The 70,863-nt window shown below is 38.3% G+C and overlaps 4 protein-coding genes across 6 annotated transcripts; 3 read left to right on the forward strand and 1 right to left on the reverse strand.

The window, feature by feature from the left end:
* Positions 1–972: 972 nt before the first annotated feature.
* Positions 973–19,507, reverse strand: ZBTB49 (zinc finger and BTB domain containing 49). 2 transcript variants are annotated; one of them, XM_030948271.1, is made up of 8 exons: positions 19,475–19,507; positions 17,918–18,091; positions 14,806–15,905; positions 9,695–9,741; positions 5,833–5,906; positions 5,008–5,090; positions 4,761–4,922; positions 973–2,287 (listed from the first exon to the last, which is right to left on the reverse strand). In XM_030948271.1, exons 2-8 carry the CDS (start codon positions 18,067–18,069, stop codon positions 1,620–1,622), a joined length of 2,286 nt encoding a protein of 761 aa, XP_030804131.1. In that variant the 5' UTR covers positions 18,070–18,091; positions 19,475–19,507; the 3' UTR covers positions 973–1,619. The 2 variants fall into 2 exon arrangements, with proteins under 2 accessions (XP_030804131.1, XP_030804132.1); XM_030948272.1 differs by having other exon boundaries at positions 19,098–19,501.
* Positions 19,508–19,621: 114 nt separating this feature from the next.
* Positions 19,622–28,874, forward strand: LYAR (Ly1 antibody reactive). 2 transcript variants are annotated; one of them, XM_030948406.1, is made up of 9 exons: positions 19,622–19,679; positions 20,253–20,420; positions 20,731–20,845; positions 22,784–22,891; positions 24,270–24,353; positions 25,955–26,291; positions 26,553–26,657; positions 27,580–27,665; positions 27,980–28,874. In XM_030948406.1, the coding sequence occupies exons 2-9, from the start codon at positions 20,299–20,301 to the stop codon at positions 28,112–28,114; spliced, it is 1,092 nt and encodes a 363-aa protein (XP_030804266.1). In that variant the 5' UTR covers positions 19,622–19,679; positions 20,253–20,298; the 3' UTR covers positions 28,115–28,874. The 2 variants fall into 2 exon arrangements, with proteins under 2 accessions (XP_030804266.1, XP_030804264.1); XM_030948404.1 differs by having other exon boundaries at positions 19,631–19,735.
* Positions 28,875–37,250: 8,376 nt separating this feature from the next.
* TMEM128 (transmembrane protein 128) lies at positions 37,251–44,841 on the forward strand. Its single transcript, XM_030947728.1, has 5 exons — positions 37,251–37,373; positions 38,396–38,537; positions 40,450–40,611; positions 41,687–41,795; positions 43,133–44,841. The coding sequence occupies exons 1-4, from the start codon at positions 37,256–37,258 to the stop codon at positions 41,784–41,786; spliced, it is 522 nt and encodes a 173-aa protein (XP_030803588.1). The 5' UTR covers positions 37,251–37,255; the 3' UTR covers positions 41,787–41,795; positions 43,133–44,841.
* A 2,279-nt stretch (positions 44,842–47,120) lies between these two features.
* OTOP1 (otopetrin 1) lies at positions 47,121–60,102 on the forward strand. The gene is made up of 6 exons (XM_030948067.1): positions 47,121–47,406; positions 52,561–52,697; positions 55,589–55,647; positions 57,541–57,671; positions 58,610–59,556; positions 59,932–60,102. Exons 1-6 carry the CDS (start codon positions 47,121–47,123, stop codon positions 60,100–60,102), a joined length of 1,731 nt encoding a protein of 576 aa, XP_030803927.1.
* The last annotated feature ends 10,761 nt before the right edge of the window (positions 60,103–70,863 follow it).

The raw sequence follows: 70,863 nt of genomic DNA on the forward strand, positions 1-70,863 counted from the left end.
CCCACAGGGAACTGCAGTGTTCCAAAGCAAACAATGCCAAAGGCAAAGAATGAGGGGAGAGCTCAGGGTTCACCTATAGAAAGTGTTCCCAGCTTAATCCATGTGGGACTGTGCTCAGATAGACTATGTGCTATTTTTAACACACACACACACCCCTGCAAAAACTTTGTTGTTTTGACTTCATTGACTGGAAAAATAGTGTTTTTAAGTTTTCTAGTATATGTGCACTACAAGAAAAGAAAGGTGAAAAAAATCCCAACTTGCTCTCCAGTGCAGCTAATTTTTTTCTAAACCGGTCTGTTAAGGTCGTAAAAAAGTTTTTTGCAACAATAAATGACTATTGAGAGAAATGTTTATCTTTTGAGACTCACACAGACACTGTAATGGGCTGCCCATTTGTTTGAAGGTGTGCTGCACTCTGGCTAGAAACACTCTCTCGTTTGAACCCAGGTTGAAAGCAGTTCAGGAAGGTGCAGAGACCAAGTAAAGGAAGCCAGGAAGCGAAGCCCCACATTGTAGTGTATGGTGGTTAACACAACAAGAGATGTAATAACTAGTTTTGAATTCTTGGGGGGAAAAACATTAAAAGATAGAAGAATACTATATTAAAAGACAGAAGAATACTATATTTTCCAAACTTTAAATTTCCACAGAATGTCATTTATCTGTAGCAAGCAGTTTGAAATGCAGCAACTATTCAAAGCACCAAAGCAGAAAAAGGCCTCTCTAAGCAAGGTTTCTGTCCTGTAACAGTCTATTTATTCCATTAATCAGCCAATGTCTTATACTCATTCAAGTACAAGACAACTTACTAGTGTATTGATTGCATTTATTTTATAGTGCAGCTCTTCTTGTGATGGCATCCCCTTTAGCATTGCAAAGATACCTGGAATAGATGGAACTACTGAAAATCATTCACAGAAAGACAAAATACATCAAGCAGTGTAAAACAATTTCTCTTTATTCACAACTTGATCTTCGCCTTCATGTTACAAATAATCTGCTGTGCAAAATAGTTTATAAAATACTAAAAAAAAGCTTTTATTGTAAAAAAATAAAGTTTCTAGATATACAGTTACTTTGCACTATCACAAATATTGCCCAGTATTTAACATTTCAATTCAATGTCACAATACTCAGGTCCTGTAACCAAATGACCCTACTGGTAAGAAAGCCACTACTGAAACTCAGGCTCACTAGGGATTGGTTAAACATTTTCCTCCTGTCATATCTACACCATCACAAAGCTCTGATGACCCATGCTTGGGGCTGTACCCCTACCATGAACTTAGACACTGGCCATCCTTTCCTCAATTATTAGGTAAAAAAATTCCAAGTTAAATGGTAAATTTAGTTGGTGGCAAATTTTAGTAAATCATGGCAGTAACACAGGAGCTACACAGTGCAGTCACAGAACAACAAAGGTCCCCAACAGTGCATTTAAACTTTGCTGAGAAGCAGTGTAAATAAAGGCAGCCTACATGTGGTTCTGGGAATGAGCACTCTGATTCCTGTCAGAGCCACCTGGCCTAAAAACTCTGTGTGATGTCTCTGTGCTGCAGTGCAATTGCAACCACATGAAACACCTCGGAGAAGTTTTGGTACAGTCAGCTGAGCCCTCATTGCTCCAATTCGCTTTCATTTTGCAGGGTTTTCATGGCCAAGCCCCAGAGGGTCATGCTGGAGAAGAAGGGGCCCTCGTTGCCCTTGTAGGCGGCAGAGGAGGCGCGGCTGCCCAGGGGCTCGGCGTCCAGGCCGGGCACGGAGGGGCGGATCAGGGCAATGCCCTCGGCCTGCAGGGGCTCCTCTGCTGCAGACACATCCACCTCGGGGTAAGCATAGGCTGGGGGTGCTGCTGGGGCCTGCTGGGCCTGGCCTTTCAGCACTTTGGTAGAATCCACAGCGAGTTTCTCTGTGTTTGCCGAGTCGTGGTGCTGGATCATGGATCGCAGCTTACAGTAAGAATCCGCAGAACTGTCGAATTCAGGGGAGCTTCCAGCGGGAGGAATGGGAAATTTAACGGACACTGGTAACAATGTAACAGACATCTCTGGGCCAAAGGAGTCAGAACTCTGGGACTTGTCAAGGTCGGGCGTTTCAATCCCTTGGGTGAGTTCCTCGAGGGCGTTGTGCCCCTCCTCGGAGGCCCTGCAGTGCATCTTGCTGTGCCGCCGCAGCACGGCCGAGCGCGTGAAGCACTTGTTGCACGTCTCACACGTGTAGGGCTTCTCCCCCGTGTGCGTCCTCACATGCCTGCGCAGGTCACCAGAGCCCGCAAAACACTTCCCTGCAAGGGACCAGGGAGAGGTTCAGATATTGCTCTCAGCACAAGTGAGTAAACACGTTTTAATCTCAGGATTTCTGCTGGTCAGAGTGACCCTGAGATACGTACAAGTCTCTTTTCCCAGCCCGGCAGTCAAAGAAGGAGTCAGGATTCTTCTCGTTCTCAAGGTTGTTTATTATTTCTTATTTATAACATTCTTTCTCTGGCCTGCTGAGATCTGTTCAGCAGGTCAGACAGAGGAACACTGACTGCCCTCGGAGGTGGTGGTGTCTTTTATAATAAAAACTACATGTACATTATTTACAATACTTTCCCCATACCTATCACCTATGTTGGACAGTTTGTCTCTACCCTAAACCAATCCAAAAGTGTCACCATCACAGCAGAAGATGGAGGCCAAGAAGAAGAAGGAGAAAGACTGGACATGCACAGATTCCTCCATCTTACCTCCTGAACCCCCATTCTAAAACCCCCAAAATTCTACATTTTCACCCTGTGATAAATTCACTATCATTCTACTTAAACTTTAGTGGCTTGCAGATCCTCATTTAGGTTGGTAATTTTTTCCATGGGCCAAAATCAAAGGCACAGGTGTCTTGGGCTCTGTGCCAAGGTCTCGAGTCCTCCAGGGCAGTCAGAGGAACTTCCTGGGTTCTGACATTTTAATTACAGAAACTATCAAGCAATAAGGTATCATATGTCCCATTATTTATCTAGAACAGGTTCAAACAAGTTTCATCTGTTTTTACAATTCCATGAACTTGTTTCTTCTTCTTGATCTGATTTTCTAACTTGTGGTTCCCCATGAATGGGTTTAGTTTTTGTCTCCAGAGACAGGAATATCCATTTGTACTTGAAAACTGTGAGTGCTCTCGGTTTGTCTCAATCTTAACAGAGGAAAAAAAATTAAACTATCAATTTAATTTCTCCGTCTGGAAAAACAGTATGCTGATAAGCTTCTAAATATATTCTTCCAGTGAGAGCTGCATCATAGAAAGAAATGGTTTGTTCATTACCAAGGAACTACTCTCAAACTGGTGACAAAGTTAGCTTTTTTGTTTACTTTAGGCTAACATAATGCAGCAGTCCTTTTTTACATTCTGGCCAGAGAATGTGTGAGAACTATAATTTTTTATTGCTGTAAATATTAGAACACAGAAGAATATTCAATTGTTTGTCTATCTTCAAAGCTACAGACTCAAATAAGCTCAATCATCATATTGCTAAGAAAAGAGTTTGAGGCTGAACCAAGGCAAAGTGTAGGAGAACAAGCAGAAAAAGAGAGAATTAATTTCCAGAATTGCCACACGATTCAGACACTTCACATTCTTTAAAATAGTAGAAGTAAGCTTGTGATTTTTATCTCATTTATTTTGCAAGGACCAACTAAAATGAACCATTTTAAATGACTGCCCAGTCCAACTGCAGTCTCAATTTTCAGCAGCATACTGTTTATTTTGCTGCACAGATTTTTCTTCAGAACAGCCATTAAACACAATGATAAGATTAAAAATTACTGGAGTAATATATCTGGCTGTTTTGCATAGTGTGAATGATTTCTTAATGCTTCACCAGATCCTATTTGCACAAATCAAAAATATTCAAATGACCACTACAAGACAAAATGAAAACAAGCTTGTTTAATGGCAGCAACACAACTGTTTTTATTTTTGTATCCTCTGTATTTATTTCCTCATTCTGATACAAGGCCTCCTGATAATATTGGCTTTTTCTTGTGCCTTAAGACAGTGCAAATAAAACATACTGCAGCTGGATTTGAACACAGGAAGTTACCTTCCTCTGAAGCTGATTCCTCAGAACATGAATGAAATTCTGTCAAAATAACACATAATGGCAAAAAAAAAATACTGTGCAGGATGCTAAGTAACCCATGAGATCAAGATATACCTGATCAAAAGCCATTTTCAGACCTCCTGGCAGTATGACTTATCTAACAGATCTTGAAAATGGGTGTTCTGAGATATTGATCATGTTTTGATTTTATTCCAGAGGCTGAAGCAAAGTAGCAAAAGATTGTAATTATCAAACTCTGTGGGCGAATGGAGTTAAAATCAAATGGTATGCAGTTAAAAAAAAAAAAAAAGAAAATACCCCATCAATAGCCAAATGATGTCAAACCTCACTTTCCATCAGAAAGAAATCTATTTTTCAAGTAGCTACTCTGAGCATCTCTGTAGCAAACATGTTAGCAAAGACACACAATTTTGATTCCTCTTACTTCCTTTCTCTAATTTTCAACTGAAATTCTCTTTTAAACTTACAGGAAATAAAGGAGTTTATTACACCAAATGAAAGAGTGTGAAGCACGCAAGACAGAAAATTTTGTGACTGACTTTCACAACATGGTATTTCAATCTAAAACAGTTTTGATTAATTGTTACTCTGCTGACAAAGGAACTTTTACTCATCATTTGAAAAGCAAAGACACAACCAAGCAATGTACAGTGAACCTTACCACAAGCTGAACAGCTGTATGGTCTCTCTCCAGTGTGCCTTATCCTGTGCTTGACCAATTTTCGTTGCATATTAAATGACTTCCCACATTCATCACAGGTGAACACTTTATCTGCTGTATGGGTCTTTTTGTGCTCCTTTAAATTACTGAAGTTACTGAAACCTAGAAAAATATGACAGGCTCTGAGATTAAAATGACTCCTCACTTTTCAGACAAAAAACCTGAGACAGCTTTGGTTCTTACACACCTCTGCCACAGATATCACACAGGTGAGGTTTTTCTCCAGAATGAATAATTATATGACGCTGAACATCACCAGAAGCAGCAAATCTGTAACACAACACAGAGACCCAATTAGTATCTTTATAAAGCCCTTACTTCCCTAAACTATCATATGGAAATTGGCTTGAATGAATGCCTGATGTTCTGAATAACGACTAAGACCTAAAACACAGATAAATGGATGCAGTTAAGAAAACATTTTTAAACTGACAATGCCCAATTCAATTTCTGCTAGGAAAAAACCTCCAAAATTATTTTTACCATTAATGTTACTAATTCGTTCTCCATTTTATGCTATTCCCACATCAGTGTATTTTTTGTCACCTGTCAGCTAGCAGAATGCTTTGCTTAAATTTGTCAAATTTCCCACACTTCAGGACTCCATAAAACGGAAAAAAAAAAAGGTATCACCAAATAATGACAAAAATGTGAGGTAAAGGTACAAACCCACATGATTTATTGTGACTCACACCACTCAAAATACACACAACAATATACAACACAATACATACAACACAACAAAATACACTCCATGTTATTCTTACCTACATACCAGTACACAAAAAATTTAGACAACAAGCTCTGGTGACACTGATTATCTTACAACAAGTCAATTGCCAACATTTATGTATTTTAATCCCATCAGCACACATTTAAATCCAGCATCTTCTAAATAAAATTGAGCAGCATGCTGCCTTAGCTCTTGGCTTGTAGTTTATCATGAAGATTAGCAGAAAACATGAACAAATTTTTTCATGTTAACTTTACTAAGATGAACAATTCTACTCACCTTTTGCCACAGATTTCACAAATGTATGGCTTCTCACCAGAATGTCGACGTAAATGTGTCTGAAGGTTACCTGCCTGAAGGGAGAGCAATTTAAGCATTTAAATATTTAAATTCAGCTTGCCTGTTGCTGTATACATATTAAAAAAAAATATGGGAACTATGAGACTGGCTTTTTATTGCTACTTCTAAGGCAGTGAAGACTACAAAGCACGTATGAACTCAAGTACTCTTATCTAGTAAAGACAGACTACCATGTACTTCAAATTGTTTACATATGCAATTATCCATTGACAAGAAGACAAATAGGGAAAAAATCAAAACAAGAAGACTAAAATCAAATGCTAAGAGAAAAGAAAGACCTATAATTGAAAGCAGATCCGATTATAAATGAAGATTACACTACCTAGAATGCAGTGAAAAAGAAAACTTACTAACTTACTAGCAATATGGTTCATCTCAGTCTCAATTTCCCTGTCCTACAAATAAAATATTGTTACACAAGGATGTCTGAATTCACCTACCAGGTGGTTAAAAAGAAAAGAATAGGGTGACCATTTTTCTCTCCATAAAATACTCAGATGCTCAAAACCTGAAATTATTTACTCATACCAAAATAAAATAGAATAGGAAGTACAGAAAAGAACAAATGAGACTATTGCTAACAATTGTATTACATATCTTTCCTCTCTCAATTCTCTAAAAATCATGCTAGTCTAGCCAGCAAGCCAGACAATGACCAGATAAAATCTTCTTACTGAGTCCAACTTTTTTTGAAATGTTTTAAAGCCACTGGTCCTTGTGAATGGCTACTCCACTGAGTCCAGTTCTCAAAGCACAAGACACACCTTGTAGAAGAGCTGCAGATGTTCCATACATGGTGCACACTTCCACAGTCAGTTTTTAAACCTTTTTGATTGATAATTGCCTGGGGTTTATTTATCTAAGGAAACATCAAGTCCTTTACATTGGGAAAGAAAATTTGGGATGCAAAGATTATCATGTTCTCATCAGTCACAGTAAGATAACAAAAATAAGACCCAGGCAAATTCCTTCTGACAAATTTAGATAATAAATTACCTGTTATGATCTGTAATAAATGACCTGTTATGATCACTGTAATTAGACAGTATAATATCCCAGAACTCAACTACTACTGACACACACACACAGAGGACAGTATTGAATGGATCAATGTGAGAACCCTGGAAGAGCTTCCTTTAATCCCTGAACATTTTTTCAGACAACAGTGTGACTGAACAACTGTTTTCTAAGGCCAAACTTTCTAATACTGAAATGTACTCAAAGAAAGGCATTAGGCACTTATTTCTGGGGAAGAAGAAGAAGAAGATGACTCATGGAATAATTTTTGCTTTTCAAAGACAAGGGATTTTATGTCACAGTGCATTTTAGAAAAGCATACAGAAAAAGACAGAACCTTTACTTCTATCCATGTCACAAACAAACCCTATCATGGGCATTTGAAAGTTATTCCAGATAAAGACAAAGGGTGAATTTGAAGTGCAAAAACTATTTCCCACAAAGGCATATGAAGTAAGAATAAAAACATTTTACAGAAAGCAGCAAGTAGATCCATTTCTTTATTACAAGCCTATGTCCTGTCCTCCTAATGAGGGCAAAGCTTGTTACTATCTGTGCTAAGACAAAAAATAGTAAAAACATCAATAGCTTGTATTCTTTCTTAAGCTTTAAAGCTGGCACAGAACTTTGGTTAAAGCATCACATGCCATCCCAATGAAAAAAAAAAAAACTAAGGGGACTTCTGCTTGCATGTCAGTGCGAGAAAAAAAATGCTCAGAAGAATCCTCAAAAATGGTTGCATAGACCTCCTCCCAGATTTGGAGACCAAAGAGATACACCAGACTTAGTCCTTTTGTAAATGGCAAGCTTTCAAAGTGAAGCATCTTATGCACGTGGGCCCCAAAAGAATCTCTGCAGGAGGAGCTGAAACACAATATCCTGGATCACCAGCCACAGAGGGTTCACATCACAACAAGCTGTGTACAAGCAATAAGGGAAGATGAAGGCTTGGAACTAAAAAAGGAATGTTTTCCTCAAAAAAATCTAAGACTTTTATGGCTGTTTGTTCCCAACTATGAGTTCCCACATCAATTTCCCCTACTTCTTTCATTTTCTGCTCCACATTCCAACACACAGCCCATCAGCTACATTCAGCAGGGGCAGACATCCCACCAGGCCCAACAGCTGCCCTGTCTCCAAAGCACAGAACATGAAGGCTTAAATAAGAAAAGTGTTTCTATTTCTGTGCCTGCAGATGGAGAAGATAAAGGACAAGATCAGAGATGGTATTTTAAGCAAAGAGTAGACAATAATTATCCTTGCATCTTACTTTCTGGTGAGTGAAATCTTATTTGCAGGACTCAAAAGCAAGTACCTCAGACCCCTTTATGAGCAGAGAAAGAGCTGCAGCCCAGAGGCTGAATGCTCTGGCTCTATGCTGGATATGTAGGGACTGTCCATGAACACCTATCTGCCTGCCCCTTCAGGCAAGTCAGGTCACAGGGAGGGAAGGGAAGCTGTTTGGCAGGGTTTAATTAAAAGGCAGAAATTTCCAGCTTTGTCAGGAGTTTTGCTCGTTTCTGTAATTAAAGAGGAGCAAAGCATATTGCATGAGGAGTCTGTCATGCCTGTCAAACACTGTGTGACACTTCCCCCCTGTAGTAGTAGAGAACACCACTCTATTTGCCAAAAGTACTTTTAAAGGTATTTGAAATAGCCATGTTTTTCTTTTAATAACTAGAAGTTCAGCCATCAAAATGAATGAAAATACTGCTCATTGCCTAAAAAAAACATGCCCAGTTTTGCTGAAAATTGCCCAATAAGCATGATGAAACAGTATTGTTCACTGGATGCAGTCTTATATTCAGATTTAGCAACGAGGTGGAGGACATAAAAGCATCAGATTCGTGGGACAAACAAGGCCCATGGTGGGCTGTGAAACTGAAGCAAGAGCAGCACAACCAGTGGTGGGTAGGTAGACAAAAAGCACATAGCTCTAATTCTTAAACCAGCACCCATAAGAAATGCCAAGGCTATTCAACAATAATTATGTAATCTTAGTATAAAAATATGCACCTGTTTATTGTCTGCTGTTCTTACATGTGCACCTCTCAACCACAAAATCAGAAAGGAAATAGACATTTTGGAATGTGAGACCAATAGGCACCAAAATTGTAGAAATACAAATGAATTGTTGTACCCAGAACAGGAAGTAAACACTGGAGGGCAAATAAAGCAGCTAAAGCTTAGGCCCTGTATGTAAGTATGGAATTTCACAAGAAGTTTTTTTTTTAAATCATAGCTGAGCTTTGTCACTTCCAACAGGTGGTGGTTTCTTTCTCACTGAAAGAAACTGAGCCCACTTATATGGATACAAATTCTTTTTATCTGACTCAAATCTACTTAATAATTTATGCCATTTAGGAAGATGAAACTGCATTGTAAATACAACATTACATAAAACTTGAATCTGCACTTTTTTCAGACATTGTAAAAATGCTATTCACAACATACCTTTAAGCATAAAGCACAAGAACAGTTTGGAAATTAATGTTCTTTGTATTTCAAATACAGCTCTGGCTCTGTTTACTTAAACATTCATTTGAATGTAAAACACATAACACATCTACTGAGAGCAGACAGAATCAAAGACATCTAAAACATTCAACATGTTGTTTTCATATAAGACATTTTAATAATTTATCCCTAAAGTGAACTGTGTCTTTAAACAACAAAAAAAATCTAATCTTAAACCCAAGACTTTTAGAATCAACACAGAGATGCATTTCAAGTGTAAGTACCATAATATATAAAATATTCCCACCTGTGAGAAGTGTTTCCCACAAATGTTACATTCAAAGGGTTTCTCACCTAAAAGAAGAAACATAGTTGCAGTGGAACACAAATGTTTAAAATTCTAATTCTAATAGTTGCAGTAGAAATGTTTAAAATTGATACACTTCCTTTTAAAACATGTAATGTAAGAGTAAAAAATATCCCCAAAAGGATACTTACCCATGTATTTAAGGAGAAATTCAAGAGGGAAATACAGCTTCTATCACTGAGTTTGTAAGCAGACTTGCTCAGAATTTATCTTTCAAACAAGTAGAAGAAAACCTTCACGAATGGGTGAAGGTTTTAATATTTTTAAAATACTTTTGATTCTAAATGAAAGGAGTATCATAACACCAGAAAAAAACAGAATAGAAGACCAGGCCCAACAACAACAGTGATGGGAAGGGCACCTGTTTTTTCACTTGCACAGAGACACATTCTTAAAAAGAAGGAGGAATAAAGGGAAGCTAATTTGGAAGAATTGTTTTTTCTGATTTTAATGTCTACCATATATCTCTGCTCAGCACATAACCATTCAGTTCCAGAAAATATACATTTGCCTTCAAATCCTCATCCTATACAAAAGTAACTGAAGAGTACTGAAGTATTTCCCTCCAAAATTCTGAATTTATACTTGTAAAACTGTTATCCTTGAATCTCTAAAAACTGATTACCAGCTTTAGTAAAAACTGATGCAGTCCACTTTAGCTTTTCAAAATAACTTGACTCTCAATCTAGAATGTGACTGTACAACACTTCAATTCTCGCGCTGTTAAGACAAGTATGTTTTTGTAATAACTTTTTCTCCTCTATAGTAATTCATACAGGTGTTTTGCAATTCCCCCTGCTTAGTTCCTGGTTTCCTAGTTTTTACACTGTTGATAAACTTTTAAAATTCATCTTTTAGAATTTTAAAAACAAAAATGATGCTCAAATTCCATTCATTCAATGGCAGTCACACTTATCATCTTTCATGAGTCTAACTGCACATTTAAAGGACATTTATGCAGGGCACATGTGCAGGGCAACAATACTAGTGTAAATCCAAATGATTTTGAAAACAGAATATTTCCAAAGGGAAAAAAAACATCTTAAACTGTGTTTCATCTTGATCATGATTTAAAAATCCATAAAAAGACTTTTATTTACTTCTTTAATTTTAATCTTCCTGACTTTACAGAAGGCCTCTTGGCTTCTCTTCCATTAAGTATTCTTTACACCAATATTTTTCCTCCATCCTTGGAAATGTTACAAGCAACATCTACCACATCCAGGTGTGGGAATTCCATTTCCCTTTCCTCCTGCCAAATACAGATGAAGTTCTTCCAATATATTTTAGGATCAAGAACTAAATGCAATTCTCTTTTGATTTAAAACACAGAGTAAACATACAGTTATGTTGCTTCACAGATTGCAACCTTGCAGTTAGTCTGACAGCTTGAGGCTTTACCTACTTTGTCTGCTTAATGAAGAATGGAAATCTGGCCATTTTAAAAAAAGCTTTCCTTCAATTAAAGATAAAAATCATGAAACCAGTAAATCAACTATAAAGTCACTTCACTCAACTCTAAAGAGCCCTGAGACTTGATTTCATTACTGTTTTAAACTTGCAAAACACTAAAAATTCTGATACTGACAACACAAATGTAAATGAAACTAACAGGGAGCCAGATCTGTAGCGACTGGAAAGGATTCAGAAAGCCATAAAAGCATCAAGATAATATGAAATGGAGGATAAAGAAAACCAATAGTAAGCAATTTTTGCAGAAATTACCTACACAAAAAAGAAGTCACTGGAGACCAAAAGAATAGTATCTGAACAGTAATCCACTCTGAAAAGACTAGAGGGAGAGGGAAGGAATTGGAGGCTTAAAATTCTCCAAACAATCATTGTAGGCTGCATGCAGCCTCATTCTAACTGTACTGATGTACAAAGAATTGGAGGTTTTCCCCCCAAGATAAAGATAAAACAAACAGGGTTTTTTCTAAAAAAACATCAAATGACTTTTTGAAGAACAATTTTGCACTTGCATAGAATCCCAAACCACTGGGCTTATCAAGTAACCTATTGCTCAGAGGCAATTAGCCTCACTGTACCTGAGGATGTATTACTAAGAGTGCAGCTAATAAACTGAAGATTATTCTTCTCTGCCTGTCACTGGTCAAACCATATCTGGATCCTTAAGAAAAGAAGGCACACAGGAAATCTTACTGCTGGCTACAGGCTTGGGAGGGCAGATGCAAGCAGGTTGTTCCTGCTATATAGTCTTAGGACAAGAGGCAACAGATGCAAGTGTGATCATGACAAATTCCAATTAGATATATGAAAATAATCTTTTACCCCATGAGGGTGGTCAGACACTGGGAGTGATTGTCTGGAGAGGTTGTGGAAACTCTGTCTCAGGAGATGTCCAAAATTTTCACTACACAAGGTCATGAACAAAACAACCCAATCTAATTTGATGTGTCCTTGAGCAGGAAACTGGAGCAGATTACCTCAGGAGACCCATGCCAATTTAAATTATTCTATGATTCTACAACTGTCAATAAATTCCAAACCAAAAACCTCATCTGAGAACACCAGGATTGCATCCTTCCTGTTCAACACCCTGCAAGAAGATAAAATACAACAACAATAGAGAAAAACTGGGGAAAAGTAGTAACTGAATACAATTTAGACAGTGCTTAATCCAGGGGACTTTACTTTTAACGCTTGGGCTGCCTTGTGCTTTCTACCTTCTGTTTCATCCTTTCTTCTTCAGCATTCTGCAAGAAGAGGTGAAGATAAAGTACACAACAGTGGCCAAAGCAGTGTTGTGTCAGCTCCAGAGGAGAAAGGCATGAAGGCAGAAGTGGTGCTCCTGATGAGATCACAAAGGTGAGGAGCTGTACTCACTAAGGCAAGGAATGCTGGAAGTTGCTCAAGCAAAACTCAATGAAAAAGTTGAGGATCAACAATGTATTGTATTACATGGCAGTGCTACTCTGTTCCTGTTCCATTCCATCCTGCCAAGAGTTCTTTCCATGGGCCCGAGTTTGTTTTGGGTTGCTCTTTTGAGATGTTCCCTGAAAATACATAAAATGTCCCAACAAAACCACTGGATGTTCCTGGACAGGTATGGACTATACAAAAGAGATACACTTGCTTGCTTTTTTCCAGATGAGTCAATATAATAATAAAGAACAAATTATAACATTCAGTCAAAAGTCAGTGTAGTAAGCTCTGTTTAGAGATTCCTTTAGATGTCCATGATAATAATACAAATAAAACAGTCAGACATGCCAGCACAATGACTGTAGAACACAGTTTGGCTGCCTTCACATAGAAAGCTCATCAATGCACCCATGCTAACCTGTAAATTCTTTCGTAGTTCCTAGTGTTCATGGACAGAGAATTTTACATGTGCTTTTTCTTGACAACCAGACCACCACAGCACTTGTGTTGAAATAGTTGTCATTTTTGGGTTAAAAACAGGTTTGCCACTGTGACATGTCCATATCAGCTTCCTCCATCTCTTCAGCAAAGCTGTATTGGGAGGGCTTTCAGTGAGCCCTGTAAGACTTAAATGCCTGCTAACCCTTTTGCTTAGCTCTAGAAAATTCATGTTTTTAAATAAAATTGATTAGCTAGCAATCTGCTATGCTTTCTGAAGTGGCAGATGAATAGAAATGGCTTTTAGCATACATTTATATTACTTAACTACCAGTGTATCTGACAGTAACAATACAGATGTGCCCTGTACCTTCTGCTACAGGTCTTTCCAATACCAACATCCTCTCACCATCCACTGCAATTTCCCAAACACTCTTTTGGGACTTTTCTAGATGGTCTTTGTCATCTATCTTATCATCTGTTTTCCTGAAAATCTAGGATATTAAAATAGACCTGATTATACCAGATCAAACCAGATAATAAGATTCAAAAAAATACAAGGCAAAAAGAGGATCTGGGTAAGAGACATATGCAACTCTTTTACAGGAGAACAAATTTTAGAAAAAGTATTAGCAACATGAACATAGAGAAGCAGTTAAAGCTAACAATTGAAAACTTCAGGCAGCTAATGCAAAATGTTCATATTTCAGATTCTGGGAAGATTTTTCCATTAATAAAATAGAAAAAGAAACTTTTAATTCTAAGGATCAGTTGACAAAATAAATTAATGTCTGCTAAGAGAGTTTCATATTTAGTGTCAAAGTACCAGTACATGATAATTTCAAAATTATGTTTATTTGACAAGATTGAGAGAGATGCATTTGTATATTTAATACAGGGAAAAAGAAAAGCAAAAAACATTCAACAGCTTAACCAGGAGTAATACCATCTCAAGGAGTTTGAATCAATGGTGTTACCTGCCTAGCCAAGGTAATTTTTAAAAACTCTTCTAAAGAAGCATACCTAATAATAGGACATGCTCATTAAATTGAACAGACAAATTAAATAATTTGCAGTTAAACTAGTGCTTGTTTTTCACTAGAATAAAAAGATACTTAGAAATAAATCTATGTTAGGTTTAAAAATATTACCTGTGAATTTTTAAAACAAAGTACATTAATTCAAAATTCCCATTTACTCTGCAGCCTGCAAGAGCCTTACTCTCTAGGTAAACACAATTAAAGTTGTTAAAAGGCATATTTCTACAAGTTAAAAAAATGACTACCAAGCCCCAATCACTTGTATCTTACAATAAATATATGACCAGAGAGAACAGACATATTCTAGTATACTTATAGTACCATTTATTTCTTTACACCTTTTGTTGTCATCTGGCTCAAACATCTGGGCCACCTGACAAATTGACTCATCTAAAAGCAAGACAAAACCAAAATTTTCACTGAAATTTCATTTTCATCAAATTCACACGATGTTGTTTGGAAAAGCACCCAAAGCCCCAAATACACAGAAATCTTTTCTACAACTCCCAGCAAAACTCGGTATTACAGTTCTTTATTTCTGTAAGATTATCCATTAAAAAAAAAACCAACAAAATAAGCCACAGGCTTTTGAAAGTAGACCCTTAACCAGCATCTCTAAATCAAGAGACACTGCAAGATATTCTGTGCAACTGAAATATTTGGTCTGCAGACCAAAGATAACTGTACCTGTATGAGACCTTTTATGTAGCTCCAAATTGCTTGGATGTTTGAAAGCCTTCCCACATAACTCACAAGTATATTGTTTCTGTGACTGAAGAGTCTGTGATTGTCCTTCTTGTTCCAAAGGACCTTGAGATCTTTCCACTTCAACAGTCTGTTCAAAATTCTCTGAATTCACTAAATCTTCAGCTTCTTTTTCATCAGTAACTCTAACATGTGTTGTGTCCATGGTACTTTCATTTACAGGTTCAATTACTTCTGTTATTCTACTGTCATCTCTTTGGGGCTGCTCAGGGGGCTGCTCTGATGATTTCTGAGATCTTAGGAAATTTAACTTTTTGAGGTGCACTGCCTTTTTCAGCCGCATCTGTCTGGTGGGCTGCATAACTGTGCTCTCTGCATTTTGGTCTGGAGCAGCTTCACTTGCAGACTGAACCAGGAAGTTTGATGGTAAGTGCTCAGAAGTTTCCAGAATACACTCAGAGTGATTGACAGTGCAAGAATTACTCTCCACTATGTTTATTTCCGTGGATGTGCTGTAAGAAAAGGCTGGTTCTGCTCCCCTCTCATGATCAGAGCAAGCGTTTTGTTTGTAGAACTGTTTGCTGTAGAAGTTGCGCAGCTTATAGTAGTAATTTGGTTGTTTAAATGGGAGCTCTGTGCAGCTGCCATCTAAGGAATCTTGTGGTGGTTTCTGTCCATCACCTGATGGGGTGTGCAGAGCAACAGGCTGTGAGTGGTGCTCAGCCAAGCCTTTGTTAGTCTGTCTGTCAGCTGAGCACTCAGGCAATAGGTTTGTCCCATAGGCATCCCCAGCACAGCTGGTATCTGTACTCAGAGTGTTCTGCAGTGAAAATACACTACTGCATGGCATGCTGGCTGCCTGCTCCACAGCTGTGGAAGACTTTAAAAAGGTGTGGCAAATGTTCAGCACATTTTGCACTTGGAGGCACTGTGCAATGTCCAGCATAGCTTGTACATTGTCCTGACTAAGATCCAGGTGGGAGGTGTACATGAAATCCAGGATCTGGCCTATGCCACCTACGTTTTTGATGTCCAAGTGAAACACATCATTCTTCTGGCCTGAAGAATTCTGGAAAAGGGTCCTGATAAAATAAGGCAAATATTCAAATACAAGCACAAATAATTCACAAATAAAACACTTCAATAAGAAAAACATATACACATCTCAAATAGGCTGCTTGGTATGAAACAAGTTTGTACTCTAAAGAGTACTCTGGTTTTGATGATGAATTTCTCAAAGGTGCTCAATTAGTTGTCTTATATATTAGTCTTACATTACTGCACATGAAGTACAAATCAAAGTAAATGATCCTTTATCTAACTTTAATTCTGTATTTTTTAATGTTTTCAAATAACACCCTACGCTTGTGGTTTCTTATCCACCATTCTTCACATATTAGGTGCAGTGGTGTATTTATGGACAATTTGCAGAACTGGTTGACTCAGAATGTTTTTTCTCCTTTCATCAATGGCAGATCGAACAGGATATAAATTTTCTAGCAAAATGGAGAAGATAGATCTCAAAGTCAGCTAAACTCTTCTCCTCTGGCAACTGAGCTTGTCCATTGAACTCCATCAGTAAGCCTATCAAAGTTCTTAGCATCAGTTTTTTCTCCAACAATACACAAGAGGATGCCAATATTAAACAAGAAGATGGCATTATTTTCAATTTATTTTCTCATATCAAAAAAGGTACTTTTTTACTGGTACTGGATAAGAATCAAGTAAAAGAATAATGAAGAGTACAGGTACATAGTCCTAAAACAGCAGTACAACCAATATCCACTGAATTGTCACAGAATCCTTAAAATGCATGACAACAGCTCTTACTATTTGATGTAAAGTATTCTCAGCATCAGAGATGTAGTTCTTCACATGCACAAGCAGTCCTAGATTAAATGGGTTCATACTCTCTCTCAGTCAAAAACTTTGGACTCATTAAAATCCTGATATTCTCATAGTAAACAATGACATATAAATGGGGTCAGGTCACTCTTATGTAGTTACTTTCCTACACTAAAAAATGCCCCAAACTTAATGGTTCCTCTTTGTGGGCTAAATCTCAAATTTGGGTTTGTTTAAAGGAGGGCATGATATCAATGAGCTCTAAACCTTAAGAAAATGTGTGTCTATGATGAAACTTCAGAAATGCAGGGGATACTTTGAAACCAGTGCCCATATCCAAATCCTTTCATAAATCTAGACCATCCTATCTAAATTGAAACCAGAACTATAATGAACAGATCTGTGTTGAGAGCCTAAATTAATTAGCCACTTATATCCTATTGAATTTTAATAGGAGCTGAGCTCTTAGTTCTTTTTAACTACATTAAAACTTTGGTCTTTGAGCATAATTGCACTTCATCAGCAGTACAGCACTAGAGGAGAAAAAGGAACCTTTTATCTTTTTTCTCTGGTCATAAAATAAAAGTAGGTTTCTTACAAATGAATTAGTAGTCAAGCTTTAGAGATGTTTCAAAAAACAAGGTCTAAAAACTACCAGATCTAACAGCTTACTCATAATTAATATAAAACACTAAGCTGGGAGATCCAGAACCCTCCAAAATTTGGAGGTACAATTGAGAGCAGTACAGAAGGGTAAGGAAGCAGTGATGTGGTGTAATGGGCCACCTGTATACTTTAAAACACAGCTGCTGTCTCTGAGAATCTGAGTAAGAAGAGATTCACTAATAACTTATATAGTCACATTTTATTTAGAATATGATTGATGAAACAAGTCCCATTACTTGGAAATGGATAACGTTTTATCAATTCTATCCCTTATTGGCTCTGTTCATATACTCTACTATGTTCCTTGTAAGCAGTTATCTTTTTCTGGTGAAATACTCAATTCAGGTCCATGCCAGAACCTGTTATATGAAGCACTATAAGCAAGTAAGTAAAGAAAATGTCAAAATCAAAGAGCATACTGTGAATACTTGACACAGCTTTATCTCTGGACAAACAATTTCCCTTTTCTCCTTATACTCCCAAGAGTTTCTGCGACCAACAGAAAGAAACACCCTTCTCAGAGAAAACCTCAGCCAACAGCATTTAGCTAACTTTTTAAAGAGAAGAATTTTCTATCACATACCTGAAATATTGACTGAAAGCAGCCAAGACATTTTTGTGTGCTTTGAAGCAGACACCCTTCACCACCAGCATGCAGTCACAGAGAAGCCCCTGAATGCGCTGTTCATGTAGCTGCTGCAGAAGATGACAGCTATGGCTAGCAACAGTGTCCATGCTAGAAAACCACTTAAATTACCTATAATGAAATAAAATGCTAAGGTGAATATTAAATTGCAAAATTAATTTAAAATATTAACAACATTTTTACAATTTATTTTAGTTTTCAGGTTACAACTGCAATTTGATTGCTAATGACATTTTTCTGGTTCAAGATGAGTCACAGTATTGCTCACCAACAGACACACAGCAATACACATTTGAAATACTGATTTTAACAGAGCTTTGCCTACAACAAAGAGCATCTGCAAAAATCTAATGGTGCTGCCAATAAATTGGACTCCATAACCACAAAAAAATGCACCCCAGTTTAGATAACTTCCACAATAATTAGATTCTAAAGCAAAAACACATTGCATGTACAAAACCAGTAACATTTGTAGAGGAAAACCTCAGTTCCTTCATTCTTTAAACTCAGAAGGGAGAACACAGTACAAGGATTATTTCAGGCATTTGTTGCTGTTCTAGCTATATACATTTCCACTGTGGATCTGATTAATTAGACACATTAGCATGGTATTGTTTTTAATACAATGCAATATCTAAAGGAAAAAATCTCCTCTTAACATGTTGAAAAGTCAAGTCACATTCCAACACAACACATTTACATTGAATTCTATATTTCCTTTTTTTTTCCCCTAACAAGGATGTAATGCTTCCCCCGGGCACTTGTACACATGACAATTCCAACTATTAGGACAATCAGAATTTTTAGTCTTCTAACTAGGAATGATGGAGGAAAACCTTCCTATTCTAAGGAATGAAGCAGGAAAACCACTTTCTGTTAAGCATGACCAGATAGTGGTCAACCCATTCTCAAATCTCATGAACGATGAGGATTCCACATTAATTTATCCTAGTTTGCTCTATGATTCCCTGTCTCGGGCTGTATTACATAGGAGGGTTATTTTATTTTGCTTTTTCTCTATTAATGCTTATCATGTTTTGACCAGGCTTTAACATAAAGAAAGCACATCAATTTGCTTTCCCTGTGAACATCTCCCACCGCGGCATCCCGCAATTGCTTTGACAGTGAAGTGCCTCTCATCCATCAGGTGCGTGTCTCCCCACAGGGCCGGCGGGCACCGGGGCCGCTCCCGAGCGGGAACCCCCAGCACAGCCGCTATTTATGGCTAAATTCGCCTCAGCCTCGCCCGGTGGAGCCCAGGCTGGAGGTGCTGCACGGAGGAGAGGACAGAGGGAGGGTTTGCCTCACTGTGGGCCGGCTCTGCCCGGGGACAGAGGGGCGAGCGGCCGGCGGCGGGCTCGGGGCCGGGGCTGAGGCGGGAGGAGCGCCCGGACACACAGCCCCAGGAGGGGGAAAACGCGGCGCGGCCCGGCACGGGCGCGACAGCGGCCCAAGGGCAGGAGCTGAGCCGGCCCTGCCCAGCCCAGCGCTTACCGGCTCCGGCCACCTCCCAGCTCCATCCCCGCCAGCAGCCGCTTCCGCCGCCGCTCCCTCCCCTTCCCGTTCCCGTTTCCCTTTCCCGTTCCGGTGCGCGGGGCGGTGGCGGCGCAGGCGCGGGACGGCGAGGCCGGAGGGGCCGGTGCGGCACGTGCCGCGCGGAGCGGCTGCGGAGGCGGCGGCGGCGGCGGCCGCTGCTGAGGTGCGGGGGAAAGGGAGCGGGAGTGAGAGCGGCACGGCACGGCACGGCACGGCACGGTAGGCAGCAGCCGGCTGCCGCCCAGGAGCTCGGCCGGGCTTCCCAAGCCGTGTGGCCCGGCCACCGCTCAGCGTTACCGCTCGGCAGGGCCCGGCCGAGACGGGTGTGCAGCTGCGGGGAGCGGGATGGAGCGGCGCGGTCGCGCAGGGGAAAGGAAGGGGACCGGGAGCGCCGCCTGCACGTATCGGCCTGGGGGCGGTACAGGGGTCACCGGTGCCGGGGCTGGCGTGGTGGGTGCAGGAGTTACAGGTGGTTTCTCCATTCGGGTGATGGGTATGGGGGTTACCGGGTTCGGGTGACGGGTTCGGGGGTTACCGGTTCCCTGTTGGTGTGGCGGATGTTCCCGGGTACTGCTCTCCCCTGCGCTCACGGAGAGCATCAGGTGGAAGGAGCCCTTGCACGTTCTGCACCGGGCTGCTCACCCTGGCTGTCAGTGGGTGCACGGGTGTGTTTCGCTTCGGCCCTCCAGGTGCTTCTTTCAAGCTGTTAATTAAGATAATTTTCTTGTATTCCTAGAGTTGCGCTTCTGTGGGAAGGAAGAGGCTCCTGACCACTCGCCAGCATGGTAGTTTTCACATGCAATGCGTGTGGAGAAGCCGTGAAGAAAGCACAGGTTGAAAAGCATGTGAACATCTGCAGAAACTGTCAGTGCCTGTCTTGCATGGATTGTGGCAAGGATTTCTGGTATGTAAAGAATGGGAAATAACCTTGCTCACTCTGCAGACTCACTTGCTCACTCTTGTCATAAATGCAAGAGATGCAAGTCAGAAATTTTCACTGAAAGCTGGAGCATGACAGAAATGCCTGTGGTCTTACAAGCATGCCTGTGGTACTTTAAGCACATTTTAATAATTTAAGTGTTGACAGTAATAAGGCTTAAATGATCCATTCATTTAAATAATCTGTTACTTCAGCTTGTTGGTTAGCTAAGTGTTGCGTAGTTTGAAGAGTGAAGCATTTCAGTCACCTGTGGTTAAAAATCTCTTCTATTCAGGGGTGATGACTATAAGGAACACGTCAAGTGTGTAAGTGAAGACCAGAAGTATGGTGGGAAAGGCTTTGAAGCCAAAGCTAGCAAAGGAGATGCAAAACAGCAGGAGTGGATTCAGGTATGGTTTGTACTGTATACACCTACAGTAACTATTGTCTGTAATTATCGAAGACAGAAAAGAACCTATATTGGCTTAAGCCAGAGATCTGTTTTTACCAATGTCCCCAGCTGTCTTCTGGCATTTCCTTGATAGGTCTGTGTTTGTCCTGGTAAGAAATGTGTCTTTTGTTTTGAATCTATCTCTTACTGGTTTGGTTTAGTGTAATGTTCCCAACTGCATACAAAGAGACACTGGTAGTTGTCCATCCTTTTCATGCCATTTATGCTTTTGTAGGCTTCTGTCAGGCACTCCTCCCCATCTCATATTCTTTGTTCAAGGTTGAAAAATCCTACCCTGCTCAGTTGTTCTTCATGTGTAAATTAGATCTTTGGTCTTCTAAAATCTTCCGACTCTACTGTATGCTTGTGAAATGCTGTTCAAGATAGAAAAGAACCATAGATTTACCATGTGTCATAATTATGTTTTCTGTGTCCTTTATTCCTTTCTAACTGTTTTTGGTCAGTTAATCTACTTTTGGGTGGTTTTTTTGTTTTTTTCACCCTGCTGCTGATCATTGTGCTGGCATTTTCATGGAATTGGCTATTTTAGCCCTGAGATATTGTATGTAAGCTCCAGTGGTCAACTAAAGCCTGCCATTTTAGATGTGAAGTTAGGATTGCTTTTCCTTTTCAACAAAAATTCACTTAAAGCAAGAAGAATCTATTTCACCTTTTTATTACCTAGTCACTCATTTTCTTAAGATCTTTCTGGAATCCTCATAGTCCTCATCCTGAATAGCTTTGTATCATTGGGAAAATTTTCTGTTCTCTTGTCAGATATTTTGTAAATATGTTGAACAGGAGAAGCTCCAGCATGAATAGAAATATCTCCTACTCTTTCTGTCTTCCACAAGAACCTACCCTCTTATGGCTTTCCTTCAAAGGTTTTTGGAGGGACCTCAACCACATATTTAAAACCCCATTAGTAGTAAGTTAGATCACATTTATGCATGGAATTATTTCTATCATGTAGAAAACATCCTAAGAAGGTGCTAAGCTGCATGCATGCTTGAAGCATGTGATGAATACCATTAAATTTGACCATATGAGTGCTCTTGTTGAAATTGAACACTGTTTGAGGACTTTTGTAAAGGCAGGATGATGCAAGTGTTGCTTATGAGCATTAGTAGCCTGCCTCAATAGTAACTAATTCCTATGTAGAAGGAGGAGGGATTAGCAGTCACTTTTTTCTGACAGTCTTAACATATTTACAAAGCCTTTCAGTCACCAGATTTTCAGAAGTACAGGAAGGCTCTGCAGTGTCCAGTGGCTGCACTCTCTAAGTACTGGGAAGCCCAGAGCCCTTTTCCCCCCACAAGCAGCAGTGCTGTTCAAGGGGCTGCCATGAGCCTGCTCTAGGCCCTGCTCTAATCTCTCTTCTCTCATGCTGACACCCATAGCACAGGAATATCCAGAGCTCTCATACAGGGATAAATGCTTGTTGAAGCTGGCACTCCTGCCAGAAGAAATGTATGTCAGCTGTGGCATCAAAAGTAAGCCTGATTTTTCATAACTAACTCCAAAACCAAAAAGCTGCTTTCCTTAATACAGGTCTTTTTCATGGTGCAAGAATCCCTTCTGTGATACAGTTACTTTAGTTTGAAATGTTTTTATTACAGTTTGTAAGTTACTCATCAGAAAGCACTGGTGAGCAGTCCTGCTTACTACATAGGTATAAATGTTTGTATAGATAATTTTGACACATTTAATGAGCTATGATAGAGCCAAAGGTCAGTGTTTTTCTCATGTTTTTTGAGCATTTCCTATGAGCAGACTATACCAGCTGTAGGTGCTGGGGGCAGATTTCTGCCCAGTGTATTTCAGGCTTGCACACCTGATATGTACAATTTGATCCTTATGCTGCTTTCTTGATTTAATTCTGTTTTTCTTCATTCAGAAAATTCATGAGGTAATGAAGAAGCCCAACATAAGCCCCAAAGTGCGGAACATTCTGGAGCAAATACGTGCCTTTGATAACATTCCAAGAAAAAAAGTAAAGTTTCAGGTACGTTTTTATAGAGATTTGCAGTTATCTGTGCAGTGAACATAAAAATAGACTTTTTTTAGGGAATGCCACTCTCTTAACAAAGATAGGACAAATTGCTTATTTGGGCATTTGTATAGATTGTGTAATAACTGAATTTCAAATAGGCAGTGGTTGTAAAATTTGCTTAAAAGAACTCTTGGTCTACCAGTTGAATTAGGTATTAAGCCAGAGACTTGCATTTTAAGCTTAATCTCCTTATGTAGGTTTGTTCTGTTTTCAATACCTTTCTTTTTTGACTATTTGCTATTTCTATTGAATGCCCAAATTCTTATACATACTTTTAAAGATTTTGTATTTCTTTGGCTTTGTTTTTTCCTGAAGGCAAGGTCCTGTTTTGAGGGTTTTCCTGTTACTCAGTATTCTGACACTCTTCTGCTCTGCATGTTTCACTAAAGTAAATTACAGATGTGGAGAATTTACTGTGGCTAAAGAATTTCATTTAAAGTGAAGAATTACTCACAAATGGACCTTTTTCCCCCCCTCTCTGATCTGTGCCTCAGATTGTGAGGAAGAGAAGATCAGGCTTGCTTCCAAAGCACTCAAATATAACTTAATAGAGCTATGGTGAAATTGCTGCTAGCAAGCTGAAGGTTAGACTATTTCCCTACAGGATGAATGTTCTGAGCAGGAAAACTAGTATTTTCCAGAAGCCTCTCTTTTTGATAAGATACATTGCAGTGAAAGATCAAAAGTTTTTTGCAGTTAATTGTTCCAATTTACTAATGCACCTTTCCTGGGGTTTTTATTGCAAGGCAAAAATCTTTACATTACATTTAACATTGAATTCCCCATTTCTAAAAGTTGATCTCTTGCACATAATGTGAACAGCATAATTTACTGCTATATTTTCATTTTCACCAGGAACACCTGCAATAACCCAAACAACTTTGAAATGTTTGCATTGAGCTATTTCCTTAAATCATACTTTCTTGTAATAAACTAAGGTATCCATTTAGGAGTGTGACCATATGTCCAGTACACAAATGAATAAGATCAGAGCATTAATGTTTTAACTCATGGGAACAGTCAGAAAATTTGGTGGGACCTTAACATAGCCATTTGTATCAAAAAGCTTGAGGGTTATCTTGTATATATTTGCCACTTGGGAAGGCAGTTGAGATATATGGTGTAGCCTCCTAAGAGTTCCTAGACATTCCATGAAACAATTTAGCAAAGAGGCTTGAGAGATTTAATAGGAGTAACCTCTAAGCAGATCTTAGTCAAAAGCAGTGATTCAATTCTTAAATGAAAAATAGAAAACAAGGGCTAGTTACATGGTAATGAAGAAATAAAATCAGAGGATGTTTTCAGTTATTATTGTTTTTTCTATGCACAGAATTGGATCAAGAACAGTTTGAGAATTAATGACAGCAATTTGCAAGATCAGGTGTGGGGTGTTTTCTCAGAAGCAACCAGAAACGTAAGTTTAACTGGAGGTACATTATAAAATGAGAATGCACTCCCAAAATGTTTGAAGGAAAACCTTTCAGACTCCCTTTGTAGATGTTAGTGGAAACTTTGTCTCCCATAGTTCCAGTAGATTATGTTATGATGTAATATTTCTTGACTAAATTATTAATTTATGGAACACAGAACTGTTGCTGGAGTTGTTCATACTGAGTAAGTTGTGATTGAAAACTTGGACATGGTGACACGATTGTGCCATGATAATCAGAAGGCTAATTTATGCTACTAGTACCTAAAAAAAGGGAAAAGCACTGCCTTTATCTTTGTTTCAATCTTTTATTACACACTAAGATGGAATAAGGCATCTTTCAGTGTTTATTGGTCTCAAATTTATGTGTGTTGGAGTGAGAAATTAACAAGCACATAGTTTACCTATTTCATTAGTGGGGAGAGAAATCCTCCAGTTTGTGGTGCATGTTCCTCCCATTCCTTTGTCCAAATTGTGGCCTCACTCTGGCCTTTTGTCAGTGCCTAATTCTTTGGTATTTCATTACTAGCTTAGTGTGTTTTGGAAGGGTGTTGTTTGTTTGCATCTATTGCTGCTACTCAAGACCTGTTGGAGAAGCTAATTTCTCAGCTGATGTAAAGATGCTCTCCCCCCTTTTGCCCAAGTTCTTTTAAGGAAGAGGGTAGGCAAAGCTTTGGCATTAATCCCCTGTTGATGATGCTTTGTGTTTCTGATTTAATGATTCCAGTTAAAGTTTATTTGCAGTTTTTCTGAGGAATCCAAATGTAAGAGCCAGGAAAGGAAGAAACATGTTTACTAAAGGACAGGAATATAACATAAATTCTGGTCACTGAAGTACACTGTTTTGCTGGAGCATTAATACTGAGTTTATACAACTTCACTAAAGTCATAAGCAGTGACTTGACTTACACTAATTTATAAAGGGTCTTCAATCTGAAAACCTTTTATTTAAACACAAATGTAAACAATTACACTGTCCATAGAGCTTAGCATTAAAATAAAATATATAACACAGCATTTCAATTCACTTTTAAGAATTCTTAAAAAGATCTTAAGATATGATTTGTAATACATACCCTGAAGTGTATATACTCAATTGAAATTCTCAAGCAGGAGTGCCTTTTTTAGCACCGTGTCATAATGGTTTGTTGTCCCAGACACATCCAAGACAGGGAAGTGGATGGCAAAAGAGATTATTACTCAAGGGCTTTGTATTTGGGAATAAGTTCTGCATCTTGCTGTAATGTGCTGTAGTTTTGTTTGTGTAAATTAAAGAGCTGTCACTTCCTTAATTACATTTAACAAATAATTTAAAACAATAGACACTTACTTCAACTAGGAATTACATATGTTGTAAGATAATATTTCTTCAGTGATGTTAATTAGCATTTAGTCTGTTAAGTTAAAGAATCAGGCACATTATTTCACTAGTGCTGCTTCTCAGGTAACTGGTGACATCATATGTGAGCAATTTAATTGGTTTCAGGATATCAGTGTTCTGAACAGTTACTGATGATCTAGTAGAGGAAAGTTGCAATGTCAAAAAGCACATGTGAAAACTGTAATTATCTTTCTTTCAACAAAAGACTTCAAATGAAAAGGAACAAGACAAACTACAACAGAAGGAAGAGCAGCAGCCTGCAGAAACTGGGGAAAATACAAAGGCAGAAGAAAATGGAATTACAGATGAAAAAACTGAGAGAAAAAAGAATAAGAGGGAACGAAAAGAAGAGAGACAAAAGAACAAAAAGAAGGAGAAAAAAGATCTGAAATTGGAAAACCAGGAAGAAGTAAAAAAGAGTAAAAAGTCCAAAAAAGGAAAAGAGAGTGTGGAGGATGAATTTGAAATAAATGGAAATGGCAATCACAGTGAAACAGAAGAGGAAACAAACGTAAAGAAACGCAAACATAAACATGTAGAAGGTATCCATCATACAACTTATATTCATGTTTGTTTTGAAGAGGCTTTTTCTCAATTCCAAAGCTCAATATACTACCTAAGTAGAATTTTAAAGTAGTGCATAAGATATACAAATCAGATTATTTTTAACAATGATTGCACGTTTCTTTTATAAAATCTGAACCACTTTGCAAATATAAACTCATGTTACAAGAACAAAAGTCATGTCAGAACTTCTCATTTTAAATCTTTCTTGTGTATGTTTTGTCCAATTCCATCTCTAGAGGAACCTCATACCAAAACAAAGAGAATGAAAACTGAAAGCATTTCAGAAGACATGGAAACAGAAAACGTCAATGACAATGAAGAAAATGTAGGAACAGATAAAGGTATTCTTAAAAGAATTATTTAGATCATTACAAAACTACTCTGGAAAAGATCTAATGCATGATATAAACACAGCTTCTGTAGCAAGCCATGAAATAAATTGTGCCTCAGTATACATCAATGCGTGTGTATTCAGTATACACATCTGTTCCAGCGTAAGTAGCCCATGCTACTCTTAACACCTGATAATGAATTACTTCTCTAATTTGTTGTTTGTGCTGTGCTGGCAGCCTTTGGCTGTGCTTGATTCCAGTGGACACTGAGGTTTCACCACAGTGGGTCTCGTCCCTGCTGCCATGCACATTAGACAACACAGCAAAAAGGGTAACAACCCTTAGACCTCTTGGTATCTCTCATATCCCCATTTTTGCTCAGTGAATCATAAATTTGACTTCAGATAAGTTGGACCTTAGTTTATGCTTAGATAAACCTACTTCTGCCTAGCAGCTGTCATGCTCTGACTGTGTTTGAACATACAGATCCTTTATTTGGAAACTACCAATTAATGACCTCTGAAGGTGGTATGGTCAAATTTGACTGCCTGTGATTTAAGTGTGAAGAGACAGGATCTTAACTGTCCCTGCATTATTTAAGAGTTTCTGCTTAAAAGCTGAAGTGCAGAAATCAAGTAAAAACAATTGTGACCCCTGTTGTTCAAGTACTGTGTTGATTCTTCATCTCTATTCCATTTTATATTCAGGAACAACTGATGACTTTTATGCTTAAGACACCCTCCTGTTGTAGGGTCAGTAAGGTAACAACTGTTGTGGTAGCCAAACTGATTCCAAAATTAGGAGGTTGATGGCTGGTTACTAGTAGAGAAGACCCAGAATACCTCCTTTCACTAACATGGCTGGTTACTAGTAGAGAAGACCCAGAATACCTCCTTTCACTAACAATGTTGTACACCTAATTATTTCCTAGGTAAATTCAACTGGAAGGGAACCATCAAAGCAGTTCTGAAACAGGCTCCAGACAATGAAATTTCAATTAAGAAACTAAGAAAAAAGGTATTGTACAACATGTTTTTTTAATCTCCTATGGTCTTGTGAATTTATTTGTGTAATGCTGAAGCTCAGAAAATTCTGGATGGCATAAACAAAAAGTTCAACGTTTTTTAATGGAATATCAGTTAACAGAATGTCAGCTCAAGGACAGGTTTTTTATTGCTTACTGATTTACACAAGAAATTCAGTGCTAGTTCTGAAAAGGAATAATAGCACAATAGCTTCCATGGCACTTCTAATGCAGTAATGTAAATGTATTATTGCTTACAATGGAATCATCTTCACAGACTAAAAACCATTTCTCTGTCTTTGTGCAGGTGATAGCTCAATATTATGCAGTAGCTGGTGAACGTCACAAAACAGAAGAGGACATCCTAGCCATATTCAATAAGAAAGTGAATAACAATCCTAAATTTAGAGTTCTAAAGGACAAAGTGAAACTTGTGAAATAAACAGTTTGCATAATTCTTGTCAAATAAACTACTTTGCATAGCTGTTGCATTTTAATCTTGCAGATGGAGTGATACTCTTCTCTTCTGTCAGCTGTACAGATAGTATGCATTGGTATCAATTTAAATTGTGTATGTGAAAGCAGAATTTAACTTTTAATACTGGATCCCTCCCCTTTTTCTAGATTTATCACAGAACATTTTCAGATATTTTATTTTTTGATTTTATGGAAAATGTATATTTTTTGGTACAAGTTTTAAGAGGCATTGAAAGTAATTGCTGGCCTACTGTATTAAAATTCTTCCAGTAATGAATATAACTTATAGGCATGAATGTTTTTCAGGACCTGGGTTGTGTGGCTTTTTGCAGGAACTATTTTCAAAGCAAATAGGATTTTCATATTCCACTGTGGAATAAATGTTTTGTTATGCTAAGACTCAAAATGGTATGGCTGATACCCACTTTATGCACTGTGGATAGTGTATGCAGCCTTTAATAAACTGTTGATTCTGTGTTGTAAAATGCATAAATAAAGTGTCAGATTTGTGTATGCAATATTGCACATTCAGTGAAAATCTAAAGACTGAGTTATCTATATATGCATTGCTACTGAAAGTCTTGATTAGTAAGGCATCTGAATTCAGTAGGAGTGGTTACATGGACTAAAAATTGACAGATGAAATAGATTGCTTTAAAATACAAGCTTAAATATAATGAATCTTGTCACTTTATAATTGCATAATAAATCCACAAATTATACATGTTTTGAAGAGCCTGTTGTATTGCTGTCACCAAAACAATGTAGCTAGGCTAGAAATGTTACAGGTATATAAGAGACAGAGCTGCCTGGAGAAAGTTACTTGAAGTTTTGTAGGTTTTTACTTAATAGCAAAATTACTTCCATGTAGGAGGTTCCTATGTGGTCTGTTAAAAACAGCATTATAAAGCATTCAGTCATATGGTGTTTTTAAAAATTGCCTAGTGATTTCAAGCAGATACACTTTCATAAAACTCTATAGTAAAAATATCTGAATTTATAGAAATATTGACTATATTAAAGGCATTAATACTAAAAATTACCTGTGATACACTGGGTTCAGTTTTTCTGAGTACATATTTGTCTTACTGTAAAGGTTGCAAGAAGGGACATAATGAATTTAAGGTGTTAGTTGTTTGTTGAAGCTATGCAACAGTTATTTTTATTCAGTCTAACAGATAATCAGAATCTTGGCTCCTGTCATTTGAAGAGTTCTGGTGTCTGATGCTCAGGGTTTACTGCACTGATCACTGAATGAAGCAAAGCAGCAGGCTAAGTGTTCAAACCAAGATCAGCTGAAAGCTGGGAATAAGGAATATCAAATCAACTGTATGCAGATGAGCTATCAGAGTAGGATGTGACCTTGTAATTTTCTTTCCTGCTTTAACTGTTCAGTTTTTTTCCCTCATGATTTGGCACACATGAATCTAATCTTGCCTCTCTTTGACAGTCATTAGTGGGAGTCTGTTGCAACTGTTACAATTACAATACTATAACCTCAGTGTATGTTGCTGCAGTAGTATCACCTTTCCTGCTCTATTGGTAGAAAGAGGGGGAGCAATATGCTTTATAGGCATATTTTTCTTTCTGGGTGTTCCTGGGAATACTGTAGTATGGTCATATCTGTAATATGTAATGTAACATGGTAAGTGTGGTAAGTAATATGTAGTATGGTAGATGGGTCTATGCCTTTAATTGTAGAAGGCTTCTAGTGCTACTCCAGTCCATGCATAGTTGCATTATTGACATGCAGCTCTCCAGTGAAAAAAATCCCAGACTTTGATGTTTTTTCATTAAACAATTAATAGAGTACTCAAGAGGATTGAATTTGACTTTTCCCATTGCAACAGATCTGGACTTTAATTTACTGCTTGCAAATAATGATGTCTTGATCAGATTGAATGTACTTCAAATTTGGTGGTAATTGTTTCAGAGGGAGGCATAATCCCTCAGAGGTCATTGAGAATCCTTCAAGAAGACAGAAGAACAGCAGGACCTCTCTAATTTCTATTCAATAATTAAGCAGCATATTTACCAGTATTGTTTTAATCCAGAATATGTTTTAGTGATTTTCTAAACAGCATAACATAGCTCCATAATTATACCTTTTTGTTAAAATTTTCTTTTCTAAAATAGTGTATTGGAGAGTGAGTCTCTTTGTGGCAGGGTGAGGAAGGGAGAAATTAGAAAATTGTTTAAAGCTAGTGGCTTTCATTATAACTATAGCATAAGCACTTAAGCAGGGACTTCAATCAGTGGAAGAAAAAAAGCTTCAAAGGACAGCTACTTATTTGTTGTGCTCAGCCCTCCACTGTCTTGGTGCATTAGAGTAGTTCATTCTTTCTCTAGTGAAAACTGATCCTCCCACCTGGTGCTATAGTCCAATTGCATCAGGACAATGTAGTCAGAGCCCTACATGAGTAGTGGCTCATAGCTGATGACCACAGGATACAGAGACCCAATACATGATTTCATTCAGAAACTTTTAAGGCTGTAACACTCACCCTTATTAAGGAAATAAGAGAGCAAATATTAAAGTTTTTGTGCAAGATAAGTGAAAAAAGGCATATTGTTCTGTACATTGAGCTGTATTCACAGGTTACAAGATATCTCAGTCAATATATTCAACATTTACCCCTTTCTTCTCCCAGATTAGCCTTTAAGGAAAAAACAGGAATAAGCCCTCTAAGTTTCTTTTCTGCTCTATCAGCCAAGAAAAGCTGCATATTATGTTTCCCATTAGTACTTTTACAGGAAGTGTTATTTTATATTGAATTCTAAATTTCACTTGCACTAGAGGAAGTTTTACTAGTAACTTTCCTTTATACTTTTAAGATACAGTTCCTTTTGGCCCTGGTAATCTGCTTCTCTTTGCAATTCTCGGATGTAATTCCTTTTGCACCTGAATCCTTGTGCTTTTATGCTCTTAGACAGCAAAGGCTGAAAAACCTTCAAGCTTTTTGCTTAGATTGGACTTTTTTCTTCAAGACTGCAGATCACAGATCTTGGTCCTTTCCAAACACATATTTTTTTTATCTTTCCTTTTTAAATTTATTCTGGAAGATTTAGAATTGTCCAGTCCTTTGCGTGTTTTGCTTTTCTCATTAGAATCTTTTAGTAGAAATGGCTCTTGCTACACAACTTCATACCTGAGCTGCAGCAGAAGTAAAATACTGACTTCCAACAGAAGTAGTTTTATAGTTCCTGAAATTACTTGAAAGTAACAGAAAACCAGAAATGATGTCTTGACGCCTGCCTACCCATTAAACTCCTCTTCTCAAGCTTCTATGTGGAATTCAATAGTACAAAATTAGTATAAAAAGCCTAATTAAGGCCAGATTACAGTCAAGCTCAACTCACACATACTTGGTTTACCAGAAAACTTTTTTACTTTTAAACATCATGGGATCTTCCTCTCAGGCAGCATGATATCAACTTGAAAGTATTCAGATCACTGCATCTCACTTAGGTGACAAAGAAAAAGAACCAGAATAAAAAAGAACCAGAATTCTGCCTGCATTGCAGGTGGCTCAAACCACACTGTTTCCTCCTTCTTTCTGTTCCTTGCAGTAGCCACACAATGAACTTCCACCATCCAGCCATTCATATATAAACATAAAGCATTAAGTATGCTTTGTACTCTAATTTTTTGCCCTTCTGCCGGCCTTTTCTCTTGATGAGAAGGAATTCCAGAAGGAATGCACACCTATTGACACTCTACAGTATCCATACATGACAAGGCTCATGTTTTCTGTGGATGCGACAGGACCAGGATTTTCTCCTAGACTCTTCTTTCTTACCATGTCTTATACCATGAAAATGTTTCCTCCTGCTTCTTGCTCCTACAGTTCTGTTTCAGATATTATGGTGAAAGTTTCAGCTTTTTTTGGTGAACTTTCAGTACCAGAAGTGGTTCCAGAGGTTAGCACTGGGTAAGTTTTCCATGAGAAGAAAAAATTTGAGCTCAGCTGATGTTCTTAAAGACCTGTTTATTTTATGCAGATTAGCCAGAAGAGTAATGGGAATTGCACAATCATCTTTAGCCAAAAAGTCAAATTTCTGAATTCAGTCTTCATAAAGGAAAATCTTTCTCTTCATGTCTGTCTTGGACAGTTTAGTACTCAGTCAATGTTCCTTCTAACTCTGTTGTCCAATTAATTACAATACCTGTTCAAAATACATGAAAAATTGACCCTACAGAATATGTAAGTGGTAATGGACTGTGAAGGACAATGGTAAAGAAAACCTTTGCTGTGAATGAAGCATGTAAGAGCTTTGTTTTGTGTTGTGTTTTTTTTTCCAAGACTCCACAGAAACAGCATGAGCTGAATCCCACAATACGCAGCAGGGAGACGTTGCTATGCTGAACTGTACTTTCCAGTTTTGTTAACAGTGAGAGCCCTGCTTTAGTACATCAGTCAAATCACAAGCAGTGGTGACACTAGACAAAACAATAGTTAAAATTCTATCACAGCCTAAAATAATGCTAACCTCTACCAACACAGAAATAAAGTGTCACACCAAGAGACACCAATACTACTGTACAGTTAATGTTGAACGATACACTTGAATGCCCATTCCCACAACTGATAGTTTTTTCCTGTGTGAATTAGATCTGACATTCAGTATTCAAAAACCATACTTTAGGATGTTCCTAAATGCCCTAAGAATGAAATTCTTTTCATATTGTTACAGATGCATGATTGCACAGACTTTTTTCTAAGTAAAGAAATCAGTTTCAGTAAGTCCCAAGTGTTCTCTTTCCCACTCTCCCACATCTGGCCATTTGTTTTTGCCTCTCCACCACCCCCTGCATTTTTGCAGCCTTTTAAAACCAGATCAAATCCTCAAACTGAGAGGTATTATATACCACTACTGGGGATTGAGTAGTCAAGAACAATTATAGCTGGAGTATTGCTGCCAAGTGCTTTGTATCATTAAACTGTAGTCTTGGGAAAACATTTTGAGAGCCATTGTACCCCCTCAAGAAAGTAAGCATAGTTAAGTGAAACTAAACAAATGGTTTAGAAGAGAGAGAGTAAGAAAATTTACTTAGCTACTTGTAGGAGAATGGTTTATCCAGATTTATTTTGGATAAATAGGATGAGTTTTGGATATTTGGATAAATATTTTGGTTTTGTTTGCATAGTTAAAGATGGAAAGAACAGAACAGTCCTCTTATACTTGTAATGCTGATTATAAAAAGGCAAGTGTTGAACACTAAAGATATCTCACATCTTTAATGAGCATAATTGAGGGTGAAGATGGTCTTCTATCAAATAAATACTTCAGATCAGCTATTTTTTTGGTAATTTGCTGACAATTTTCAAGGTGAGGAATAACATACCTACATAAATTAGATGTCTTTATGTTGTGCATTTTCTTCTGTTCTCCTAGTGCCCTCTTCACCTTTTAAACTGCCTTTATCTTTTCGGTTTTCTTTTTCTTCATGAAGTTCAAATGCTTGCATGCTTAAATATAGAGCCTTCTTGGTATCAAACACACTATTCTATGTATTGTTTCCTTCCTAAAGGGTCAATCCAAGGCTGCACTGCAATTTAATACTCGCATGAGAATTCAGCTTGAGTTCAGGAGTTTGTATATGGACCACATTCAGAGTCAATTGAGTTTTACCCGGCAGTTGTTTTTCAGATCTGCATTAAGTTATTCACACCAAATGCTTTTAAGTCCTTTTCCATTGTACTGAATTTAAAATAGTTAAAAGAATGCAAGATGAAAGCAGGGGAATTGTTTGTACTATTTGGAGGCTTTTTTGTTACCTAGATGAGTCAGACAATGTATTTACTTTTTCACCCAGTGTAAGAGAAGATGCACAATACTTTAGTCCAAGGACAAGGTTCAGAAAGGATTGAGAATCTCTACCTGTCCAATCTTTTACTCCTGACAGTGGAAGATAAGCAGCAGATTACTACTGACTTTATTTAGTTTGTGAACAGAAAGCACAGACCATTATAGCACTATTATTTTATTCCTCAAAATGAAAAAATACATCTATACTGTGTCCAACCAACTTCAGCTAAAAATTAACATAGGAAGGAGCCCACCCTACTTAGATATGGAATGAAGAAAATTCCAGTCAGGTGTTTTGTGAACAGATAACATTTGGGCTAATTTAGCTATTGATTTCTGTAATAGGGAAAAAGTTATGAATGTTGGCTAGAATACTGCAAAACTAATTTGACTTCCTAAAAGTGAGAATTTAACTGGGAATTCCAATTCTAAATTTTATATCTACCCGGTCAAGAGACAAAAAAGCTACCACATTTGTGTGCCATTAAGAATTACTTGTAAATTAACATATAACCAACTAGTCACCAAGCAGCAAATATTCAGTGAGCAACAAGAAAATAAAATTCAAAATATCCAGACAGATTGAGAAATTCAGCTTATAACAAAAAACCTGAATATTTAAAGACATTCAACTAATATACAAAGCATTATTTTCTACTTAGACTAAAAGAATGTGAAGGTGTTGAATTCAGTTCCCAAGGTGTGGAAACTGAATCACATTAAGTGAGAGTCCAGGACTACACAAAAATATTCTGCAAACTCTGCCCTTTGTACATTTCTTTCAATGAAACTCCAAATTCACAAATTTATTTCACAGACTTTTAACTAAAGTTATCACATCAAGCATCACATTTTAAAATACTTCCTAACATTTGTGCAGGGATTCTTAAACATTAACTTGGAAGAATTAATTATCCATAACAGGCCCGTTGATTAGATGCTTTGTTAATTATGTTGTTCATTCTGTGACAGTCTCGGTTCAGCTCCTGATCACTCTCTATTCTTTGGCAGATTAATAATTTCTGAATCAGAGAAGCACTGTGAAAAGATCACAGAAAACATCTCAGCTCTACAAACACAGAACATGAGCGGTCTCAGTTAAGGTCAATAGTGAGCCCAGGAAGGAAGCTCTTATTTCAGCTCTTTGCACAATACCTACTCTGTAGGTAAACAGAAGTGTTCAGTTTAACAACACTGACAGATCTTAACCTTTCCAAGCATACATATTTATTTAATTGCTATGTTTCAATCAAAGATATATCCTTTGAATAGCTTTTGCAAAGAAAGTGCATGAAGATTTCCTTTGTTTCTTATTTGAATCACTAAGATGAAAGTGAAGGCTGAGGTAGTCATTGCACTCAAAGGAAATAAAACAAAGAAACCTCTATTTCATTGATAAGAAAGCAGAGCTCTGATCTCCCATGAGCTGCTAACTTCAAAATATTCAACTGAACTACATAAAGAATAATCCCTGTAATCACTAAGGCATGCAATGTGGTTGGCCCTTATGTGATACATGTTCTAAGGCTGGGAAAACAAGTTCTACTTACTATGACACCTCTCACATGAAATTCAGATGTAAATGAAGGCCTGTCTTTCTGCAGAGAACAATTTTTTTTTCTGTTCTTGTATCTCTTAGGTTGAATTTACTTAAATTCAATGTGTAGTAATAAAGAATAACGAGAACTCTGTTTTCCCGTGTCCCTAGAATCTCACTTATTAATAAAACACACAATAGTATATTTAGGAAAATATAGTTAGCCAGCAGGTTTAGAACTGCCTAAAAACAGTGCAAGTCACAGCAAGTTTAGCTTTTACCCAATTAGTTTCTACCAGTTAGATTCTTCCCTTAGGATGGCCTAAAATTAGGGGTCTTTTTAGGGTTTTTTAGGGTTTACTGATAAAACACATAATTATTTATCCACAGCCTACATTCCATTCTTTTTGATTTTCCTGTTTTCTCAACATAAAACTACAGAGGAAGTATCTGCAAGGCATTTCTGTTGATACATGCTGCACAATAGAATGCATGTGGTAAGTGAAAGTGACATTTCTCATAATCATTGTTTTGATGCAAAATATTTTGCTTTCTGAGAGGAAAAGTACAATCAGGTGATGAACACTTGGATTTTTGAACTTTAATCTATATACAGCTAGTAAATTTGATTTTGGTAAGTAACACATACATACTGAAATTAGGTTCTTGTTTCTTCAATCTCCCTTATAATAATCTGAGCTTTTATTGAATATTTCTACATTTAATCCCACTGTAAAGAAAAGCTATACATAACAGCTGCTGTATTGGACAGATACTTCCACATTTAAGTCAGAAGGATTTTTGCCTTAAGCAGAATGTTACCATTTTCTCTGAGAAAGCACAGGTTTTGTAACAATCACATAGATCATCTAATTAACCTAATCAGTCATTACTATTAGAATAATTTTAAACGCCATGTTAATGGCTTAATCACTGAACACACTCCAGAAGATACAGCATACATATTGACCCTTAATATTCATAGTATTCTTATAAGGACCAGACCTAAGGTTAATCTGCCAGCAAAATTGACTAGTTTTGAATTTGTCCATGCGAATAAACAAGAAAGCCCAACTGGCTTCAAGGTTTCGTTTGCAGAAACATGCTGATGCGAATTTGGTATCTAGGTATGTAGACATCAACTACAGAACTGAAACTATCTATTTCACCATTTTATTAGTTTATTTAACTTTTACATAGTTTGTCTTGCAAATATGGTTATTATTTCCAGTTATGAGCAGCAGTCTCGCGTGCTACAGGATTCCCGTGGCTCTGGAAAGCTCCCAGAGCTTTGCATTTCACAGAGTCACAGAATATTCCAAGTTGGGAGGGTCCCAGAAGGATCATGGAATCCAGCCCTTGAGTGAACGGCCCCTACAGGGATCGAACCCGCGAGCTTGCTGTTATTAGCACCATGCTCCAATCATTTTTAACCTACACCACTGGTCTGTGTCACAAAAATTGAGATTTCCCAATCTACCCTCGAGAACATCTGCTTTGCAGATGAGGAAAACAATTCTACGCACAGAGTTTTTTTGGGTTTTTTTCTGAATCATTTCGGCACCACGGGCTTCAGTGCTGCACTCGGCTGTACACGGCAGTGCTCGCTCCCTCCAGGGGGGCTCAGCGCGATTCCCGAAGCTGTTTCTGGATCCCGTACGGCGGCCCCTCGGCTAGCCGCCGCCGCTGCCCCGCACGCCGGGGCGGTGGCGGCTGCCGCGCTCCCGCCCCGCCGCGTCACTGCCGGAGCGGCCCAACATGGAGCCCGGCGGCGGCGGGGACGCGCTCCCGAGGCTGCGGCGCCCGGGGCGGCGCGGGCCGGAGCCCCGGGACCCGCAGCAGCCGGAGCCGCCTGCTCAGGGCGGCGGAACGGCCGGTGGGTGGTGCCGGGGCGCGGGGAGCGGTGCCGGGCCCCGCCGGGCGGGCGCCGGGACGGCAGCAGGGCCGCCTCGGGTGGAGCGGCCCCGCTGCCCTCAGGTGTCCGCTCCTGACTGCGAGCTGGGCGTGGGGATGCGAGGGGCTGGCGGCCGCCGACTGCCTGATGCGGATGAAATACTCGAATGCTCCGGGCCCAAGCTCCAGTAGGATGAGGAGGAATCAAGAAATGAAAAATAAAGCTGCCTGTTAAGCTCCAGCAGAGCTGTGGGTACGCTCGGCTGGTGGCGGTGCCTGTGGAGGAATCGGCACATGTGGCGCTGCTGAAGGCACGGGGGCCACCAGGAACTCTTGGTGATAAACTGACACCTTTTTGTGACAGTGTGTATAAACACTGTCTTACGTGGTTACTGTCGTGCACAAAAATGGCTTTCTCATCTCCTTTCTCTCTCTAAAACAGTACACGGTAATGAGGGGAAAAAGAGAAGGTGGTTTCCTGCACAATGATAGTTGCAGTTTACCTGATGAAAGTGTGTAGTGTAAGTCCAGCTAGCTCCTGAAACTGCAGCTGAGAATTTGTTGAGAGCAAGAAAATTATGCCTGCAATAGTTTTGCAAATACTAAAATTCATAAGGGTAGAAATAAATTAGTAATTGGAAGTAACAACCTGAAATTCTATATACTAGATTAATAAAAATTATTTAATAAAACCAGGGCTTTTTAATTACTTAAACAACCCTTACAAAATCTAGTCAGCTCTTTCCTAAATAGATGCACAGATATGGTATTGTGCTGATTGTTACTGCTTTATCCTTTTATCAAAGGATACTTTGCTTAGTCTGTTTCATTTCAGTAAATGTTCAGAGTTCTTTAGAATATTTGTAGCACAAAGTGTATTATAATGAGTAGAATAATCTCCCAAGATAAATGAATTAAAAAGATAAAGTATCATGCTTTATGTAACTATAATCATACTTCATTTAATGACTGGCTTTACTGCTATAATTATGTTCTTCTTTACAGAAGAGTCTACAGCTGTAGAGAAGACGATGAGGCCTCTTAACAGACTGAATATTCATTCTGCATTCTGGATTTTGGCATCAATAGCTGTGACATACTACTTTGATTTTTTAAAAAATATTAAAGAGACTATGCAAGCAGATAGGTAAGGTATCTTTTCTTACAAAAAAGGTTTGTTTTAGTCCTATAATCATACTCAGTTTGTTACATCTGGTCTCTGTATTTTAAATCATGCATGAACAAGATCTGCAGTAGGAACAGAGAAACCTGTGAGTGTTCAGCCTGGAGAAGAGAAGGCTCAGAGGCATTTTGTCAACACATGTAAATATCTGAAGGAAGGGTGTAAAGCAGACAGAGCCAGGCTCTTTCCAGTGGTGTCCAGGACAGGACCAGAGGCAGAGGGCACAAACTGAAATGGAGGAGGCTCCCTCTGAAGATCAGGAAACACTTTTTTACTGTGGGGGTGTCTGAGCACTGAATGGGTTGCCCAGGTAGGTTGTTCAGTCTCCATCTTTGAGATATTCAAAAGCCATCTTGACATGATTCTGGGCAACTGGCAGTAGCTGAGCTTGCTTGAGCAGGGAGGTTGGACCAGATGACCACCTAAGCTGATATTATTGAACTAATTTTAAAGTAAATACAGTGCTTAAAATTTGCTACAACTGTTTTTATCTCTATAAACTCTACTGAGCCATCTTTGTACGTGCAAAGTTTGCTCTGATACCAGACATTTTAATACTGTACCTTCAAGTTTTCATTTAAGTCCAAGAAATAGCTGCCTGTTTTGTTGGAAGTACTTACGTTTTGATTTTATTTTTTTATAACAAACCCCCTGAAATTCATCCTTAGAGGTCAAAGAGAAGTTCATTTCTCTAGAAGATCTGTAGATGATTTTGAGTAGGTCAGCAAAAGATTAGTGAAATAATTTCTGTGGAGTAATTTTTATTTCTAGTCTATTTCTTTTCTGTTAAATTATTTGCAATGGGATTGATGTGTGTTAAATGCTTTTAGATAGCTTCATCTAGAAGTGCTTTTAAAACACATTGCTGTTGTCATTGTTATATAAGTATATGGAAGCTGCACAGGGCTCTGTGCTGGGAGGTTCTCTGGAGCTGCTCTCCCAGGCTAGTTATACCCTTCATACACCTGAAAGTAAAACCAGTGACTCCAAGGTGTAATCAGAATTTGGGGTCAGGACCCTGTCTTCCTGCACTGCTTGTGAAGGTAGGCCATGGCTACAGTTATCTTAGTGCAGGATTCTCCAATGGTAGTAAATTTCAAAGTAGCATATTATGTTTGCTGTACCATTCCAGAGCACATGGTACCGGAGCAGGAAGATCCTTGATTACCCTTTGTAATTTAGTAATCAAGTTATGGTCAGAATTCATTTTTCCAAATTTTTATTTGTTAATACACCTTTTGATAAGATTTTATTAAAGTGCATCTTCCTCCTAAGTTGCCTTATCTGAACTAGTCTTGAAGTGTATCCTCAAAGAGGCTCAAAAGTGTGTCTCCCTAAATAATCACATACCCTGTGTTTTTATGATTCTGAGTTTAAAATTCTGGATTTCTCCATGGTTTTCTTCAGCAGTTATAGAGAATAATATTCATGCTTCTTGTTAAATTTGAGAGTTCCCAAACTGAAACCATGTTAAAGCTTTCTGCAGCATTTCTGTTGCACGAAGATCACCAGTCTAATTTATAGTGAAAAGCACAGTTGGAGTGAAGCCTATTTTATTTAATTAGTGACAAAGTGGTTTTGGTGTGGTGCTATAGTAGATTCCTGACAAGATCTGTCACACTGAATTTCCAAAATACTTGAGGAGACAATATATGAAAGGAATGTTTCATTGCAAAATTAAACTCAGTTTAAGAGCTTTTAAGGGCAAGAAGTGTTTTGTAAGATTAATTTAAGGTAAAACCTACAGGAACTCTAGGCCACAATCAGTGTTTTTAACAGATATTGCTTGTTCTGTTTGTCGACTGGAGTAAAGATTACTGTGCAAACTGCAGTGTGACTGTGCTAAACATGGTTTAATGTGCTTTTCTTCCCACAGCTGGTGGCTTTCCTGTGGCACTTGTTTATTGGCTGTATGTTTGTGTGTTGCCTTTTACTGCATACTGTATCTTGAGTGGTACTGTGGAATTCAGGACTATGATGAACAGTACCCTGCACTGATTCCTATCACAACAGCTACCTTCATAGCAGCAGCAATTTGGTGAGTTCAAACACTGTGCAAACTTCTGCTAAACCTGTGCAAGTCTGTGTGCTAATGGGCTCATTTTATAAGTATAATTTCTGATAAGAAATTCTGTAATGAAATTCTCTATGTAATTCTGCTATGTGTATTGGTGACAATACCCATTCTGTGTAGCAGAATTTCTTGCGCTTTCAACTTTCATCCACAAAGCAAGAGTTGCAACAGTCGAAACTATTTTGTGTACTTGGAGATGTACTGGATCTTTTCTGTCTTGAAAATTTAGGGGTAAACTGAAGTTATCTTTGTTAGTGTAAATTTCTCACCTCTGGCAACTACTTGTGCAGTTTACAAATTAAGGCAAAGGTGCAGTCTGTCTATCTGACAAAAAATTCAGTTCAATCAGTTTCTGTCAGAGTTCTTCACTGTCCAACAATCTACAAGTAGCAAGCATACACAAAATGTTAGACTTCTGACTATTGCCATATGAGCTTTAAGGGTTTATATTTTGTCTGAGAATGGTACTTTTAGTAAGAGTTGCTTTACTTATGAGATTGTATGAGAACTGAGCAAATGTGAATGAAGAAAATTACATTGTACCAGTTAATTTATTTGCTTTCTGCATGAAAATTGATTTCCTCTTGTTTAACTGTTGTATCAGAGTATCAGTCAGTATTGGTTGGGGAAAAAAAGGAAGATTGAAGAAAATAAAGGTTCCCTATGGTTTATAATTAGTCAAATCTGTAATTCTTGTAAGTCAGTTGTAAAATAAGTTGGTTTTCCCCTTGTCTCTTCAGTTAACTGAAATCTGTCAGGATTAAAGTTCAGATTAAGGCTTCTCTCAGCTGCCATGTATGCCCATCGAAAAATCAAAGAGTAGGTCATTTTCAGGGGCTTCAGATACAGATTTTCTGAAAGTAAAAGGTATCTTAACCCTTTACCCTCGATGTGTTTTTGCTTTCAGAAACAAAGAAGTAAATTTCCAAGTTAAGTAATTTAAATCTTATTTCTTCTTTTGATGTGTTTCCTTTGTATACCTGGTGTTTCTGTAATGTGACAACTGAACTTACCGAATACTTTCTGTTTTTATTCCCAGTTTCAATGTTGCCTTGTGGCCTGTCTGGTCATTTTTGACACCTGTGTTGCTCTTCATTCAGTTCATGGGTGTTGTGATGCTTGTGTCACTCCTGGGATAAGCCCTTCAGGTAAATAATTTATTTTTTTAAGCACATAAAAGTATTTATCCTGTTGTGGGAACTGCTTTGTTAGACATTTAAGGACTGGGAGGCTGTTTAGGGGTCCCTTCTCTATGTTTTGTGGACATTCTTCAAATTGTGACATTTTGTGGCATATAGAGTTAACAGATAACATGCAATTATCGAAAGGGGAAGAATATCCTTTCCACTTCTCTAAAACTCCATTCTAGACATTGAAAAGAAACACTAATGACAGTGGATGGTTTGGGGATGTATAGGCCAAAGCTCTGCAGCTTTTACCTAGACTGGGAGAACTTCTTAGTAAAGCTGTCTGACCTGATAGTAAAGGGGAGAAGATATCAACATCTATGGACAAAGGCCTTCTCCATTTTTAAAATTAAAAAATCTTTGTCATGTCTTTGTCTTCAAGTGTGCTGTTTTCATTTTCTATGATGCACAGCCCAGATCAACCTGCTGTGTGGAAAATTGCCAGATAGGAGAAGTTATTTGTTCTTTCTAAAAAGAACTTTTCAAAGGCCAACCCATCTGTTTTGTTGACTTGAAAAAAGCATTCTCAATAACTGCCACATCTTTTGTTAGGATATACTTATCAAATGAATCCAGTGAAATGTAAAAAACTAAGGAAGACACCAAATACAGCTCAGTAAATAAGGTAAAGGATGTCCCCTGTATCACAGGGGTCTCATATCATCCAGGGCAGCTTGTCCTTCAGCAGGTCTTGTTTGTTGTACTTCTCAAGGGAATGAGGAGGAAGCCTGTCTGGCTTTGCTTGCCACTTTCTAGTGAGGAGATCCCTCAGCATTTTTAGGAGTGCAGCAAAAAGAAGACTGTACTGGATTGCTGGATTTAGAGTGTAGCCTCTTGTACTGACAAAGTTGTAGGCAAAAAGTGTTTAATGTCTGGGATGGTGAAATTCAGTTTTGTTTTCTTTTAATAATAAACTGAACCACTGTTGCGTTTTCCCCTCTGTTTTTGAGATATCAAGAAACCTGATTTTTAAGGAGATAATTAACTTCTACTCTGACGAAGACTTCTGAAAACTACAATACTTAATTCAAAACCTCTTTACTGGGGCAAAATGTTGAGTCACACTTGCTGATACAAACATGTCCATGTTTGTTGGATCTATCATTAGCCATGTTCTGTCTCTGCACTTGCAGAATGTGGGGAAATTCTGTATTAGGTCAAATAATTATTTGCCTAACAATTAGGGACAAGTTATTACTTGGTGTTCCAAAATCATGAATTCATTTATGATACAGCTTGTGCAGTATATAGAACATTCAAAGATTTTTGTTAAATTTATTTTTTTTCTTTTCTTTCAGCTTCATGTGAAGGACTCAAGTAGCTGTAATCCTGCAAAGTGTATGTCACTTTTGTTACATTCCAGTACTTCTGTTGTTTCTAATACTGCCTGTTTGCTCTAACTAATATAGTAATTCTTACTCTACTTGATTTATAAATCAGTGGACATAGGAAAAGCAACTGATTAGTCAATAATTGGAAGATAAATATATTGTACATCTCTTAGTAACATGAAGCCTTTCATTTTGTAATGCTTTGTAAAGCTTCTATTTATATTTGAGTATTAAGCACATGGGTAATAAGTAATAGCACCATGGAATAGTTAGTTTTGAAAGAGACCTTTAAATATTATCTCTGGGAGCCTCAGAGGTTACCTACTCAAACTTCCTGCTCAAATCATGTTGTTTGATTTGGAAGTAAGTGATACTTCAATCAAGTGTTGTGGGGTTTTTAATACTATATTCTTTCCATTTGAATTGACAGGTAAAATACTGTTATCTGGAACCTGTGTTTGTACTTGTAAACTTACTTACAGGAGACATTTCTTGATCTCTTAAATTTCTGCTGTTATATGTGTTACCATGTAGGAAATACTTTATTATCTAATGTCTTGAATTCATATCTGCTAGTGTTTAAAAAAAGTATTGATAGGGGTAAGGGAAAGTTGGTTGACATTTGGCAGTGCCATCAATTAAATAAATAAATTCTACTATGTGCTCATACAGTTTGTCCACAGCCAAAGGTGAATGATCAAGCTGTGAATAACCAGCAATACAATGAACAATATTAACACTACACAAGAGATTTGGAGCACACATTAAATTCTTTTGATGTATGTACTGTTTTTCAGTATTCAGGTTGTTTTTTCTTCGTAAATCAAATTTTCATCCTTAGCAGTGCCTGTTAATGAAGTTGCCATTTTCCTTACTCAGCAATGAAGAGGCTGATATTAATTTAAAAGCTACTAGTTATTCTCAGTTGGGAAAATAAAATAGCATTTTATTTTTATTAAGTGTCTGTTCATGTTGACTGAGATACTTAACTGTCTGAAGACCTGGGCACCATCTGGTTGCTAGACCACTTTGTGTAGGTCCTTGTGTAAGTACTTTTCCATGCATGCCTTTTGGAAAATAGGAGAATGTAGAACTTGGGTATTGAAACCTGTTAAAATCTACTCCTTGTGAGTGTTGCTTGAAGTCTGGACTGCCAAAGGATACTGTGTTCTTCACTCTGACTTCCAAAGCCACACCACTGCTGAACACATGGAATGTTTAGTGATGACAGAGAATACACATTGTCTTTGGTTGTTACTGTTCCATTAATGAAAAAATTTGGGACCTAATAGTATGTAATACAAAGGATCAGACAAACCAAAATAAAGTGCATTCAGCACTACTTGAAGTAGTTTGTAGGATAAGTTAAGAGCTAAATTTGTTTAAATGTAATATTTAAGTTTGCCAAAACCAGTCATGCTTCACATCTTTAAAGTGCAAGTTGCTTATCTTCAGGTCGTCAATTTTAAAAAGGTTTTAACAATTTTATGTCTGCATACACAGGTACATTTGAGTAACTTTCTTTATTATAATATTTAAAATGCAGTATTGCTCAGGGATGGTTCTTACAGCTGTATTTTTATTTGTCAGCTATATAATTGCTCTAAGTGTTTTAACTTGCCTTGTAATCTGAATTAAAATTACTATCTGCTACATGATTTTTCAAATTCATTCTTCTGAACATCTTAATAAACTTTGTATAAAAGTGATCAATAGTTGTTCAATATTTAATTGTTTAACCATCTAATTACACTTTCTTGGAGACTTCCACCCCATCTCATTGCTTTTTCTATAAAATAGATGTTCGTGTAGATTTTAAATACTATACTTGACTTAGAGTACCTTTGTCTTTCATGCCCCTTCAGCTGGGTTTATTGTAGATGTAATAACACTCTGTTCACCTCTGGAGAGCTGTTTGCCTTCAGACTACTTTGATGTCTTTCTGAGAATCCCAGGTAGAAATGCTCATTGTACAAAGTCTTTCAGTAACAGATCTGAGTATCCAACACAATACTCATTCATTTACGTGCTCAAAAGGAAGTAGTGGCAAATCTGGTAAGAATATAAAACAATGCTTGTTTTAATTGTTGCAACCTGACACAATGCTGCTTCCACTTGTGTGAACTCCTTGCTTTTGTTATTTTCCTTACCACCAAAAAAAGAATTTAGGGCAAGGGAGTAGAAAGAGATAGCATAATAATTCCTTGAAAAAAAATGATGCAATTGAAATCCTCATCTCTACTAAAGCTTGAATATATTCTCTTGGTACAGACCACCATAGGTATCTTCTGTATCTATTTACATTATTTCATTTCAGGATGCGAATGTATACCAGCACCAAAGAGCTTTCCATTGCAGGTGACAAGGGATGCTCTTGGATAATTTGAAGTAAAATAGTCCATGCAGTGAAGATTATTTATGACAGTTAAGCATAGAAGCTCTCTAAAATGGAAACATCTTCCTCAGTTGTTCTTTAAAGGTTACATTATATGAGATAGAAGTAGGATTTGACAATTCCACAATGCCACTTCTGATAACAATGGATATAGCTGTGAGCTAGAAGTGGTTGAAGCCTGTTTGACTAGTTATGCTTTTGATTTAACAGGCCAGACAGAAACATAGGGATGCACTTCCTGTTAAGTGCATTCCTCAGAAGGAAAATTTGCAGATGGTTTAAAATACCTGTTCCTTGAGAACAGGATGAAATGAGTAAAGGACAGGAACTACTTCTTTATGTTTACCTAAATAGGTGATTGTCCAGAATTCAGTCATTCCACCTTTCTGCCATTTTGTTTTTCTTCCCTGTTCTTTAAGAGGCTTGTGAACCCCAGACAATTAAGTTCAAAAGTGTCCTTTGTTATATGACAAAAACCCCTCTTAATTTCTGGCTTCAGAAGAGAAAAAGCTTAAAATTACTCCTTTGTCAGAGGAAGTGGAGTAAAATAGACACTGTATTTTCAATATATCTTTTTTCTTGTTATTGTAGTTGAATTAGTGGCTTAACTTCATGCGAAGTGTGGGTCACTCACTGTAAAAACCAATGTTTTGGGTAATGAATATACAACCAACAGGTACAGAGCAAAAATGTAAGATCCACTTTGCCAGAACAAGGACCAATCTGTCTTGGTGTTTAGCCTCCAAGCTATGCTTGGCATCTAAATACCTAAAGTTAAGAGAACTCATTTTAAGTAGAAAAGAGTAAATATAAATATTGGGAAAATGAATATGTAAGAAGGGGACTAAATTCTGCAGAAGGTTTTGCTACTTTGAGCTCAGTAGTTGCTTCTCCAGCTAACAAATCCTATAGTACTGTGTTGTCAGAATGGGACTTTCTTAAAAAACCAAGGTAAATTACCACTTTTGAAAGGTCTAGAGAATTCCTGAAAAACGAGGTTCTGTCCTACCAGTGGAAGTACCGATTGCTCAGAAGAAGATGGCCTGTGGAGCCCAGAGCGTGAAGCACGTGTGTCATCCCTCTGCCTGCCCTGCGCAGGAGCTCCATCAGCAGCTGGCGGCTGCAGGGCTGCAGGGCAGGCTCCAGCCTCACCAGCTGCCAGGTTCTGGCCGTTCCTCAGCTTTCCAGCCGTCGGGCCGGGGGTTTGTTCAACACGCGGTGTCTTTTGCATTTTCCTGCCCAGGGAATGTGTTACACCGCACGGGTGTCCCAACACGGACCATGTCACCAAAGGCAGCCGGGCAGAGCTGGCTCCGAGCTAACCCTCGTCCCAATCACTTCTCCTCACCCTGGTCCGGACCCCAGCTGTTGTCAGTCTCAGGGAAGAATGTCCCGCAAAAACCTCGGCAGCCGGGGACCCCCGCCCGCGGGCAGGGCACGGCCAGGGCCGGCGGTCCCGCTCCGCCCCCGCCGCGATGGGGGACGGGCCAGCAGCGCCCTCGGGGCTCCCCGGGGAAAGCGGGGCCGCCTGCTTGGAGCACCTGGCCGGCGGCGTGGGAGATGGAGCAAGCCGCCGGGTGCCCCGCGGTGGGCGGCAGCTACCCGCAGAAAAACGCCGAGATCCTCAGCAGCCAGTACGGCATCAACCTCTTCCTGGCCGGGCTGCTGCTCACCTTCGCCTGGGCTGTGCATGCTGTGGGCATCAGCAAGAGCCACCTGCTCTCCTACCTCATCACGCTGATGCTCATCCAGCTGCTGTGGATGCTGTGGTACCTCTGCAGGAGCTGCACGCAGAGGAGGCTGATCCGGGATAAGGACACACACGCCGGAGCCCGCTGGCTGAAGTGTAAGTACGGGCGGATGGCACAGAGTGGTACTGCACAAGGGACATCTGTGCCATCACCTGTGTCTGCTGCCTCTTTGTTACCTCTCCATCCCTACCGGGAGGCATCCTGGTATTTGCAAACTGAATGAACATGCAGTGCACTCTAAAGTAAATATATGCATAAGCTGAACATACTAGAAGATTGTATTGGGAAGCTGTTTGTTAAACATCCTCACTTTCCAACCTACCATTTATAGTGCTGAAAGCTCCAGCACCTTTCTTCCTTACCAGGCTGGTTTGGTAAAACTTGGAAAATGAAATATAGCTAGTGGAAGAGGCAGTTTTGTTGGTGTCTTGCAGCTCTTTTGGAGGAATTATCACCTTTTCCACATGGCATAATGCAATTTACTTTATGGTAGTACCAGTCAGAAAGGTCCTGAAGCTCTGTCTATACCAACATGTATCAGAGATTCGTGTTTATATGTGTACAGTGATGCTTCTGAAACATCTAGAGTTAGAAGAGGACAAAATCCCTGGCCAGATTGGTTTGTCATCAGTACATAAAACAGTTAAACAAGGAATCTAAACTGAGCATTTGCTTTTAGAAAAAGTATACAAGTTTCTGAAGGTAGTGGTGGGGCGTGCTAGCCCTTATCTGCAGTCAGCTGTGTACCAGTGAGGATACAAATGTGTATTGAGAGAAGGTGTTTGGGCAGCACATCACAGAATTGTAGTGACAGGAATCTGTGTTTTCAGGTATCAAGGAAAAGAAACAGCCTATCAGTGCTTGTGCAATAATATGCAATCCCAGTTCTACCAGCCTCTTCCAATCTCAATGCTGTGAATGATAGATTGGAAAGTATTTAAGTGGAATGTTATGACAGATTTCCCCTAAAATGTTTTCTACCTACTAAGAATGAGACAACAGCTAATTTTCACAGCAGCTAATTAAACATCTAAATGAAAATTCCAAGAACACCTGACACCTGATTATTTTGAAAAGTAAGGTTGTGCTGTGGAAATGTAGTTCTCAATCTCAGTACTTGTGTATAATTTATTTTCTTCACAACTATTAACATTTGTGTTTGAATTGCTGACAGAAAACTTATTTTCTTTTAATGTCTAATGTACAGCCATGGTCTGTAGACTCTTTCCTGAAATGTATGGGGTTCACATACCAACTGTGGAATTGTTCCTCTTGATTATTTACTATTTTTCAAGGCAATATTAATCTCTCAGGTATTTTTCATTTATTCACTCATGTGGCTTACAATCTCCTGAAATTCATGCAAAGCTTAATTTGATCCTACCTTGGGCCAAGCTAAACTTTTGTTACTCAGAGAGTAGCTTTCCCCTCCTAAATATGGAATAAATACTGCCTAGCATGGGTAAGTACAGCAGGATCCCCCACCCTCTTTTTTTTGGCGCTGCATTCACAGCATTTCGTTTGTCCTACAGAATATAAGGAGTCACAGAAACTTAGAAATAAGATCCTAGATTGAACTACTGGGTTACCATATCCATTTCTTTTACCAGCACAGGATGGCTCTTTGTACTGGCTTCTCAAGTACTGTGGGTTCCATGGCTTCTCTTAGGCTGCAATTCAACAAATTTGCCCTTAGGGAATGACCTACACTTTCCTATTCTTGGGAGTTTCTTGTAGTTACAACAGTCGGTACAATTCCTTTATCCTCTATTGGTAAAAGAAAACTGATTTGAGCTAAGGAAAAACTCAGGTGGCAATTCCTCTGCCAAGATCCCCCTTGCCCTCCTCTTTATCAGTGCTTTTGTCATAGAAATCTTTTACCTGAAAGATCAAAAGTCCAAAAAGGAAAGGGGAGGATGGAGTGGGACAGACATATTTTGTTTGGGTTTTTCCACTGAAAGCTTTCTGCAATTTTTTTACTAGCTCTATCAGCTACTTTTGAAGAACATCTCTTTGCTGTAATTGTGAGAGTAAATGTCTTTGTATTAAACAGTATAAAACAAGTGTATTTTCATTAATCTTTTCAAACTGTGAATATCATTTTAGTAAAAGTGGTGGCAGTTGCCTGCTTAGACCGTTTTGCTCTGACAAATGTTGAAATGGAACGATTCAACAAAAACCTCCTGTAACCAAGTCCTTGTACATGTTTAGCAACACTTGAAGGACAGATGATCAGTTTGCAAGAGCTGCTCACAGGAAGGTTTCCTTGAGCCTTTCTGCACCAAGGTGTCAATTGTGTGAACCCTTGAGCTTGGTTCTCTTCCCACCTGTGTGGTTGACCAAGAACCACTCCTGGAGTCTCAGTGTGGGAAAAGTTGGTGGCAGAGCTGTGTCTTTAACACAACACAGTTATCCTGACCCAAATTACCACAGGGAACCTTAGGAAGCCTTTCCTTGACTCATTCCAAATGTTATTCCCCTAAGTATGCTCTCCTGCAAGGAAAAGCTCTCTGACCACTTTTTGGGAAAGTGAAGTGAGCCAGAGAACTCAAAATGAAAATCAGTTGGCTTCACAAACAGCTTTATTTTATCACATTCTTTAGCAGCACAGTTTCTGTTTAAAGCATTGACAACTGGTCAATTTAAAAGCTCTTGACAGACTTCAACTTGTATCTTTTTACTAACTGCATACAATTGCCAATTATTTGAACAATATTTTAAAGTGAGAGTGGTATTTTTGCAACTGTATCATTATGTTTTTCTGATCTTCTTGATGGTTACTAGCAAGAAATGTGCCAGCACTTAGCAATATTGAAAATCCTATCATTGATCCCTTAAGACACAGAAGTTTCAATGAATATTTGAAAGGAAAAAAAATAATGAAACAGTGCTCCATGGCACTAATTCCACATTTCTTACCATTTTAAATGAAAATAATTAAGTGGTGGAATTATCTTCCTTGAAATTACTGCCGTCCATTTAGTATTAGTACATACTACAGAAGTTTCTATCACAAAAAGTTGTCAAAAAACCTATTAACATACCATATGCATGGCCATTATGGTTGTGCTTTTCTTTTTGACTAAGAAAATTAGTACAATAATTCCCTTTTGAAACCCATAAATAAGCATGTTGGACACTTTGTATACACTTGTAGTGTGGCCACCTGGATGATTGCAGAAATATCTAAATACCATTTAAATAAATGAAACAATCTAAAATTAAGAGTCATATAAATTCTTCTAATCCTTGGAGGTCAGTAGTCTATAAACTTTTTGCTTCAGAAGATAGCTTTTGCCTTCTTATTGAAACAATCATAACACATGTGAAATGGACTCATTTCAGACAAATGGGCTGTTTCCTGCATACTTCCTAAATAAACCATAAATTACAAAATCAATCTTAGAATGATTCAGAAAGGAAGGGACTTCTGAAATTCATCTAGTCTAACACCTTGCTCAGAGCATGTCTAATTACCTCAGGCAGAGTGATTTATAATCAGTTATATTTATAATTATATCATCAGAACTAGAAATTCTAATTTATTTCATAATTAACATTCTTTAGATAAGGCAAGAAACATATAATTTGAGCTCAGGAGTAGCCTATGATTTTGTATTTTATGATACCATTTAGTTTTATACACAAAAAAAATGGCACCTCTATTTAAAAACTTGGGCTCCAGTCCTGTTACATGTGTTAGAATACAAATTAGCTGACCTAAGAAGCATAAATTTTAAAAAACTGTATGGGATTATACACAGGTATGAAGTGCAGAGCTGAGGTTTTAGATTTTGCAATATATAAGCAAAAGTTTTGAGCTCTTGGTAGAAATTACACTCAATCAGTAAATTTACAGTGTTTTTATTATAGAGAGATTGTAAAGCAGAAGCATAAAATCCTACTGGAATTCATACCCTTGTGCTTAAAAAGGTTTCTGAAGCCTATTTTTGTTAATTTTTAAAGAGTCAATGAAAAAATAAACAAAATTACAGTGTGTTTATATAATTTGTACTTATTTTTTATCAATGCAACTTTGAGAATAAAGTTGCATTGATAAAAATTAAAAAACCTGATTAATGTACTGGGCAGAGGCTGTCACAAATTAGAGGCACTTATATCATAGAGTCAATTATCTTCTTGAGCATTGATCTAATCTTTTAATTTAGTGTTACTTTTTTACTACCACATGTCAAGTGGAACACATGGTACTTATAGGGAAGTTAGGTTGTGGCCCCATATAAAACATAAATATTCATCCAAGTCAACACTAGTGATGTCATTTACTCTGTAAAGAATTGTAAAGATTAAGTTAGTGATGTTGGTTTATATTATGATGTCTGGTTAAGGTCCATGGATAAGACTTTTATCTAGTCTTCATTCAAATAAGTCCAGATGAAATCCAGTGAAAACTTTCTTGAAAAAAAGCCTAATAAAGGAAAAAAAAACCCCACCCAAGCACAAAAAAACCCTCAAAACAAACAAAACCAAGGTTTGGTTCAGTAATCTTGTAGCCCATTATACTTTGTCGTACAGGTACAAACCCAATAATAGCAGCAACAAAAAATGAACAAAGGGAAATGTATTTCAAAGTTCTTTAGGGTATTTAGAGTGATATGTTAGGATATTTTTGTGTGTGTGTGAACTACTGAATGTGAGATAATTTCAGTGAGACACTGAAATTAAATCTTTGGTTCCTTTTCTAGGAGAACAAACCCTACAGCTCGTTGTGGTCTCTGAGTTACAGTGTGACTCCCCAGCCATGGGGAGGGCACACCAGGTGATTGTGTTAATTCCCACTGCGCAGGAGTTGGGCTGGGGGATGTGAGGTGATTGTTCACTCCCCAGGAGTGCCCAGTTTGCTGTGGGGCTGCTGAGGGCAGTAATTCCTGCTCTCTAAGGCTGCTTCAGTGCCACTGTCCCTGGGAGCCTGTTGCTCAGAGCTGGGCACTCTGCCAGGGGCTGGATGTCCTGGGCAGTGCTGGGCTGGCAACTCCTCCCGTGACCATGCAGGGGCTGTCCAGGGGTGACCCTGCTTCATGTACTGGGCAGAGGCTGTCACAAATTAGAGGCACTTATTTCATAGAGTCAATTATCTTCTTGAGCATTGATCTAATCTTATTTCCCTAAACAAGCACACAGATATTGATCAGCTTTCATTCCCCCAAAGAGATTTTTGTATATTTTACACATAGTCCCTAGACACTATAACTATACATAACATTTTCTAATATCTTTTTCGTTTGTAGGTGGGATTACATTATTTGCAGTGATAACTTTAATTCTGGATTCCTTTAAAATTGGATATTATATTGATTTTTCAAACTGTTTATCACCAACTGAAGGCATTTTTCCTGTTACACATGCTGTTCATACCATCTTACAGGTAAAAGTCACTGATTGCACTTTTGTATTAGTCTTTGTTTCTTTTCAAAAATATGTTATCTTGTCATCAGTGGACTTAACACTAATTTGATTTCTAAGCATATCACAGAATACTTTTGAGGACCAGATTCTTTTGCATGTATAGTAAATTCAAGATTTGCAACCTGAAGTTGCTTAGCCATAAAATTGATGGGTTTCAAACATGGGTTTGAAAAAAAGGATAATAAAAAAACGTTCTCCTGTAGTTGAAGTTACGTGGCCTTTTTGTTTAGTTGACATTACATACAGAATTTTCAGAATTTTCAGGCTGAAATGAGTATTTTGGCTAAAGACAATTCCCTTGTTTATATATGTAGGACTTGCCACACAAGTTCAATTCAATCTGTCTAACCTGATGTTCCTTTGTGGTTAGAGGCATAGGCCTGGTAAGTTAAAGGGGACAAAACCCTTCCTAGCTGGTTCTAAAACACTTGCACAACTTTCCTGAAACAAATGAACATGGATTTTCCTTCTAGAAGCATTTGGTTGTTCTTATCAGTGGCTGCACAATAGCAAACATAGTGACTCCTGTGAAATATTCCAGCTGCCTGTTTGTTACAAGGCTTTGGGTCTAGAGTGTGTGGTGATGCTCCAAAGCTGATTGTTTCTCCCATTAACTCCTCTGAACCCCTGTCAGCAGGTTTGTAGGGAAGAAGGAAAGAAAAAGCCACTCACCTGAGATACTCAATCATAGCCAGGCATTGTTATGAATTTTCCAAGGGGTTTATGTCATTCAGAAAGAAATATTTTCCTAGCAGTTGTGGTTGCATGTAAATTAGCTTTTGAACAACCTACATTTTTCTGCTTTCTTCAACAGTAAAAAAAAAAAGTGCACTGAGATTTAAACAGTAACTCTCACCCCATCCAGGTTTTTTTTTATGAAATTCTGAGTTGGTTGAAGTCATCTTAGTTTTACATTCTTGTAATATCCACTCTCCATGTCTTGCAACTTCACTCCTTCATCTCTGAAAAACAAACCAATGAAATTAAGCTCTTCTGTATGCTGATCTGAGCACAGCATTTTCCATTACAGCCAGTGACCCAGAGCTGACAAGGTTTCCAGCCACCATGAACTGGAGTGTGGAAGAATGGTGAAAAAAATGCTGAACAAAGGCAACATGAATTCTAATTTAAATTTTACCTCACCCAGTTTCACTGAATTTATAATCTACAGAGCTTAAAATAATGAACACTTGAGTGTTAGCCTGAGAAATCAAAGAAAAAGTTAAATTTAAAAAGTAATGAACCACATACCTCTTACCTAAGACAAATCTCCTTGTGTCTTTGAAACAGTGAATGAAATCACAGCAGAGAACATCCCTAATATGTGTCATCTAAAAACCAAAGCTATTGTTTTCTAATGGATATGTATCAGATTCTGTTGTCATTTACTCAAAGTGAGGCATCCTGGTACATGCCATGAAATGAATATATACATTCTGCACTCATGTATGAGCTAACATGTACCTGCCCTCCCAGGGCAGGCTGTGCATTATGTTCTTCTGCAGGCAGAAGTCCCCTTGAGGCAATGAGTATTCTGTGAGCCAAAAACTGGATTTTACGCATATTTTATTATTTTATGCTTATTTTATTTCTGCACTGAGTTTTCCTATTTCTTCCCGCTATCTTGTGTCTGAACAGTTCTTCAACAGATCTGGTTTCATATCTGCTGTCAGATTTTACTGCATTTATCCCAAGATGGGAAATCGAATATGGCATTAGAGACTAAGGCGATTTCAATTTGATTTCAGTTGAAGCCTACATGAAATATTTTAGTCTTTACATCTGGGATTTTACAGTGACCACTCTTCTCACTGATAAATGCTTCATTAGAGGAATTGTTACTGCTAGGTAGGATAGTTGAGCCATAAAGAACAGCATTTACCTAGCACTGATTGCCTCAGAAACAGTGACTGTGAAGGCATCCTGCAGTAATGGATGCTGTGGAAAAATGGGCTTCCAGTTACTCTGGTTGCTGAAGAAGAACCCAAAGTTTTTATTACTTTTCAGACCATTTCTGGAATACCAAACCAGGCAGGTTTCTAAGAGAACTCTTAGGACTCTCTCTCCTGATAATTCACCAACTGATGAATTCAGTATCCTAGGAACTATTGGGAGTTAACAGACTGTTAGTGTCACCCTAACATCCCTGAGGAACATTGGTATAGCTCTTGAACCTTCCCACACTTGGTTTTGTTTCAGTGGCAATCTCTTTCTGAGGTCTCCATTATGCTGTCACAAACAGAGAGTTCTAATTTTATTCCTCTTTGCCTTGACTTGCTACCTTATTATTGTTATCTCTCTGTTTTGTTCCTTGTTTGAGTTTTCTGCACTATCCTTGAGTGCAGCTGCTGTGTTCTTAATGGGGTTGTCTCTCATGCAGTTAGTACACACTTTTCTCATGCTTCCTGGGAATTTGTATTTTTATTACTCAAGTCTGGCATGCTTTCATCAATCTGTTTCCCTCCATAGAATTTAATATATTTCATAAATTATTCAAACTTAGCATCACCATGCCCTGCAGCAATCATACCTCTATCCACAGCCAGTGGCTTTATTTTGTTTGTCATTGAAATAAAATCTCTTCAGATACAGAAGGAAAATATGTTTTGGTGAGTGATACTTAGACTTACTACTGTTAAGCCACTGATTTTTCATGTAAGAAATCTCAGGTTCTGTGTAAATAACACATGAAATCACGAGCTCTTTCACATGTGTGGAGATGGAGCTGCCTCAATTTGAATCATCAGGAGTTTTAACCATTTGAATGTCTATCTACAGATGCATATTCCTTTCTGAGTGTTACACATGTGCATTAGTGTAACAATATTTCTCTGTATTTCTTCTATTTAGGTGTATTTTCTGTGGTGTCATGCAAAGGATGTTATCCAGTCTTTCAAAACACTTGAAAGGTAAAGTGAATCTGATCCTCATCTGGCATGTTGATAGGTGCAGGTCTGTACAGTGCTTTAACACCAAAGATTTATTGTATGAGAGACAGTGAAAGTATACAGAGATTGATTCTCTTCTTGATTGCATTAAGTAGAAAGAAATTGAAGAGTTAAAGTAGCTCCATTTACCCTTATTTAACCTGCCCTGATATTTGTAATACAAAATAGTGTCAGAATACATATATTTTTCTCATGAGAGAGGAAACTGGCAATATATGATACCACAGAGTCACTTAAGTAGGAAGGATCATGTATGTGTTTTAAGACTATGCACTATATTATGTTTTATTTATTTACCTACTGAAAGGGAACCTGTGTCAGCAACCTGCAGTGAATGCAATGTAGCTGAGGTATTTTATAGTCATTTTATGGAAAGTACCTTTTTAAAACTAGGCCTTAGACTCATAGAATAGTTTGGGTTGGAAGAAACTTTTAAAAGTCATTTAGTCCAACCCCTCTGCAATAAGCAGGGACACCTTTAACTAGCTCAGGTTGCTCAGAGGTCCATCCAACCTGACCTTGAATGTTTCCAGCCCATATTGATGCTGGGGCTTGCACTGACCCAGCTGCAGGACCTTGCACTTGGCCTTTTTTGAACCTCATAAAGTTTGCATAGGGTCACTTGAGCTCATCCAGGTCCTTCTGGCATCCCATCCCTCAGGCATATCAACCACACCTCACAGCTGTGCTAGATGCAGCTGTGCACATGCACTTCGAAACACAACCTCCCTGGTGGTATCCTGCTACCAAATTAGATCTAATGTCTTTTCTAGTTTTAATGTATATTAATCAGTCTGTACGTAGAACATAAGTAAGCAAACATGGTAATTTTTAAAGTACTTATTTGAAGTTATTAATGATCTGACCAGTTTCTATAGGAGGTAAAATAAATTTGCTCAGAAACATCATCCGTGGTGAAGGTTCTCCATTTGTTCTGCTCTCCTCGGTAAGTGTTGAAACCCCATGCTCAGGAAGAGAGTGATTACAAAAGGCTGTGCAATGTAAGCTGGTGCTATCAGCTCTGTTTATAAGTATATTTAAAAAATTTCTAACTGCAAGTTTATCACTGAGAATAGTGTTATATTAAAGAACTGTTTCTTGGTAAAGAAACACGAACAGCCTCAGGTGCAGGAAATCACCTGGCATTGGTAGGTGAAAGGATTGTGCCTAGGAAAAAGATAGATACATGACCTCCTACAAAAAAGGGACTGCTTGGCAACAGAAGACAAATTTTTTTCTGGATTTTATTAGGAAGTTCAGAACCATTAATACATTTCTTTCTCCAATGCCAATGCTGAAATGGCTTGTCAGAGCCCAGGAGCCCCAAAAATGCATGGAGACCTACCCTCATTTGTAATAGTACTTTGAATGGAATAAAGCCCTCTGTTAGCTTCAGCTCTCTCCAGAAGACAAAAATGCATGGGCTAGAAGTAGGAGAAGGTGGTGGTATCTGTGAAGAAAGATCAGACAGAGAATATGAAGAAGCACTGCAGAAGGTTGTGAAATATGGTTTGCAAAAAAATAACCCTGCTCAGATTGTTCAATCACTAACATGAAGCTTGTCCAGCTCAAAGAATAAAACCCATCACATAAGAGAGCATAAGAAACAAGAAAAGCATTCTATTAATAGTTTAATGGATTAGGCCATTTAATATATTGAATTTCTGTAAGGTGTTGGAAGACTGATTTAAGTGACTGCAGAACATCTTTAGAGATTGGTGATGATTTTTTGCACTGACAAATAAATAGTGCCATATAGCTTGTACACAGAAAGTTAATCCATTTAATTTCATTTCACGTATTTAATGAGATACAGTCTGTGAGGATTCCTGCAATAATCACTTTGTTTTGTAGGTTTGGTGTTATCCATTCTGTTTTCACAAATTTGCTCCTGTGGACAAATGGCGTGTTAACAGAGTCAAAACATCAATTAAATGAACATAAGGAAAGACTAATCACACTTGGTTTTGGGAACATAACTATAGGTAAGCAAAAGGCTTGGTGCATTGTGAAATTCCTGCTCTAGCACACTCATACAAAACACTGTCACTGTAGGATTTAGCTGAGTCATTCATGATTATGTCAGCATAGTCATTCCAGGGCACATGGTAATTAGCTGATACTGAAATGTTGTATGATCATTATCATATATGTGAACAAGGTAGTAATTTTCTTCTAAGTACCAAACAAATAGATTTTTTGAGAACATTTCAGGAATAATATCACTGAGGAACACCACTAAGGAACCACTTTATTACTAAATCAGAGTAATAAATTAACATAGCAGTGCTCAAAAGAGAGTTTACTACTTACTAAATTATTGGTAAAAAAAACCAAGTGTGGATAATCTTGCAAATCTTTCCCAGGAGAGTAATCGCATGTAGCCTGTGGTCCTACAGGATTCAGTGGGATGGCTCAAAAGAATCTAAGTTATCCATTAGTGCTGTTTTACAAGACAAAGACTTTGCTCTGGGTGATTTTTTTACTAATGAATCATTTTCTCCATTGGTGAGATCATGCAAGTTGTAGTCAGCAAACTTTTAGAGTAAGGAGGAAATAAAGAAAAAAGTTATTCACTGTGAGGGTGGTAAGTCACTGGAACAGGTTGCTCAGAGAAGCTGTGGATGCTCCATCCCTGGAAATGTTCAAGGAAATGTTCATGAGGCTTTGAGCAACCTGGTCTAGTGGAAGGTTCCCTGCCCTCAGTGGGAGGGGGAGTTTGAAATAGATGATCTTTAAGGTCCCTTCCAACCCAGGCTATTCTATGACAACTGCTGGGGAAACCTTTTCTTAGGTGGGTACCTGGGTGTTGTTTGACTGAAATCTTACCTTTTCTTTTTCATTATTTTATTTGTGTTTTATTTATTCACTTAAAACAAGGAACCTTGGTAATGCATATAACAGATCTCTCCTTCTCTTTTAGTTCTAGATGATCATGCACCTCAATGCAATTGCACAACAACAACTCTCTGCTCAGTATTTTCTCAGGGAATATATTACCTCTATCCCTTTAATATAGAGTACCACATCCTAGCATCCACAATGCTCTATGTCCTGTGGAAGAACATTGGCCGGAAAGTTGAACACCACCAGCAAAACAAAACTCCATTCAAATTCCATGGCATAACTGTTGGAATGATTTTTGGACTAATCGTGTTAACTAGCACAATAGCCATAGTTGTTGTGTATTTAATTCAGATTGGAGGCTCAAAAATCAAAAGTGAGTTAGCACTCACTATGTTTTACTTGCACGCTATCTTCGTGTTGGCTCTCATGTGCACGGCTGGAGTTGTCGCCCTTCTCATCTACAGACTGGAGGATAGATCACTGGATAATTCCAAGAACCCCGCTCGAAAACTGGATGCAGAACTGCTGGTGGGCACAGCTGCAGGGTCCTGGCTGCTCTCCTGGGGCTCAATCCTTGCCATTATCTGTGCCCAAGGTCATCCCAAATACACATGGTATAACCTCCCCTACTCTGTTCTGGTTATTATTGAGAAATATGTTCAGAACCTCTTTATCATTGAATCCATCCACCGTGAGCAGGAGAAGGTGAACGAGGACATTAAAACTCTTCGAATAGTGACCATATCTCGGGGGAGCACTTTGTCCCTCAGCCCCTTGTACAAAGAGATTTACAATGGCAGAGCTGCTCGTGACAGCGGTGACATACCCTGTCTGTTTAAAGGCAGCATCTGTGGGAGAGAAAACGATGGTGCTGGTGTTGCCAGAGAAGAAATGAGTCAGGACAACAGTTTGGTCATGCACTCAGCTTCAGATTTCTCATTTTACAGCAGAAACTCAGTTACTAACAACAAGAGGAGAATTTTGAAGAACATCGCTGCATTTTTATTCCTCTGCAACCTTTCGGTAAGACATTTTGAATGTAGTTCACAAGTTAATACCCAAAAGCTTCCCATCCTTTCAAGTCTGATAAATATATTAAAATTTCATGGTTCTGTAGTTTGTAGGCAGTATATTTTACTTCTGGAAGAAGTGAATATGCTTTTGGGGAACAAAGTTTATTTAAATGAGGAATATGGGAAGTTGCTTTCAGTAATTGTCCAAAAACTGTAGCAACAGCAGAAGCTGAAACCCTTTTCCACCAGTGTGCCCCCATAGTGACAGGGAGGGATTTCTTAGGGACTCCTGAAACCAGTTTGCAGCACGGTGAGTCGCAGTCATTAAGGGCTATTGACTTGTAGGGCTGGTGATTAATACTGGCCTCACGTTCTTTCCCTGCAGCTGTGGATACCACCGGCATTCGGGTGCCGCCCGGAGTATGACAATGGACTGGAAGAAATAGTTTTTGGCTTTGAACCCTGGATAATTGTTGTGAACCTTGCGATGCCTTTTTCTATTTTCTATCGGATGCATTCAGCTGCCTCGCTCTTTGAGGTCAATTGTAAAACATAGATCATATACGGTCCCTCAGTGAACAATTGATTGAATAATTAATTACATAAATAACAGTTGAGGGAGTGGGTGAATGGATAAGTGAATGCAGCAGCTGCTCAATAAATAGAAGATGCAATAATTTTTTTTAAGGAAGGGACAATAGCTAATAGCATGTAATTTTTTTTTCCACGTGTTTTGTTATATATGTGGTGTTATTGTATAAATACACTTTTCAGAATCATATTAGTGTTAATATGATTAACTCTACATAGTAAAGTTAATTCAATCTCATTAATCTTTGTTTTAGTCAACTGGGATTTGTTCTCCATACAATTTGTATGGCTTTGTTTTCATTCATTGTGACTTGTGAAAGGAGTTTTCAAAAAATTCTGTATGGCTTAGAACAGAAAATCCCAGGAAGAGCTTCTCCTGTATCACAGAGATATTAGGAAAACTCCAAGTCTTAATTCTTAGCTTTGTTTTATTTTTTGTAGTAAAATTAAAATAATTTAAAAATATTAATGATTAATATTAATATAGTAAAATATTTGCTAGAAAATTGCGGCATGGGAATTAGTTTAAAGTTCCTTATTGCATATGAAAATCAATATATAATTATTATTTTGTAGATAGATATAGATAGCAAAAAATCCAGGTGAGTAACCTGTATGATTGATATAATGCTGTATATAATTTTTTCTGATAAAACATATTGCTAATAATTTTCTTGTATTTACTCTATGACATAACTGAGAAATAAAATGATTCCTTTTACTAAATTCTTTATTCAAGTATTCTTGAAATGTTTTAAGAGAAAAAACTAGTCCTATGGGTCATATTTAGGTATATGTGTTCCAGTGCCAGAATGGTATGTATTCCTTGCACAATCTTTTAAGGAGATGCTAATTTCATTGTAGATCAGTCTCCTGGTTGGAAAATAATCATAGGTTTTCATACAGAGGTGCTGTAAAGCAAAGCTGAAACCTCTAGAAATCTGGAGGGCCTTTTGCCAAGAGTTTTATAAGTGTGGTTTAAAAGATGTTAGAATATATTCTCAAAACACTGTGATATTTAGTTGCTTGAATTCTCACAAAAAACAGTGAAAGATTGGGTGCCTGAATATTCTTAGAGTCTTCACCTGCAAGAACAAAAGACTGGAGCAGTAACCAGGATACTGGAGTTACAGATCAATTAATTACTGGATAACCTTTGCTGATTTGTTGAGGAGCTAGTCCTAAGTCTGGGGGGTCAAGGGCTGAAAAATTTCTGCTCCTGGCTCCTGAAAGGACAGCTCTACACTTATCACCACCATCATCCCGAGAGCAGGAACATTTCTGTGTGGGAGAGGTTTGCTTCTGAGATAGGAGATTTCAGCAGCCGAGTCTGCCCTCATGCAGCAGGAAAAAAAAAATTGGCTTTGTACCACTAGATGGCAAGCACAGCCCATTCGGTAAATTACCTGATTGCTTTAGGTCGCTTCAGGAATTGCTTCACATCATAATTAATCTTCAATTCTATTTTGTGGTACGCATAGCCATAACCTGCTTAGGAATTTTTGCTACCTTATTTACCTGTTGCAGAGCCCAGATCAGGTAAAGAAGTATCAGTATCCATCTGAAGTATCAGGTGAAGTCTGAATTAGATGAAGCATCAGGAGACTGAGCAAAGCAGTCTTCTGCATAGCAATTTCAGTTGTTTGATTTTAAGTGTTTTTTAGAAGAGACACTGTTGTACATCGCTGTAATCTCTGCCTGTCCCTAGGGCTGCTTGTCATGCTCTTTTATAGCATCTTTAGTGGCTCTCGTATTCATTCTTAGACAACATTTTTTATCTTTCTGATTCCACTCAGTAGCTTGATCTCACCTAGTTCCAGGTAAATACCACCTCTCACCACTCAGTTGTCTCTCTACAACTCGAGTAAATAGGGCCATCCAGATAATGAAATAACGCTTTAATCTTCCTTCCAAAGCCATAATTAATATTTTATCCTGCACAAACTCTAGAGCTAATTCCAGTATCATAAAAAAAATTCATTTCACTAGGTAGGGGCAAAAATTCCTTTTCACCTTTCAAGTGCTCATAAAAATGGCTAGAGGAAGCCTGTTTCTTCTTTCTCTGCTCCTGTGGGATGGGTCCCATGTCATTCTTTAGCTAGAACTGGTGTTCTTTAACTGATTTCCAGCAGTTGTGTTCAGCCAAAGCAGAGCTAGCTCTAAATCCCTAAGGCCAAGAAGTGGCCATATACTCTATTACAAACATGTAGTACACATCTGGAAGTTTCAAAAATAAATAGCATCCTTATTTAGTTATATTTCATTTGCAATTACTTAGCCCTTTCTGCTTCTTCACATTATGATTGAAATAATTTCATTTGCCCACAGTATTAAAGTGCTTTTGAGTGCTGAAATTGAAGTTTATTCAGAAAAGTGAATTAAGGTAGCACTCTGGCAGTGAGCAAATGCTTTAAACGTGCTAATGGGCAAATTCTATTCCAAGCTGCACTGATGAAATCCCGCTGACTGAAATGGTTCTGTTTCAGGACCAGAGACTTGATTTTGACCTGACATGCTTAAGAGGTTTTCACAATAGGACTTCTCTCAAAAAATATTGTTTCATCCAAATACAGACTGTTTTATGGAAGCAGCTCTTAGCTTAACTACTCTCGAAGCAATAGTGAGTCATGAAGTTCTGAATATTTGAGAATATACATTTTTAAGAAATATTGATTTTTGAACCAGGAAAAATAGAAGCATGCATTTTTAAGAAGCATAGATTTTTGGACAAGGAAAAATACTTAGATTAACATAGTTAATATAGTGTGACTTCTAGCTCTCTGCTCAATGCTAAACCTGGGCTTTCTCCAACAACTGTTTACTAATTGTTTTTCTCTAGTATATGTTGACAATATTGATTTATGACAGGTTTGAAAAGATAATAAATAGCACAAAACTACCCTATTTCTGCCTACCTATCTGCTTGAGCATGTGACAGGAGGCATGAGAGCCTGTTTACCCAGGAGACAGGTCTAACAGCTGCTCATTGATATTCTCCTGAGGTGCTCCAATTTAACATTACTTTAAAAGAGACCTTTTTAAAAGGGAATTTTTTTATTGAAATGCACTTGATATGCAAAGGATTCTGAATTTTTGCTGCATAATCTTAACCAGATAGTTATTTTCTGATGTTCCTCCTTCTGTTAGGCTCTTCCACTCCTTCCCTTTCTTCACTGAATAATTTTATCTATTCAATAATGCATGCTTTGGTTACATGTAAACTCATATATGTACAGAATTAAAGGCTGCTAAGGTGCAAAAAGAGCACTATAATCCTCAATTTACTTGAAGAGTCAACAGATTTTTGCATGATCACAGATTTTCCAAGTGTTTTTTTGTGTCAATTACTCTGAGATAGAAGAAAATGGAAGATTCATGGTTGAGGCCTTCTAAAAGTTAATTCCTTTTACTAGTATTTCTCAATACTTTGAATTTCCTTTTTTAATCATGCAAAAAATAATGTCCATTTTGATAATTTTGGAAATATCTGTGTGTTGTATTGTCCACTTGTGTCCCATAGACTTTGAGTGGACTATATAAGAGCAGAGAAATAGATGGCTCCAGAGAACAGCAGAGAGGGAAATTACCCAAGTAATGTAAGTGCACGTTTCTTATGACTAGCTTAAAGAATTCATTCATCTTCACCAGAAATCCATGAGATAACAAAGATTCCCAAAATTCAAGATTTTAATAATCTAACAATTTTTATTTTCCCCACCTCATCCTGATTAGACATGATGTGTGTACAGATGGCTCATTGGATCACTTATTCCCTGGGAACCCTTGTCCCCAAGCATTTGGCCTCATTCTATGCATGCATGAATAAAATGAGATCTGGATTTAAACAGAATTGAAGCAGATGCAATTGTTAAGGAGAACTTTAAATAAGAGGTTTGGCTCTATTAGTTTCTAAAGGATCAATTTCATGTTGAAGTTGATGATACTTTAATGTCAGTAGTCAATGGTTAGATTTTTTTTTGGTTGGTTGGTTTTAGTTGGTCATTTTTTGGTTTTGTTTCTTTAATTAGGAGGCGTGTCATGTCCCATAATGTTAATTTGACTGACATTTAAAGCAAAACTTATAGTTCTATATGGCATGCCTCCTGCCTTCCACTATTACTGTTCTTCACCTAAAAGAGAATTGAATTCCATCTTTAAAATATGATAAAATCTTACCAACACATTTTTCATTTTCTTGCCAGAAGCAAATGGACCACAATTTATGCCTAAGTACAAATAAGGATGGATGCAATAGGTAGAAATTTTTCAAAGAACAGGGGTTGCAGGAAAACCAGATGCTATCTCTCTACTTCATTTGTAACAAAGCAGTGGGTGTTTTATGTTTAGTTTCCAATAAATCTTTGCTTGAATGTCACTGCAATACACCTGGAATTAAAAGCCATATTGTGAAAACCACACATAGAATCATTAATTCTGGTGAACTACATCAGCATTTTAATTCGAGTGAGGAACAGCTCCACACGTGCCGATTTTGGCTGGGATAGAGCAGCAAGTGTGGGGCTGTGTTTGGGGTTTGTGCTGGAAACAGAGCTCAGGGATATTTTAGCTATTGCTGAGCAGCACTTCCACAGAGCCAAGGCCTTTCCTGTCCATCATCCCACCCCAGCAGTGAGGAGGCTGGGGGTGCACAAGGAGCTGGGAGGGGACACAGCCAGGACAGCTGACCCAGGGATATCCCACACCATATCCCACATCCCACACCATATCCCACACCCTATGGCTTTGTGCTGAGCATAAATCTGAGGGAAGAAGAAGGAAGCAGTGAGGGAGGGGACACACATTTTGAGTGATGGCATTTGTCTTCCCAAGTCTCTCTTATGTGATGGATCCCTACTTTCCTGGGAATGGCTGAACACCTGCCTGCCCACGGGAAATGGGGAATTAATTCCTGGTTTCACTTTGCTTGCTCACATGCCTTCTGCATTATTACCTGTTAAATTGTCTTTTTCTCAACCCACAGATTTTTGTACCTTTACTGTTATGATTCTCTCCTCCATCCCACTCTGGGGGAGGGAGTGAGTGGCTGGCCAGGATTTTAAATGATACCATAACTTCTTTATTCTACTTTATTGTGCTATCAAATACTTTCCAGGCTTATCTGAAGATTAGAAGGCTTTTAAGGAAGAACAGATACAATTAATATACCTAAGGCTAAGTCCACACTTTGTGTCTGGTTCCAACTTGAGTCCATAATTTTCTGAATTTAGTAATTTCACTTTTAGCAGGGAATGACTTTTGTAGGAAGGTAGCAACCAACAGCAACAATGCAGTAAGCAACAGCTTTGTAACAACATCTTAATGGTGGCTGGTTCCATGAACCCCTTTCCTTGTCCCTCCTGCTGCTCCTCTCCCAGGTATGAGAAGCATGCCTGCAGTGCTCCCCAGGTAGGGTTTTCCACCACTGCCTGCTTGAATCTAATAGTTTAATTACCAAGAAATAAATGTAAAAGATGTATCACTGTCCAAACAGACTTTTTAACGTGTCCTTGAGTCCTTTTGAAGCATCAGAATATCTTCTCTCTAAACCTTTAATTTTATTTTCTTTGTTCTCCATTTTGGAAAACCTTTCCAATCCAGTAAGAGTCAAGAACCCAAACTTCACTATATCAAAAAGAGCTGGCTGTGCCTGCACTGTCAAACTTTGTTCCACTGCAGCAATACATTAACCTTGTGCTGAATTTGGGGTATTTGTCTTGATTTATTTGAGCATATGCTTTTCAACCTGTATGTTCCCTCCTTTGATTTGCAGTCCACCAAGTCAGGTGAATGGGGCAGTCCTAAAGGCATTACAGGGATGCTTGACACTCTCTGCACTTGAAACTCCTTTGACCTTCATCACATGTGTTGGAGAAGAAACCAGAAGGATTCTAAATGAGCATGTTATTTCAAGCACTGCTTAAGGGGGGTGGGGCAAAGGCAGAAATAAGTAAAAGTTGCAGTTTATTGCTGTTTATCTCAAAGTAAAAAAGTTGCTCATCCTTACCACTAATGTTTAAAAATTCGAAGCTGGAATTCTTTCTCCAAATAAATCCTGAACTACAAAATCTAATGCTGGTCTTACAGAACTCTAAAATGTACAGATTTAAAACCCTATCAGCTCTAACTGTGGACACACTTGTAAAATTACCTGGCTCTGCAGTTTTCTGTGTAGCATTTGCAACAGGCTCTTCTGCAAGGATACAGCTGTCCCACAGTGCCAGTGAAACAGATGAGGTTTGGGTGTCCTGCTTCCCAGCCCCATTCCCAGCCCCATTCCCTGTCCTGCTTCCCGGCCCCATTCCCTTCCATGCAGCAGCTGCCTTCTGGGAGGAGGGGAGCCCAAGGATGAGTCACTGTCTGACCCTATGAGACATCATCTGTGTTCCTTGAGAGGCAGACACCCAGCTGCTGACTTCAGTTTGCTGAGCCCCATCTTTTCTATCAGACTTAACAGTCTTCACAATAGTGTCTGATTTCATTGCTGAAATTACTGCTTGATTCCATGAGGGATTTGGTTTTCCTACCCGTTTTGTGAAAGATAATCTCATTCTATGTTAGTGGACAGGGTAAAATCCTAAGATAAATGATGCTTTTGGTAAAAGTTCCAATAAAAATTATTTAACTAAAAAAGCCTATATTTTACACATTCAATATAAAATTCATAGATCCTCCTAACGTATGGTAGGTTAGAGGAACAGGGAAATCAGAACAGTGAAAAGAAATTTGTATTCAAATTACTCCACAGGGCATATTGTTACACTGTTGAAGTCAGATACAGAATTACAGCAGCTTCTTGGGGAATTAAGCCCACCTGATTTTTATTCGCAGTTTGATAGTATAGTTGGCAAAAGATAAAATAAAAATCTTGAAGTGTTCAGCATTAGAAAGTTAAAATCACCTTTTTCATCTTGATTATTTTCTCAGGACAGCCCTTCCCCTTGGATATGGCCATGCACACACAGAGAATAGAAATAAAATTCCCAAATTGTAAAAAACAGGGGTTTCCCTCTTTTTATTGATCTTCTTTCAAATGTGACTGATCTTTAGTAGTTTTTAATCAAGTGAGCTCTTGCTTTATTAGAAAAAAATGATACTATTTTTAATACATGTTTATAAATATCTAAAAAGAAAAGATAATATTTTATAAGATAAAAGCCCCAAAATTAACAAAGACAATACAGTAGGAATCATATTTACAAAAATGCTGTTCCCTTTGATCTTGGCCTTGGCTTGTATCTTTTTATCTTTTATCTCTTACCATAGGTTTATATGAAGTCAAGCTTGGTATGAATTAAAAAAAAAATCTGTGGAAATGTCTTCTGTCAGCATCAGTTTTTTCATTATTTCCCTGAGTGATCTATGGGCGGTGTAGGAACCATTTCACTCATTACAGATCCTGTTACATCTTGCTAATCACATCAACAAAAACCTAACCAGGATTTAAGGCCAGTGGGGGTAACTGTAGCCATTCAAAATTACCTTGCCCGCAACATGGGCAACAGAGTACTCTTTGGTACCCTTGGAATGAAGTCAGAGATGAGGGGTGAGCTGAGGCACAGCCTGTGAGAAATGCATTCAGCCTTGGCTTTCAGATTGCAAATGATGGCAAATCTATTACAATCCAAAACCAATTGCTTCAGCCATTAATCATCCTTTCTGTTAAAAATGTGTACCCCACCTCTACCCTGATTTCTCACAGATTCAGTTTTTAGCCTCTGAAATTTTTCTAGTTTTACCTAAAATATTAAAAGCCATCTGTTATAGAAAAGTTTTCCCCTTGTCAGATATCACCAGCTGGTTCTAACCCTCCTGTTGCCCTCTGCTCAGCTGAGGAAGTTTCCCAGACATAATTCCTGTAATGCATTTCTGATCACCTTCCAATTGCTCCTACTTATTTTTGTTTGAAACATGAACAGCAGAACTCAACCCAATCTGCATGGATTTTTCTGTACTCCATAAAGTGGTGATACCAGTTCTCTCCCTCCTTCCTCAGTACCCTCAGATGGCTATATATACACCTGCACCTGTGCAATAAAAAAAGCATCAGTGTCAGTGAGTAAAAGTGACTGACCTGAAGCATGGGTTCACACATGCTCCTAAATACAGCTCCACTTGAGCATCCTTCTACACTTAAGCCTCTTCCACTACCTCTTCTTCTCTGGTTTAGAGCCTAACTGCAATGGGAGGTTTTTAATGGGATGCTTTTACAGCCTAAACCTCAATGGCACACCTGTGTCTCTGTATTTTAATTTCCTTTCAGCATTAATTATTTTTTCTATCTCTTTACACCGTGTCTCTCAAATGAGAATGTGTGAATTAATGCATGTAGATGACTTTAAAATAAATATTATTAGGCAGAACAATGGGTATTTGTATTTTGAAGTGGAAATAGAAAATGTGGCAATGAAGGGAAAGAGCTAGTAAAACATACATTTCTAAAATCAGGAAATGAAAAGATTTTTTTTTGCTCAGAATCATTGCAATAGCAGTTAAATTCCATTACTTCCAATCTGCCAGCTGTGAGAGAGAACTGCAATTTTAACAGGTGAATAAAAAAAAAAGGAAAATGAGGCAAAGCTCTGAAGGAAAAGCACAAAAGACATTAAAAAGATGATTTCAGGATGAAAAAAAACCCACCCCAGATCTCTCAGCAAGTGACAGCTGTGGGTTTAATGGACTATTCTTAAAATGAGATTTATATGCAAACTGCCTACAGAAAGTTAAAAAAGGATTCTAATAACCTATAAATGCAAAAGGTTTTCATCTCAGGCTCAAAAAATTTTGATGGCAGTGGATGGAATGATATTAAAAAACATAAATGTCCCCATTAAATGATTGTTTCTCTGACCTGATGGCATTATGAATGATCCCATAAAAGCACAAAGCAGTTGTCCTGTTGCTCCTTCCTGCACCACTTCTTCCCAACTCACTGAGTCTGTCAGCATGGGGGTTTTAGTCTCACATGCCACCCCATCACAAACTAGGATTTCTTTCTACTATTATTGAAAATATTCTTGATCTCCTAATGCATTCCTTTGTCTTGAAATAAAGTTTTGAACATGCATGCATGAAATGGATCAGCATTGGAGACCCAATCACTGATGCACCCATTGACAGCTGCACCTTTGGGTGACAAATCTTCCCACAGCTCAAAGCTGGATCTTGGTCCACAGGGAGCTTTGGGGAACAACATCCGTTCACACCAGCTGGAAACTAAGAATGGTTGCTAAATATTAAATAGGTGGGAAAGGATATTGCATCCTTTAAATTCTGAGTTGCAGGATTCAGACAGCCAAATACAACTCTTGGCCAATAAATGGGATATTTTGGAAGGCCTTCCACTTTGGGTCCACCTATTGCAGACACTGAGGAGCTACGCATAGCAAAACTTCATTCTTTAGACATCTGACAAGTGTGCTCCTATAATTTTTGTTTCAATGAGTTAAGGCATCTTTCCCATCTGCTTGCACCTCCTCTGTGCCTGACTCCAGCACAGCCGGCAGAGCTAGCGGGAGATAACACACACCTGCACCTCTGATTTGTACCAAGTGTGGGCAAGGGGCTGCTGAGTTGTGAGCAGGCTATGTTCTATTGGGCCACTTTTGCTATTAAGACAGATACCTACAGGTGTGTTTATTTAAATAGCTCATGCATACTGGCAGCACACGTGTAAACACACATGTAAACATACAGATACCACATTACAAGCAAATGCATACATCTCTACACTGCTGAAGCAATGAATATAAGGTAAACAAGCAAATTGGATCATTGCTTTTTGGAATAAAATACCCCCATTAACTACATTAAAAAATATCCCCATGACAAGCAGCTCCAACAGGCATGTGCACAAATACTTGTGCAATCTGCTTCTTCGTTTAGAGAAATTGTAGGAGGCATTGCTTAGGAAAGCAGAGTTTGTGCAAGCAACACATTGCCTCAGCATCAGAGCTTTAGTCACACTATTTAGAATTCAGTGGTGACAAAAGCTAAATTCTTCCTCCAATATTAAATATAACTCTGCTTAAATGTGGAAAAGTAGTGCCAATTTCTTAAGCGAGAGCTAAAGTGAAGCTTCAGTTTTCTTGTGACAGTTTTATAAAATTACCTACAAGGTTTCAGAATCAGATTTATTTTTTTTCTTTTCCCTCTGTATTTAGTAACTGTAGCACTTAATCTTCCCTCATGTCACTGCAGATCCCGCAAGGTGCAGTGATTCTTGTCCTTCCCGATCTGCCTGGAGAAGCAGCTGGAAGGCCCCTGGAGAGTGTCAGTTCAGCCCTTTCAGTGCCAAAACCCAGGCTGCTGAGTCAAGAATGGGCTTGATCTCTGACAACCGTTTTGAAAAGAAATTAAGTTTTAGAGGAACTAAAACAATTGGATTTCCAATAAAAATTACTAAGACACGTTCTCTGAAGAAACTCAAGCATGACATTAGCACACGGTGAGTCCAAGAGCATTAACACCTATAATGCCCACGGTCATAGTCTGTTTCTAGTTGTGCTGGAGCCCTACCGAGAAGAGTGATTCATCCCATAGAGCTGGAAAGAGAGAATCAGATTTTCTCTTGCCGGGCTTTCTGCCTGTAATACATCTCAGCCATCCAGCAGAAGCCACTGAACAAGTACGGAGGCACACTCTATTTCCCATCCCTGTGGAAGACACCCAGCCCGTCCCGCTTCCCACATCGCACCTTTCAGCCCCGTTCGCTCCCAGCGAGAGGCCG

The sequence above is a fragment of the Camarhynchus parvulus genome, chromosome 4 (genome assembly GCF_901933205.1).
Source record: "Camarhynchus parvulus chromosome 4, STF_HiC, whole genome shotgun sequence".
In the NCBI taxonomy this organism is placed as follows: domain Eukaryota; kingdom Metazoa; phylum Chordata; class Aves; order Passeriformes; family Thraupidae; genus Camarhynchus; species Camarhynchus parvulus.

Bases quoted from the DNA above. Each gene is read 5' to 3' on its own strand.
- TMEM128 (XM_030947728.1), top strand. From the start codon at position 37,256: ATGGAGCCCGGCGGCGGCGGGGACGCGCTCCCGAGGCTGCGGCGCCCG. The intron at 37,374-38,395 runs GTGGGTGGTGCC...TCTTCTTTACAG, and splicing joins TCAGGGCGGCGGAACGGCCG to AAGAGTCTACAGCTGTAGAG. The intron at 38,538-40,449 runs GTAAGGTATCTT...TTCTTCCCACAG, and splicing joins GAGACTATGCAAGCAGATAG to CTGGTGGCTTTCCTGTGGCA.
- ZBTB49 (XM_030948271.1), bottom strand. From the start codon at position 18,069: ATGGACACTGTTGCTAGCCATAGCTGTCATCTTCTGCAGCAGCTACAT. The intron at 5,907-9,694 runs GTGGGAATATTT...CTCTCCCTTCAG, and splicing joins GTGGGAAACACTTCTCACAG to GCAGGTAACCTTCAGACACA. The intron at 4,923-5,007 runs GTGTGTAAGAAC...ATATTTTTCTAG, and splicing joins GTGTGATATCTGTGGCAGAG to GTTTCAGTAACTTCAGTAAT.
- OTOP1 (XM_030948067.1), top strand. From the start codon at position 47,121: ATGGAGCAAGCCGCCGGGTGCCCCGCGGTGGGCGGCAGCTACCCGCAG. The intron at 47,407-52,560 runs GTAAGTACGGGC...TTTCGTTTGTAG, and splicing joins CGGAGCCCGCTGGCTGAAGT to GTGGGATTACATTATTTGCA. The intron at 55,648-57,540 runs GTAAAGTGAATC...TTTGTTTTGTAG, and splicing joins TCTTTCAAAACACTTGAAAG to GTTTGGTGTTATCCATTCTG.
- LYAR (XM_030948406.1), top strand. From the start codon at position 20,299: ATGGTAGTTTTCACATGCAATGCGTGTGGAGAAGCCGTGAAGAAAGCA. The intron at 20,421-20,730 runs GTATGTAAAGAA...TCTTCTATTCAG, and splicing joins GATTGTGGCAAGGATTTCTG to GGGTGATGACTATAAGGAAC. The intron at 24,354-25,954 runs GTAAGTTTAACT...TTTCAACAAAAG, and splicing joins TCTCAGAAGCAACCAGAAAC to ACTTCAAATGAAAAGGAACA.